Raw genomic sequence first — 69278 nt, 5'->3', positions numbered from 1 at the left:
ACGTACCTAACTATATCTTGTTGGACTACAGGTTAAGCCTGATCCGATAATACAATCAACTAAATATAACCCGGTAACTAATTGAAGGATATTTTAGCCAATCACGGAAAAACGACAACTTCTGTCAGCCAATCAGCATCAAGGTCTCGGAGTGTGGGTGGGCTCAACGAGGATGAAAATGCATCACCGGGGCAACGCAGCACACACTGACGTCTGATTGGCTTTCCGACTGTGTGAAAATTTGACTAACGGACCAGGAATTTAACATAGAAGATTTTATTGCTGACACAATAATTACAGCAGCAAGTACTAACAATGAAATGATTCGGGTGTCAAACGTCAATCAAAATATAACCATATAAACATGCATCAAGTAATGTGCAGCTGTAGAAGTGGAGTTTTCCTTGTTTGGTCAGAGAGGTCAACAGTCTTCCAGCCTGTGGAATAAAACTGTTCCCGATTCTGGTTGTGTGGGCCCGATGCCTGCCTTGCCCCCTGGACCAGACAGTCTGGTACAGGGCTGGTGAGGGTTGTCTGTTTCGCTCCATCTGGACTTGTTCCTGCAGTGCAGAGTTCCTCCATTGATGGCAGCTCCACTCTGCTGATTTAATGAAGCTATCAAACAGAGTCAGGGTAAGGTTTGTGGAAACAAATGACTATAAACTCAGTTTTGTCCTGTAACAGGGCCCAGAAGGGCAGACGTTATGCTGAGTGCACCTAGAACAACTTTATAATACCATGACCTGGATGACTGAGACTGCATCAGGTTTTCTGTCTAGTACAACCAGCAAGAGAGGGAAATGGTTTTAACCCAAACAGGCTCACACCATTTCTCTCTCTACAGACAATTAGGATTATAATAGACACTGTAATCATAATTGTCTGTAGCCCTGAGAGCAGAGAAGAGAAAAGAGGAGAGAGGGAAAGGTTTGGTTTTCAAATGCCATTTACACTATTAACAACAACAAAATATTCAGGTTGTTCTCACTTTTTCACAGCAAGTTAGTAGGGGGTCAAACCAACAACAAACACAAACTAATCCCCACCCTACCCACATACCCTTCAGAATATCTCTGCAGGTTAGCCAAAGCAATCAATCAATCAATCAATCAATCAATCAATCAATCAATGAATCCATCAATCAATCAATCAATCAATCAATCTTTATTTATATAGCGTCTTTTACAATCAAAATTGTTTCTGGGTGCTTTCCAGAATCCCAGGGCCTGACCCCAAACAAGCAACAGTGGCAAGGAAAAACTCCCCTTTAACAGGAAGAAACCTTGAGCAGGACCAGGCTCATGTAGGGGGACCCTCCTGCTGATGGCAAATGGCTATCTTAGCAGAGGGGGAGAGAAAGTTACTCAGGGTGTGGACTGGCTTCGGTTTTAAACTGTATTTTGGTCCAAAAATTAACAAACTGAAAGAAAAAACTCCCCTCAACCCTCAACCCATCCTTTTAAAAGAACAAACAGTGCAGTGAGATGCCAACATTCAACAAAAAGGTGCTCTAAAGATTCCACCCGTGAGCAGAAAACACACTCTTCCCCCAGTTCTGGATCAAGATGTGTCCGGTACCTGTTTGAGGCTATTGTCCCGTGTATGACCCTCCACTGGAGGTCAGCGTTTCGCTTTTCTTGGCCAAGTTCAATCGGAAAGATGCCATCTTTGCTGCGATGTCCACTAGCCCCTGACCTCCCTCATTCACAGGCAGATAAAGGACTGCAGCTCTCACCCAATGCTGGCCACATCAGAATCACATCAATTGGTCCTTTGGACTTTCTCTATCCAGCCTCTAGGTGGTGTCACCATGATGAGTCTATGTCAAAACGAGACAACCTATTGGCGACCACTTCCCCTATATGACAGGTGGGGCAGCAGCCATTTCTACTTAAATAACCTGGCACACACTTTCTCCATCACTCCCTCCCAGTTTTTCCTCTCATAACCCTCTGTAACCCAACACTGTCAGCCCACCAGGCACCTGGGTACTGTTGTGCTCCTCTACTAACCCAACAGCAGAGCCTCACTTTGCAGAAAGCGCGCAGACTAGAAAGGAAGTGGCATTCTTAAAATAGACAGCTATCATATAGCCTGGATAAAAAGGCCCTCCGTAAGGCTAGAACAGCTTATTTTTCTTCTTTAATTGAGGAAAATAAGAACAACCCCAGGTTTCTTTTCAGCACTGTGGCCAAATTAACCAAGAGTCACAGTGTTTTAGATCCACGTATCCCTTCTTTCCTTAGTGGTGAAGACTTCATGAGCTTCTTTACTGATAAAGTTCTAGCTATCAGAGAGAAAGCTAACCAGGCCATCCCAACAACTGGACCATCACCAGATGTGCTGACTGTGGGAACATACAGGGTCTCCAACGAGCCCTTAAACTCCTTCAGCCCTATATATTTTTCTGAGGCGTCTTCGCTAATTCAGAAATCCAAGTCCACCACGTGTCTTTTAGATCCCATCCCAACACACCTGCTGAAGGATGTTTTACCATTGATAGGCAGCTCTATCCTGGACCAGATCAATTGTTCTTTAGTGACAGGTTATGTACCCCGCTCCTACAAGGTGGCAGCAATTAAGCCGTGGCTTAAAAAAACATCACTGGATCCTGATGTATTAGTAAATTATAGGCCAATATCCAACCTTCTTTTTATCTCTAAAATTCTTGAGAAGGTGGTGGTGACTCAGTTACTGGAGCACCTGCAGAGGAACAGTCTGTTTGAGATGTTTCAGTCAGGCTTTAGAGCTCATCCCAGCACAGAAACAGCACTTATTAAAGTTACTTATTAAAGACTGGTTTCTATGCAGGTTCTGCTGGATCTCAGTGCTGCTTTTACAGTTGATCACAGCATCCTGTTACAGAGACTGGAACATATTCAATTTCCCCACGGGGATGAATAAAGTTCATCTTAATCTTAATCTTACTATGATTGGGATAAAAGCGACAGCACTAGACTGGTTTAGATCGTATCTATCTGATAGATACCAGTTTGCTCATGTCCATTGTGTTCCCTACTCATACAGTAGGGTTAGCCATGGAGTTCCTCAAGGTTCTGTAGTTGGACCAATCGTTTTCACCTTGTACAAACTTCCCTTAGGGAACATTATTCGGCAGCATGGGATAAATTTTCATTGTTATGCTGATGACACTCAGCTTTATTTATCCATGAAACCAGAGGAGACAGAGAAGTTAGTGAAGCTTTAGACCTGTCTTAAAGACATAAAGTCCTGGATGTCTTCAAATTTCCTCTTCCTAAACTGAGGTCATGGTGTTTGGTCCTGAACCTCTCAGGGATAGATTAGATCACATGATCACTCTGGATGGTATCTCATTAACATCTAGTCTCTCTGTGAGGAATCTAGGAGTAACTTTTGACCAAAATCCCTCCTTCAACTCACACATTAAAACAGTCTCTAGAAGTGCCTTTTTTCACCTGAGGAACATCACAAAGATCAGGAAACTACTGACGCAGCATGATGCTGAAAAGTTAGTCAATACATTTGTTACTTCCAGGTTGGACTATTGTAATTCTTTATTATCGGGTGTCCAAACAACTCTTTAAGAAGCCTCCAGCTGATCCAAAATGCTGCAGCCAGAGTTCTGACAGGTATTGACAAAAGAGATCACATAACTCCTGTACTGGTGTCTCTTCATTGGCTGCCCGTTAAATTTAGAATAATTTTTAAAACCCTTCTTTTGACCTACAAGGTCCTCAGAGGCCTAGCTCCATCCTACCTGGAGGAGCTAGTGACACCTTACCAGCCTAATAGACCGCTCCGCTCTCAGAATGCTGGTCTACTTGTGGTTCCCAGAGTCTCTAGAAGTAGAATGTTGGGCCGAGCATTTAGCTACCAGGCCCCCCTGCTATGGAACCAGCTCCCTGTCCAGGTACGGGAGGCTGACTCCATCTCTACTTTTAAGATCAGACTTAAAACCTACCTCTTTGAAAAAGCTTATTGTTACTAATTCTGTAGTTCCAGTTACAATCATAGACAGACAAATTATCATACTTAGGGGGTCGTCTAATCGTTAGGTCACATCTTAGTTATGCTGCTATAGGCCGAGGCTGCCGGGGTCCGGAAACATGATCACCTGACAGGCCTCTGTCACCCCACTGGGTCATGGTTTCCTCTCCTCTCCTCTCTTCTCCTCCTCCTCATCAAGTAGACCAGTTATGCTGATTCTTGTGTAGTTTTTCTGCTCCCCCCTCCCTTCTGTATTGATTTACAGGTATCGCCGCCTTCGGAGCTGCATGATGACCTCCGGCCCCGCTGACCCACTCGGCCGGCTGCTTGCATAGTGTATTTTTGTATGTGTTTCTCTCCTCTCCTCTCCTCTCCTCTCCTCTCCTCTCCTCTCCTCTCCTCTCTATTCTCTACGTGTCCTTCCCCCTCTCCTCTCTCTCTACCCAGCCGCTGATGGCCGGCTGGGTAGAGAGAGAGCCCCATTTTAACTGAACACTGTGCACTCTGATACAACAAAGTAACCCATGAATAAAAGCTCTCAACATCGAAAATAATGAGTGGTCCACCCTGCCAAAAGCCTTCTCCTGGTCCAGTGAAAGAATCCCCATATCCACATTAAAATATTTACAAGCTTCAATCATGCCTCTTAATAAGAAAATATTGTCTTTAATAAGAAAATGATTGACCTCTCTGGCACACAATGCCTACAAGGTTCTCCAGAACTCCCTTCAGTCTGTTGGACAAGGCTCTGGAAAGAACTTTATAATCTGTACAGAGGACGACCAACAACCTCCAGTTCCTCAGCTGTGCCAAGTACCCCTTCTTTGGCAACAAAGAGAAGACAGCCTGTTGACAGGAGACCATAAGAGATCCTGATGTCAGAGACTCCAAAAGCACTGAGTGTAAGTCTCGGCCAAGCAGTGGTCAAAAAGGTTTTAAAAGTCTGTGGAGAGATCGTCGATCCCTGGTGCCTGTCCTAAAGCCATCTGGTTGACTGCAACTGTCAGTTCCTCTAGGGTCAGTTCGCAGTCAAGGGAGGTATTCTCATCGGGACTCAGCTGAGGGAGGTGCTCCACGAGTTCCTCACGACTCTGCAGGCTGCAGCAGCGCTCGGCCCAAAAGAGACTGCCATAGAAACTCCTGACATGGGCTCTCCTTTCCTCCTTGTAATTCTGCCCTCCAAGAGTTGAAGGCAGGCCATCTGCTTTCTCCTGGTCACCGATCTCTCCAGGTTGAAGAAGAAAGACCTTGGAGCGTTCATCTCCTCCAGGTGGAAGAAGCAAGATCCTACCAGAGCCCCCTTCACTCACTCCCTCGGGAGGGCGATCAGCTCCATCCTCTTCTCCTGGAACCAATGACCAGATGTGGGGTCACTGTCTGTGTGTACGCCCATCTCAATGTTTAACACTGGCCTCCAGCTCCTCTACTGTCATCCTCAGCTTAGTAGTGAAGCTGGAGGTGTACTGCTGACAGACCACCTGAATCTGGGCCTTCCCCACCTCCCACTAGAGCTTCAGGTCACCAAATTTGGGCTTCATGTGTCTCCACCTCTGCCAGAAGCACCTAAAGCTCTCGCAGAAGGTGCTCTCCAGGAGAAGCTTGTTATGAAAACACCAGTGAGACCTAACCCTAACACCAGGTGAACCTACTAACTTATCAGTGACTAAATGGTAATCTTTGAAACCAACTGGAACTATTTCACACTGTGCTAACCCGGATCGGATAGAGGATGTGGCTCCTCAGCTGTCCTGTCCAGAATGAAATCAGTGTTGCATTTAAAATCCCCACCTACAACTGTGTGATCCTGTGAGTAGTTTTCCAAACCTTTTCAAGTGAGGTAAATAAGAGCACCCTCTTATTCCCCTGATTGTGAGTATAAATAGGCCTGGATAGGATAGGATAGGATAGGATAGGATAGGATAGGAGAGGAGAGGAGAGGAGAGGAGAGGAGAGGAGAGGAGAGGAGAGGAGAGGAGAGGAGAGGAGAGGAGAGGAGAGGAGAGGAAAGGAGAGGATATGTGTGTGTACATATATATTTGTAAATATATATGTGCACACACATAAGATATACAAGATAAGAAGATAAAATATTGTGCATTCAGCACCTGCTTCCTGTGTAGGAGGGAAGAGGTGGAGGAGTTAGAAGGCTGCAGTTGTGAGTCAAACCTCGAGGAACCCACGCAGTCAGATAAACAAAAGGTACCACATGAGGATCATGGAAGATTCTATTTAATCAACTGTCCTTAAATAAGTGCATAACTCTCCTTTGCCACCACACCGGCTGTCATCCAACTGTTTCCTAGCTCTGATAATCACCAAAGGTCCTTGTCATGATTGTGGCCTGGGAGGAAGAGGATAGAGACTGTGGTATGAATGAAAACGTAACCCTTCAGAGTATCGAGGCTCCAGAGTCTCCGTCCGTTTTTAAACTCTCCTCATTCAAAAGGTGACAGCCTCATTCAAGTGACTCAACATAGAGTCGTTTAATTCAGTGACCGTTTACGCTAACAGTGTTTTGCATCTTGCCAGGATGGCGCGATGTGTTTGTAGGTCTGATTTAAATGCAGATGAGCTTGTCTTCTTCTCCTGCTGCCCTTATAAAAAAAACAAAAAACCTGCCAAACTTTTGCAACCCTGGTCAAAACTTCACTAAAAAGAGAGCCTGAGATTGGAAATGTGGGGAACGTTATTTTCAACTGATTCTTCAAGAATCCCACAGCTTTGTTCCACGTTCTGTAGCAATCAGCACCATCTCTACCTTCATTGGTATTAAACCTCAGCTTGCAACAAATGTAAGAATAATTCCATTCAGGAAATTATAGCTATCGAACAACAAATTGGTCCTGATTGCAGTTTGCATAATCGCAGCAATATTGACTATCACGTCAGGCAGTTTGGGAATATTCCTCTATCTGCTTGACCAAGGTATTTACTCTTTTGGTTTTACTCTACCTCTTTCCAGCTCTCCACTGCCTTGTGTATTTAAAGTCTGCATTCCTCCAGATTTTCTTGCAATGTCCATGTCTGGTGATCCAGCATCCTTGTTTTACCAGGCCAAGTGTACCTCTCAGAGGAAGAGTGTGTTTTGTCATATTTTTGTTTTGTTTTTGTAGTTTATCCTCGTATTACTCCTAAATCATGTATTCTGAACAGGGAGGAAAACAACAGAGTGGTTCTTTTTTTGCCATTCTAGATGCTCACGGTTGTTACATTTCTTTAAATGCATCCCCAATTTTTAAAAAAAAGCTATTTTTGTTCCTTTACAGTGTCAGCTCATTTTATTTAAACATCTTTGCTTTGGACTTTTCGTCTGCCTCATTAATTTGCTTTTGAGCTCCGCATCCCGGGACATTTGGACCAATCATTTCAGTGCAATCATCACCACAGCCTTCACTAACTAGAAACACCCAGGTTTTCTTAGGAAGAGGCTCAGAAATTGTTTGAAGGCTATCCAATCTCAATAATCAATCACAACAAACCCTACCCTGCTTTTGATGGAGTTGAGTAGAGTAAGCTGTTAGACAGTCTAGACCAGGTCACTGGGATTTCAATGGTCCAGGTCATATTTATCAGATCGTTCATGGTCATGATTTCTCCTTTTTACTGCTATGCTGATGACACTCAGCTATATTTATCCATGAAACCAGAGGCGACGAAGCAGTTAGTGAAGCTCCAGGCTGGTCTAGTCTCTCTGTGTCTCTCTAGCTTTTGGCCAAGATCCATTCCTTAGTTAGCATATAAAATTGTTTTATTTGTGAAACATCGCAAAGATTAGGAAAATATTCATCCAGCATAATGCTGAAAAGTTAGTCCAGCATTTGTTCCTCCAGGCTGGACGATTGTAACTCAGTACCATCAGGATGTCCCAACAATCCTTGAGAAGCTGATCCAAAATGCTACAGTTGGAGTTCTGACATTTCTCTTGTGCTGACTTCTATTTATTGGCTGCTTAGAAAATCCAGAATAGATTTCAAAATAGTTCTCTGACAATGTTTAAAGGTCAAGCTCCCTCTGGAGAAGCACATATCATCATATCATCCCAGTAGACCACTCCGGTGTCGGTGCTGGTTTACTGCTGGTACCCAGACTCATATAGAGGGGTGGCAGCACCTTCAGCAGAACCAGCTTCCTGTCCAGCTGTGGGAGGCTGATCCCCTTTGTTTCATTGAAGATGAAGGTAGAACAGCCAAGGCTGCAGGTGTTAAGAAGAATGATGCACTGGCAGGGTTTTCTCACCCCAGTGGGTCCCCTTTTCTTGTCATTCATGCCTTTTTCTGGTTTAGTTTGGTCTCCATTTACAGATACCGTGTAGTTGTGAAGTGTCCTGCTGAGATTTTGGTTCTGCGATGTCTGTTCCTCTGTTCCGTCTGGGCTTCTCAATCAAGGAGATGTGATTTAGAAAGAGTGATGAGCTGGTGCCTGGTTCAGCATGCTGTGTAATTCTGTTTCACAGAATATTAAACGTCTTTCCTCTGGTTTCTGAAGTATAGATTACTTGGGTTTTAGTGACATCTGGTGAATAGTTAATGTCAGTAGCAGTGGGTTCAAAAATGCTCGGAATAAAATGGTAACGTTTGCTAGTTCTTTAGCCACCACTCTGAGAATTAAGTACAATATATAATGTGGTTTTCCTGGTCCTTTCAGTGAATTCTGTTCTTAAAGTGGGTCTAAACTGCACTTAATGTGACCAAAGCTTTGGTGATGCTGCAAGAAATGAACAATTCAACATTGATGTCCTTTATTCTGTGCTGACTATGGAGGGCTGGATGCAGCTCTACAGTATATGAATGTATGTAAATATAAGCAAGTCTATTCTTTAGTCACATTTCAGTCTACATCAAATGAGGTGCAACTAATTAGCTGTCAAGTTGAAAGGCAACAAAATCAAATGTAAAATCAAGGATTTTCTGTTGAGAGCTTAGGAGTTGCTTAGGGTAACATGTTCAGAGCAGCATTATTTAGAACGGCACTCCTACACTGAGGGTGAACATCTCAGGTCTACTAGGGGGAGGTGCCAGAATGCCGTCAGAGCAATGCCGAGGTACCCTTGGGCAAGGTACTGAACCCACGATGCATAAAGCCCTGTGATTAACTCAGCCAGGGTTGGACCTGCCTTTGCCTGTGCAACTGGGTCAGGCTCCAGAACCCTCCCCGACCCTGAAAAGGATGAAGAGGTCAGGAGACTGGAAACAAGCCATCCAGTGTTTAACAGCACCAGGCCAAATCCTGGTCAGAACACGTGCACTTCTCAGCTTCTCTTGAATTTATGGACAGGCAAAAATGACGTGTTTCTCCAAAAACTGAATATTGAATATTAAGTTATTATTGCTTTACTTGGCTTATAGACAGGGTTCTTCTGCAGGCAGATTCATTTTTGGAGGAAATTTCATTTCAAGGTTAACCAAAAAGATCAAAGGAGCCCACAGCAGAACTTCACACGCTGGATCCTTTTAACTTTTCAGTGACTCCAAATACAAATGTAAGGGAATTTTAGTCAGTATGGTGATGAGAGGCCACCACCAAAACAAAACCAAGACAGCCCAGCAGGTTTGTGTTTGGACAGTCTTTATTAACAGATCAGTCTTTCTTGGCAGCAGCTTTCCTCATGGCAGCCAGAACGTTGCTGAGCTCCTCTCTCTTTCTCTTAGCCCTAATGTGAGTGCCAATCTAGGGAAGAAAAACACAACTGTGAAAATAATGAACTTTAGGACACAGCATCACATACTTTCAAGAATTTAATGAAGTGCAGCAGCATACAGATATGCCTGGGCTTCCCCCTCTTCAGGTATTTACTTGCATCAGAATCATTAACATACACCCAGAGCTCACAGCAAAGGTGCGTTAGGTAATGCAGTTGCTGCTTTATGCCTCACTCACAACACCACGGTCATGTGGTCAGGGGTGTTGAGGTCTGTGACGCATTCACGCCACATGACCTCTGATGTTTTATCATTGCTAACAGACGAGGAGCAGGGAGAAGGCCTCCAGGTCGGTGCGATGTGTCGTACAAAAACACAAAAGGAAGCTGCTGAAGCTTCTCTGGGTCACTCGTGCATTTGGCAGCAGCCCCCCGTCTTTTTAAAATGAGGTCGTGTTTTAACATCAGAGAAATAATCAGAATGTGGGAAGCTACTAGGAAGCTGTGACTGTGCTCGGCTGAGGGCTTTGGACAGCAGTTCCAAACACACAGCAACCCTGTTTCTGCTACATTGGCTCAAGCTTCTGATGTTGTGATGCTATGGGACCTCTATCGTGCTAGATATTCAGTCTTCATTGGTGTTCACACTAACAACACAGCTGTCCAACTGCCTCACCAACATCTTGCAGAGAAGAGCAAAAAGCAGTCGCCGACCAGACAGTTGGGCTAAAATCACGTAGTGTGAGCGTAACTTTAGGTAACAGACTGGTTCTCTCTTTAAACGCTTCTCTGCTAAATAAGCAGATGCCAGTCTAGATGCCCAGTCAGTTCAAACCTTTAACACGTGAAGATGAAAGCTAGCAAAGATTTGATTCTAACCAAACTGAAAATGTGTCACAAACATTTGAGAAACTGGAATGAATTAATCTGAAATGTGAACCTAGATTAGCGAAGCCACCAAAAACCCCAACTGGCCAAGAAGAGTGATCTACACCATGATCTAGACCAGCTGCTCTGGAGTTGTGAATCAAGTAGCAAAACAGTGAGCAATGTCAGACACACACTCACAAAAAAGGGGTCCCGAAGACCACAGAAACCAAACTATCCCATTATAGTACCTTAAATAATTTGACAAACGGCTTAGATTAAAATGATCTCAGGGTTACAAATAATAATTTAAAGGTTATAGAGTAATATGAAAGCTGGCAGTAGGACTGCTGCTGAGGCCCACAGATCTACAGGTATGGCCTCTGTGTACTTCCAGCCTGACACTATAAAACTGACCACACTTCAGCCACCATGACAGCACTGACTGTAAACACAGCACCAAGCCTTTTGTAGGAGAATTCATTTTTCAATGTTCAGGTATTTGAGGCAGACTTGATCCACCACATGCAGCTGCTTCAATTAAAGACAAAACTGAAAAGATCCAACAAACCCTCAGCAGACAAAGGAGAAAAGCATCCACAAAAACAGCAAATTGCCCTCACCCTCTTCTTGATGAACTTCAGAGCCCTCTTGTCCTTTGATACCTTCAGCAGCTCCATGGCTCGCCTCTCATAAGGAGCAAAACCACAAACATCGCGGATCATGTCGCGAATGAACTTGCTGTGTTTAGTCAGACGCTGTAATAGAAATGACATGAAAACATTAATTTCAAGTTAGCGTATGTACAAACAATACAAAAAATGGCTCTTTTATATTGTTACACATAGCATGGTAAATCAAATGTAATGAATAAGTGGCAAATAAAGCCAAGAACTTATCATTTACAGAGGAAGGGTTTATTTTAATGCAACGTGTTTCTCTGAGCTTGTTAATTGCCTTCCCAGATAAACACCCCCCCAGTAAAGATTACCTGTATTAACCACTAGTCACTCATACGAACATTAAACAAACGTGAACATGAGCAATCGCGGCACATGGACAAAAAGCCCCAAGTGCTCTGGGCCTCCATCAATACTCACCCCACGTCGGCGGCTGTGTTTGGGAGCAGTTACATTTTTAGTGACCGGGTGGCCTTTATTCAGGCCGATGGCCATGGGGTAGCGGATAGCCATGTCTGCAGGACAAACACTGCTTATTAGAAACGTCTCTGACAACACATACAGTCTAATGCCTCTCAAATCGTACACTTCCTCTGTTAGCATTAACGACCCCGCTTCACACGTGGACATTTATAAAATAGCTAAACTGCTTAAAACTTCTACGTTTGAGGAACCTTTCCGCTTCACTATCATGGTCATATAGATGTGACTTGACAGTAATACTAGCAATTGCAGTGAATTTCAGCAAAGCCGCTCGTAATGTTAAAGAGGCAGCCTTTAATTCGGATCTGTTGGTGCCAATAACATATTCCGGGATGAAGATAAACGCCGCCTGATGAATAAATGGCAACAACACGGTTAAAAGTTAGCCTTTATTTGACCATATTCGGTCTGGTTGTTAAATTGAAGCATTGGACCAGACAGCCCTTTATTTGTTCGACATAAATTAAAGGATGGATGAGATTATCTATGGGTTTTAGTAACATTGCTTGCGCATCTAGAACATACCTGCTTTCTATGATGGCGGTCAAGCCAGAAGGGACGTGAATTGAGCGAACCAGGAAGAACAAAGATCTGGCCCGGAAGACGCCACTGCGCTGCGGACACGGCAGCGCCCCAACCGGTTGGGGGGTGCACTGCAATAAAAGGTCAGTTTTTAGGGTCAGAAACAGCAACAACGGATGTGAGGCAACAAAATAAAAAAATAAAAAAAATGGTGGGATTAGAAAAATCCCTCAACTGTGCTTCATTTTATGTTTCATTGTGGCAATAGGTGAATAAGAAGCAGGGCCAGATATAACCAGTCTTGCCATTCGTGTTCTGTTGAATTGAGTCTCCTATTACATTTCATTAGTTATGTGCCACTACTTTGGTTACTCATGGAATGGAGCAAATTGCTGAAGATATTTCATGATGAACTTAATTAGAATTTAAATAATTGGAACCATTTTAGACCATATGCTGGCACTGTGTTCCTGTGGTTCACTACAATGCCCAATCTTGTGTAGTTGGAAAGAGCTTGACGGGTGCCCTTACTGTATTCCCTAGATTGAAATCTGCTGTGAGGCACCTCTTTGTTTTGTAAGTGAATGTCCATGACAACTGGAATAGTTAATTAATTGATATGTGTGATTTTAATTATCCCTCTTTTTTTTGCAGTGGTGGTGTTCACGTTGTAGTGCAAGAACAAACATTAGAGGCACCAGAAACAACAATGCAGACAATCCTGAAGCTACCTGTGCTTCACCTCAAGGCTGTAGCGTTGCAGTAATTCATGTAAAAGGAGCCCCACCCAGCTACCGAATTCTCTATGTGTTCATTCTTTTCAGAAGTCAAGCGTCTTCATCAAAAATAATATTTGGTTTGTCCTCTAATTTTCTGAGACATTGAATTTGGGCTTTTAACTAGCAGTGCACTACAATACTCAAATGCAGAAAACAACAGAATACTTGGATAATATCAGCCCGTGTGTAATGAATATGAAATAAAGGAATTTTTGAATTACAATTTTGAGTGATCGAAACGTATCAGTATAGTGACGTCAACGGTGAAATCCCGCTCACTGGACGAGAAATAGCCGCGAAACACCATATGGGTTCCACTCGCGAACAATGGTTTCCCGTCGGCCCTCGCGAGAGCGGAAGCGTTGTGTTCTTTTGGCGCGGTGATGTAGGCGGTAGCGGCCATCTTGGATTCACTACTCTGGTTGATCTTTGGAAGACATTGCTGTCCATGCGCTCATGACTTATTGACTGATAGAGACTCGGCGATCAGATAAACCAAACAACTCTCTAAAAGGAAGGCCATTACCATTTCTTCTAATTTGCTCACTAAGCGGCGCAGCAGAACAACAAAAGGCGTTATGGCGACTGCTACCCCAAGTCGAGAAACTGTTCGACCGGCGGCCTCTACACCTCTGTCGCCAACCCGGATCACTCGCCTGCAAGAAAAGCACGATTTACAGCATCTGAATGATAGATTAGCCGTGTACATCGACCGCGTACGGTCCTTGGAGCTGGAGAATGATCGACTGATGGTGAAAGTGTCTGAAAAAGAGGAGGTGACTACCAGAGAGGTAAGTCTACATCAACTATAACTGTTTAATGTCCACATTCGTTTAGTCTTGATTCAACCCTGAACTGTAATGAAAGCGAAGTAAGTTGCCATTAGCAATAAACAAAGCGCCGTGAACAAGCTTTAATAGGCGATGAAGCATTAAACGTTTCAACCGAAGACCCGTGTGTGCAGTCCAGCCCCGGTGTTTGGACAGGACCGCACACTGACCGGACCAGTTCCGAATTCAGGCGCATTGGACCAGGGTGCTTAAGCGTGTCAAACCATCGGTGCACATAAAAAGCTCCCCGAATTTTTAAATGAATCATTTTCCTGATTCAACCTGTCTTTATTCACCGTGCATTACAGTTGATAGAAACCCCCAATTCCGATCTCAAAGAAACTATTTTGTGGAACTATTGTGTCCCTGGGTAAAAAGGGAAGTCATTCAAAACACCAGCACTGGTTTTGTGTGTGCGTGTGGTTTAGGAAGCTTCCCAGCGTGGGGATCAGCTGCACACAGGAAGTTTGAGTGGAAGCAGACGGGGATGACTGCGGCCCACACACACACACGCGCGCACATTCCTCTTCAGCTCGCTCCTATAACACACACACGTTTTATGGAGCTTTCTGGGGATGTCCAGCTCGCTGGAACACGACTGCAAAACCTGGTTAATTGAGCAGAAGCTTACTGAACACGACCTGCAGCAGAACTCTGGGCTTCTAAGATGCTTCGGTACAGGTCACCGTCCCGTCAGGCTGCATACCTTCAGCAGTTCAAGCAGCCATCAGCATGCTTTTCAGAACTAACATTTTAAATTTGTTTTAAAATTGTGGTAGATGATATTCAGATTTTCAGTATACTGTATTTTGAGCTTCAACATTTACACAACACAGTCATCACCGTTGAAACAACACATCTTTCATTCTGTGTCTACTGAATCAGTAACTGGAGCTTAATAGAACTGCATAAATTAATTATGTTTTTCATGCTGTGTAACATTTTAAGATGCACCTGTGCTGCTGAGTATATTCTAAATTACAACCATTCTTCATGTGTAGTGACATCGCAACATTTAATCCTAATTTATGATCTATCTGCAAAGGATGTTTATGAAATAGTTAAAGATTCTCTAAAGCATAAATGAGTTAAATGAGTTTGGATGTAGACAAACTTGTTCCAAATCAACTTTCTTGTGAGTTGAAGCTATTTAGATATCAAAATAATGTAAATTATCAAGGGTTCTATCTTCCTTTATCCTGTTGGTTGTCCATTTTTCTGATTTCTTTAATATTTGCTGCAAAGGTGCCATTTCTTAATTACATTTAATACATACAGTCAGATAAGACATCAGCTTAGTGAGCAATGCAGGCCAAGTCAGGAAAATGATAGTAAAAGGAATTTACACCCCCATAGAGCAGTGACTGATTAAAGGTTGGAGTGAGAACAAAGGTGGATGTGTAACATTGTTCGTACTATAAAGTGCAATATCAACAAACCGGTCTCTTTTTAAGGGAGCCAAGCCAAAAGTGTGTGAGGCTCCAGACTACGGTAGTCGTAATGCTCCAACGGTCCAGCAGTGCGGCTCCATATCTTACCAAAGTCGGACTGAAACATTTTGACAGAGCTCTGTGTAACAAATAAAATCAGTTTGATGTCAGTAAGCACAACCAGAACTAATACATAAGGTGCAACGGATTATACGATCGGCAATTTTAAGTGCGCTTTATAGTTCGGAATATATGAGAGTCTTGTCTCGCTGGGGTTCTATTACCGGTGCAATTTACAACCCCCCACCCCCCTCCCAGCCAAGCTGTGATGGAGTCTGCATCTGTTTTTAGGTGTCAGGCCTGAAGGCTCTCTACGAGGCAGAGTTGGCCGACGCTCGGCGGGTTTTGGATGAAACTGCCAAAGACCGGGCTAAACTGCAGATAGACCTGGGCAAGGCTCAAGCGGAACTCGAAGAAGCAAAACGCAGGTGGATGATCTCGTACACCTCAGACACTGTTTGGAGGGACAGTTTGTAGTTTAAAGCCATAATTGTGTTCTTTCCTGGGTGTCTAGTGTCAAGAAGAAGGAAGGGGACCTTGCTACTGCGATGTCCAGGGCCAGTGTTTTGGAAGACCAGCTTAATAAGAGCAAAGCAGCTCTTTCTACAGCTCTAAGCGAGAACGCTGCCCTAACATCTGAACTGGCTGATGTCAACAGCCTGCTGGCCAAGGTATGTATGTACATATATTAGCAAGTAAATTAATATGCCAATGCAGTGATTTATAGATATCATGTAGATATAACATCGCACCTCACCAATTTGCTTTTGAGTTGATAATCTCTCAGAATAGAAGAAAAATACTACATATTACTAGGGATGACTTATTAGGTTTGTTCGGAGTCTATAGTGAGGGAAGATTTTGAAGAGTTAGCTTTTTTGTAAATCAGGGGGCATTCAACTTGGCGTATTTGGAGGTACGGGAACATGTGAGTATATGCACAGGCACATTACCGTATACGACAGCAGGCTACTGGGAACAAGGCATGTTTATAATAACCCCACCCACCCAAAAAAATGATAAGTGGTACTTTACCGTTATGCAATGTCTGGTATTAAAGTAACAGATATTGTTTAATATTGTTACTTTAATGTCTGAAGATTGTGGTCCAGTCTGTGTTTCTCCTGTTGTAGTACATAACATCTGCAGAAGGGAGCCTGAGACTGGTGCCTTTTACTGGAGGTTCCACTTCCAGCTCCAGCAGACTGAAGCAATCAATTAGTACACCACTAATGTGCAGCGGTCTAACATGATGGCGCACTGATTGCTTCATTAGATATACCACACCAGATTTACCATGAGATGTTTACGTATCACAACTCTGCAAGTTTGGCAAAACACTGCAAAAATATGTATGATTGTACACAAACCCTACATGGCACCAGTATAAATGCTGTGGAAGGCCAGCCCTACATGTTACTGAATATTCAAATCAATCAAATCAATCTTTATTTATATAGCGTCTTTTACAATCAAAATTGTTTCATGGCGCTTTCCAGAATCCCAGGGCCTAACCCCAGACAAGCAACAGTGGCAAGGAAAAACTCCCCTTTAACAGGAAGAAACCTTGAGCAGGACCAGGCTCATGTAGGGGGACCCTCCTGCTGATGGCCGGCTGGGTAGAGGGGGAGGACAGGTAGAGGATAGAATTGGTAGGAGAGGAGAGGAAACCATGACCCAGTGGGGGGGGGGGGGGGGGAGAGGAGAGGAGAGGAAACCATGACCCAGTGGGGTGACAGAGGCCTGTCAGTTGATCATGTTTCTGGACCCCGGCAGCCTTGGCCTATAGCAGCATAACTAAGATGTTAACCTAACGATTAGACGACCCCCTAAGTATGATAATTTGTCTGTCTATGATAGTAACTGGAACTACAGAATCAGCAACAATAAGCTTTTTCAAAGAGGAAGGTTTTAAGCCTGATCTTAAAAGTAGAGATGGAGTCAGCCTCCCGTACCTGGAAAGAAGAAAATCACAAAGAAAAATCACTCCAGAGGTTTTAAAAGAAGCTCCTATCAATAACTGCAGATGCCACCATTCACCATCCATTATGTTTGATTTCTCTAAAGAATCTTGAAAATTAAATGACTTTATAATCTGCTTAGAAACCAGAAAAAAGGTGGATTGTTTTGCAAAACACTGTTGGCCAAAAACTTTGCCAGCAAATGAATATTTTCTGTCCGAATCAAACAAAACGGTGTTGTAATTTGGACTATAGATCACATGCCGATCCCATGAGCTGCGGTCCAGTTACAGTTTACCTAGGTTTTACCTTTCCAGTCCATTATTATACACTGGTCAGTTTATAGCACTCGCACCCATCACACTAGGAACCTCAATGGAGATACGTCAGTATGGCCTCCCTGCTCTGTCGTGGACACACTCCTCTGTGAGCCGAGCATCCAGCATGTGAACCAGCTCTTAAAGAAAGCGATTTTGGCTGATTTTGAGTGGACCTGTCATGTCACTGACATTGTTTAGCACTTCTTTCAACATAAAAAAGCAGCTCCGCCCCCAGTAATGTGGAACTACTCAGAAATCCAGTTATCCCAGCTACAACTGGTGTCAGAACAGTTCCCCGCTGCTTCGGGGGTTTGATAGAATGTACATGTGTGTTTTCTACACCTGTGTAGATACTGTTAACAAAACACCTCCAAACGGTCCTCTAATAAAGGTTTTTGTTTTGGTTTGCTGATGTACAGGCAGAAGACAGTCATGCTGTAGCTAAGCGACAGCTAGAGGCTGAGACACTGATGCGTGTTGACTTGGAAAATCGCTGTCAGTCATTGAATGAAGACCTGGAGTTCAGGAAGACCCTGTATGATGAGGTATGTATCTGTAGTGACTTTAATGCCTGCTGACCTTGGAGGAAGTAATAAACATTTATACACATAACTAGGTCTTGTTTGGAGTTAGTCCTTGTACTTTAAGACCAGTGTGATGACAGCAAGATGACAGAACATGTCATTGGTTTGTACCAATAACATTTGCTTTTCTTTCTACAGGAGGTGCGCGAGTCTCGACGTGTACAGGAACAGAGAATAGTGGAAGTCGATTCCGGTGTCAGGCGGGACTATGAGTTCAAACTGGCGCAAGCATTGCAGGTGTGTTAACTCATCGATTTACTGCAAGCAATTGTGAGCACAACATGAAAGTAGCATTCTTAGTGAGGAGGATCACTGTTGATCAGGATTGTCTGATCTCACCAGGATTTGAGGAAGCAGCATGATGAGCAAGTCTCTTTTTATAAAGAAGAACTGGAGCAAACATTCCAGGCCAAGGTCAGTTATTCACTTTTCATTTCAAGCATCCTTGCTCTGGATTATAGAGAAGCCGTTTTGACACTGATCGTGTCTTCTAGTTGGACAATGCCAAGGGGGCCTCAGAAATGAATGACAACGCGGTGAGCACAGCGCGAGAGGAGCTCCTGGAGTCACGTATGAGGATCGAGAGACTGGGGGAGAAGCTGAATGCTTTGCAGAAACAGGTGCTGTTTTTTCCTGCTAATGTTCCACATGGTGGTTGGTGCTGTAATATGTTTGCTTTCACATTCAAAGGTTTCTGCTTCGGAAGATCGTATTAGGGATCTGGAAGAAACTCTTTCAGCAGAGCGAGACAAGCACCGCCGAGAGATAGAGAGGAAAGAACAAGAGATGGCAGAGCTGAGAGAGATGATGAATACTCAACTTGGTGAATACCAGGAGCTGCTGGATGTAAAACTTGCCCTAGACATGGAGATTAATGCATACAGGAAACTTTTGGAAGGAGAGGAACACAGGTATTCACTCCCTTATTGATCAGATAGTACCGTATGTTTAGAGTTGCGTCTGCAGGTCTGGCTGGGTCTTGTGGGGGTGTTGGGTTTTAATTTGGTTTTTTATTTTTATTTTTTAAAGCAATTTGTATTACACTATGTGTCTAACTCGCTGTACAACTAAATACTTTAAAGCATACTGACATTCACAGCCTTGATCTGGTTAGGTCCTAACCAGATCTTCCTAACCATTAGGAAGATAAAACCACTTCCTTTAGCCTTCCGGACTGTAAAATAAATCGAAATATTTCACTACATATCATTTTTTCTTAAAGCAAATTATTTTTTGGTGGTATTTCAGGCTGAAGTTGTCCCCCAGCCCATCAACACAAGTCTCCGTCTCCAGAATTACTGGAAGTTCTTCACGTTCTTCCAAAAGGAAGAGAGTTGATTGTAAAGATATCCCAGAAGTGGGAGGAGAAGGGAAGCTGCTGGTGTCAGAAGAGGCCACAGCAAGTGGCGCCGTCACCATATCTCCCACCGACATGAATGGAAATGCAGTCACCCTCACCAATGATACTGCGCAGGTGCGGAAGCTCTTGGCAGCACGAGCGATGCTAGCTTGCGTGCAGATAACCTTTCATTTCTGCTTGGCACCACATGGTCTTTTACAGTTGTTCAACCTTTACATGAAACATTTTCTGCATAATGCTGTGTCTTGCAGGACCAACCGATGGGCAGCTGGCGCTTAAAGAGACAGGTGGACTGTGGAGACGAGGTCTTCTACAAGTTTACTCCAAAGTTTGTTCTGAAAGCTGGGCAGTCTGTCACGGTGAGAGCCATCACGTTGGAGGAATGCCTGCCTGCCTGGCCTGAGTGTGATGCTGCAGTTCTTTAGTGTATGCTGTGTGGGGTCCAGTGAGTTTTGTTCTGTGGAAGAGACATGCCCTATATGAAAGACAGAATGGTTATAAATTATGTATACACTTGCATTTGTGTGCACCTATAGACTGTGTGTGTGTCTCTGTCTATTATTTGATGGTTAAAGTCATATTGGATATGAATGTTAAATTTGCTTATTTGATGGTGCCAACAGGTATGGTCTGCTGATGCTGGCGTTGTCCACAGTCCTCCCACTGACCTGTTATGGAAGAGTCAGGCATCATGGGGCACAGGAAACGAGATGGTGACCATTTTGATTAATGGTGATGGAGAGGTAACCACATCTATCCATGGCTAATGATTCTGTTCATTTAACAAATGCTGAGTTGTGTAATTGAATGGCCTTAGCTGTGTTTAAAAGGCATCATCCCGTTCCTTACATGAGGCACTAACACGGTTTTATGGTGCCTGTTGTTTTAGAGAGTAGGTCTAGGGAACACACAGCTCTGGTGTTTATTAAGAGAAATGATTTGCATCATGCATCAACCTGCTTGCAGGAAGTGGCCAGGAGGATAACGAAGACACAGGTGGAGGTAGAGAATGGAGAAGGAGAGGAAGGTTTGGCTCACGAGGTGAGAAGTGGTTCGCTTTTCTAAATTAAATAAATTAAAACACAACAATAACTGATTTAGGAACCATTACATCTCGTCGTGTGTTCTTCATCCAATATTAAGTATTCAATTCAAAGTTTATTTCACAAACATGAAGCTGGTGAACCCTCTTTGATAGTAGCCTGAGGTTCCTACTTTTTCTTTAAGCCACACAACGTGGAACCACAGTCTGACTGACAGCTGCTTAAGGGCTCTTTTGCAGCCTCCTCCTCATACAGCTCAGCCAGTTGAGAGGTTGGGGGAGACCAACTTGTTCAGGTCTTGCTACAACATCTCCATTCTTTAAGGTCCAGATGTTTTAGCTGAGCTTTGACTCCCCAACTGGAAGGAGACTCGAATCAAGAATGTATCGATAGGTCTGGTAAGATGGGCTCATCCAGCTCCAGAAGCAGCTGGTTTTAAATGTGGCCAGATCATTTGATTTTGGACTCAGTTGTCCAAAGAATGGCCCCTCAGAAGGCCTCTGTTCATTTTGGAGGCCCAGACTTCCTTCAGCAAGGGCCCATGATTGTCAGAGCTGTTCTATTTTTGTCTGACGGTACACACGTGCGCTTTTTGTCCCAGAAGCTACCAGCTCTCAAAAAGAATGTGCGTGTTGGCCATTTCCTGACCTTTTTTAATTTTTCTGCTGCTTCGGGCTGATGGTTCTGGTTTGGGTCCACTCCTCAGCAGAGGTCCCATCAGTTTCTAAATGACTTGTCCCAGAGTGGATGAAGCAGGCACAGCAGCTGAAGCTTCACTCACTTTGGCACATTTCATGTCATTTTTGTCTACTTCAACAAATATATGCAGGTGATAAACAAGCCTGACAATATCTATATTAAAGGGTCTGAACACAGCAGTTGGTCTCTTCCCTTTTATTAAAGTTGCTGAATTTAATAATCATCTGTTGTTCTTTTTGAGGTATTGACATATTTTTTGAGCATGTTAGAAGAAAAATACAATCAAACCAAAGTAGGGCAGGCGAACAAGATGAGCAGACAAAGCTAAATTGGGTGGTAAAGGTAGTCGGTTGGAGAGCAGCGTCATGTTTAGAAAAGGGAGGAAGAAGCTGGGATCACTGTCTTCCTGCCATTCCTTCCTGTTCAAACTAGTAATAGGTCCATTGAGTATTAATTGTAATGTTATGTTGCACTTTCTATGAAGTTTCAGACTGCAGTTCCATAAATGTGTCATCAGTTGAAATTGCGTGTCTGTTCTGATAACTGGTTTTATTTTTAAAATGATAGTGTTCTCTGCTATTTGCTTCCTCTCAATTGGGAAGATCTTGTACACTGACAGGTGACCGTTTGATGCTTTGTGCACAGTTTGGGGAGATTAGTAGTTAACTAATCTTGACATTTGATCTGAAAAGAATAAGAAAGTGAAACAAGTGAAAGTTCCTTTAAAGTGCCCACCTAAATGTACCTTAGAGTTTTGTGCTTTTTAATGTCATTTTCTAATTAAACGTAAACTAAATTCACATTAAAACAATGTAAATCTAAATCTGACATGGACCATTGAATTAAAAAATATATATATTATTGGCATGCGATAACAATTAATGTACATTGTGTCTTCATAAAATAAACACGCTACATTGAGGTTTTTTTCTGCCCTACTATAGTTTGTGGTTATATTATGTTGAATGAATGTAAATGATGACAAGTTTTTCCTTTATTGCAAAACATGCTCTCTTCCATAGGGTAAGGTGTCCTCCAGAGAGTGTTCCATCATGTGAAGCCCTCCAGATTTTTCTACCTAACACACAGTATCTGTCCATCGCAACACACATCATGTTTTAATCTTTGAAGACCACATGCATACCCTGCCTCTTCTGACAGCAGTGTCAACACCTGTTGAGAACCCAAAGATGACAGTGGGAATACTCTGCTCTTCAGGAGGTGCTCTTCCACCGTCATTATAGTTTGATTGATAATGGACTTGATTTGTTTTCCTTTTCCAGAAGTCTTAACTAAGAATAATTTCTTGTCGGTATGGTGTGGCTCGGTGGGATCATAAGGCTTTTCCCTGAGAGAACAGCTAATTTCTTGAATGCATAAACATGCATTTTGATGCATTTGAAATGAATTTGGCACAGAGAGCGATACCCAATGTTTTGTATGTGAAACAGGTTTTCTGTGCTTACACGGCCTCTGGTTCTTTAAACCAAAGCATGTGACGGTTGATTTGTTTATGCTTCCACTCCAGTGAAATGTTTTTTCCTTACACAACTCACTCTTTACAGTATTTCATTCATGCTTTCCCTTTCTACAGTAGATAGATAGGATGTCGGCCAACGATCTGTCCAAGAGTGAGGAGAACCTTGGCTATTTTTCAGATGAATAGCACGATTATGTTTGCTTTGAATGTAGACCCTGGGGTCAGCCTGGGTCACCTAAAGCCAACCCTCTGTTAGACTGAGTTTGTGTAAATGTGTTTGCACATAATTAAAGCCATTATTCTGGAATGTTGTCCCAAACTACAACCGCTGGTTGGGCAGCATTTGAGCAAAGTCAGCATGATCATGAGTGGTAGGCTGATAGATTATTTAGCATTTAGTTCCAGCTCATCTCAGGTTTTAAATCCTGCTTCATTGTGCCCTCCAGTTATTGAGCTATGGTGTTAGTGATCCAAACCAATGAGCCTTGGCTGCACACAGGTAGAACAAGAGTGAAAGGTTGTGCCAGATGTGCCACCTTGCTGTATTTAATCCACTGCTCGACCACTCCAACACAACTGGTTTTGACACCTGTATAGAACAGGTCCAGGTATGCTGTCAGAAAACCTGTTATAGAATGCTTTACCTTATTTTGTCATTGTTTTCTTCATTAACCTTAAATTGCATAAGTGTGTCGACGATCAGTCATTTTATAACCAATTCTTTTTGTGATTGTTTATATAGTAATACTTTCATACAGAATGTAGTCTTTTGTGATTGCTGTCGGAGCAGGTCACAGCATAAAGTTGGGAGATCCAAATTATCACCTGTTTCTGTGGTGACTTTAGTTTCACTGCTACAGTTTTCATGAGTTTGCTTTGATTATTTTGAACACTATAACCAAATTTTATTATTCAAAAGGAGATTAAGTGTTGTTGCTGTAGGGGACGTTTTTTCATTGAACCTTTTTTGTAAGCATAATAAATGTTTTACAGATATACATTGTGGAATTCATTTGTCTCTGGCCTAGTTTCTGAGTGGGTGACCCACAGAAGTGTGTCTGATTCTTCCTCCAGCAGTTCCTTATTTAAAGTCATGTATAAACGTTTAAAGAAGTGAAAAACAGTGGACTTCTGGGTCCTTTTAGCGGCTGAAGAAGCTGCATTTTCTGTTCTTGATACAACTCGTGACAGAGTTGAATTTATGTTCAACCAGGTTTCTTTGCTCCAAATATGCTGCACGGCTTCCCTTTGGAACAGTAAATCTCATGAATCTTCCCCTCGACCACACAAAAAGAGCGTGACCTTGGAGCAGCTGTTTAAATGGGTGTTTGATTGTAACTACTGGACTACCTACTACTCTCTTCTTGAGGCCCATGCTCCCGGCACTGATTGCTATCCATCCCTGATGAAAATATAAATATCACTGATCTCATAATTGACAAGATTTAACCAAACTGCTTTTTCCAACTGTAAAGAAAAACCTATAGATTTAGAGAACCATTTGTCCCCTCTTCCTGTCCAACTGTATGGCTTCTGATACTTTAACATTTCTTTTATTTCTCCACCTGTGGGGAAATTTGCACTGTTAAAGCAGCAGTAAGTAAAAGTAATGTGTCAGTAAAAGCATCATTAAAAACAATATAATGAAAATGGTGAAGACTATATATCCGTTTGCAAGTGTCCAAGTTACAAAAATCTAACAAGTGTGAGAATTGAAAGTGTGGCCTGTTAAAGGATGGTGATGGAAGTGATGGTAGGACAGAGGGCACCTGGAACAGCTGCCCAGGCTGGATAGGATGTTACCCAGACCTAGAGTTCACCAGCCATTGCTGCCACAGTAGGTGAAGATGGTCCTCTTGGTGGGGAAGCGGCGGCTTCAGGCTGGATCACAGCCTTCAGCATGTCCCGATGCACATTTCGGACCTTATGCTTGGTCTTTTGCCAGAGTAACAGTGTAAATTTCTCTGTCCCTGGCAGGGGCCCCTCACCACCTGGTGAAGTACAGGGACCCAGAGATCCTTGCTTAGCCGCTTGCACCTGCTGATCATGCCACTCTTTCCATCTGGCAGCAGCCACCAACAACTCTGGCTTGACACAATACAATAGGCAGAGCTGGCTGGCCTCCTTCCTAGGTCCAAATAAGGATGGCTCTGGATGCCAAACTTATACTTGGAGATCAAGACCTGGACCACAATGGAGGCTTGTTAGACCCATGTATGTCCAGCTCAGTGAATTTACTGAACAGGTCGGTTGTGACCAGTGCATTTTTATAGGTGCCCAGAGGCATCAACAGCATATAATCAATGGCCAAGATCTCTTTGGGTTGGGAAGCAAGAAAGTACCCTATGAAGCGATGCAGCCTGTGTCCAGAGGTCTTGGACAATCGGTGTGCCAGCGTTTCCAAATTGGAATTCTGGAATTGTTGCCTTTGGTGGAGTATTCCCTGGGATTTGAGAGGACTGTTTAGATAAATCATGATACGACATAATCTCTCCTCCCTTTCACAACATGTCACTGTCAGGCCCAACCGGAGTGTTGTTTCAGAGCTAATCGGCCTGGTGGATTCATGTATCTGGAGTATCACACAAATGCTCATTATTTAGCAGAGGATGCTGTGTATAGAGTATCCAGAGTATCTGGCACAGGGGGTACAGGAATTGCAGGCATGGTTGGAGGGGCCACAGGAAGCAGGCCACAGACTTGCCATCCATTCAGTGAGGAGACCTGTGGAGACCCACTGGCTTTTCCACACTAGCTGAGCATCCCACCTTCACTCTCCAAACAGTAGAAGGAAGCGGTCACAACTTACCATGAAGGTTTCAACCAAGCTTCCAACTAGTCTGAATTTTAAAGAAATGGGGAAGCCCAGGGCTCTTCTGACACCACAGACTCTGTGGAGCAGTTACCACTTAATGACATGGAGCTCCTAGGCACCCTGAATGCAGCCTGCTCATCAGCCCATTCCGAATCCCCTTTCCCCCCTGTATTTAAACCCCAGCCATACCGTACTCTACAGTGTTGAGTGTTCTGGCAATTAGAGGTCGTCCCTTCAGAGCCCTTCTACCCCAGATGGCTCTCAGGAGTTTTGCACAGTTTTGAAAGATCATTTCCATGCCATACTCTCATATTCAGAATCATTTCCCGTGAGTGACTCGGCCTGTTCCTGACCTGGCTGTCTTGCCATTGCCCCAGGACATACCCTGCTTTTTGCCTGACTCTTTCTCTGCCTGCTCTTCAACCAGTTCTAGAGTGCGGACAAGTAGGCTCTCTAGTATTGCCGTGGTCCTAACCCTACTGTATGAAGAGGGAACGCTGTGGACATGAGCAAACTAGTATCTATCTGATAAATATGATTTAAACCAGTCTAGGGCTGTCCCTCTAATCCCAATCCCATGTTCCAGTCTCTGTAACAGGAGGCTGTGATCAACTGTATCAAAAGCAGCACTGAGGTCCAGCAGAACCAGCATAGAGATCAGTCCATGATCTGAAGCTATGAGAAGATCATTAGTAACTTTAAGAAGTGCTGTTTCTGTGCTGTGATGAGCTCTAAAGCCTGACTGAAACATCTCAAACAGGCTGTCCCTCTGCAGGTGCTCCAGTAACTGAGTCACCACCACCTTTTCAAGAATTTTAGAGATAAAAGCAAGGTTGGATATCGGCCTATAATTTGCTAACACATCAGGATCCAGTGATGTTTTAGTAAGCAACAGCTTAATCACTGCCACCTTGTAGGACCAGGGTACATAACCTGTCACTAAAGAACAATTGATCTGGTCCAGGATAGAACTGCCTATCAATGGTAAAACACCTGTATGTTCCCACAGTCATCACATCTGGTGATGGTCCAGTTGTTGGGATGGCCTGGTTGGCTTTCTCTCTGATAGCTAGAACTTTATCAGTGAAGAAGCTCATGAAGTCTTCACCACTAAGGGAAGAAGGAATACATGGATCTAAAACACTGTGACTGATTGTAATTACTATTTGCAGCATTCTTATGTGGGACATCCCCATGGACATTTAACTGATGTGTTTAAGTGATGAGCACCAGTCCGGTTCCTGTCGAAATATGACTTTATTGCGTCTGATCTTGTAAAGCCACATTTTGAATAGATTTCCAACACATTCAGTTTTAGTGGCAGCAAGTTCAGTTTCCAGAGCGAACAGTTCCTTTTCCTTTTTGAGCATTTCCTCTTTTGCTTCCAATGCATGTTACCTTTCTAATGCAGCCATGCACTCTATAAGTGCTGCTTTATCTGCTTCCGACTTTACCGTTGCAGATGATGCCTTAGATAACTTGTTCTGGAAAGCTTCTCCTCCTGCCACGAAGCATTTGAAACACTGTCTTCAGGATTCATTTCATCACGCAGCCATCTGCACCTGTCTTTTCCTACAGATGATTGCTCAGGTTTAGACCTGAAGATTTCAAACTGTCTCTCGGACCAAAACCTCCAATCTAACTTAAAGTGTCTTCCTGGCCAACCAATCCAACATTGACATTTAAATTGACACCTCATCTCATCCTCCTACCAATGCTTGGAGTCATGTTCAACTGACTTTATCTGATCATGTAGCCTCAATCTCCCGGCCATGCCGCCAAAGTTTGTCACCCAGGGTCCCATCCGACTGCTAGTACACACCAGGGTGATCTTGCGCATTGAATACTGAAATGCCCTTCTAATTGGTGTGCCGACATGTGTAGTGAAGCTGCCTTAGAAGGTCAAGAATGCGGCAGCATGTCTGGTCTTTAAGCAAGCGAAGCGGGCCCACATCACCCCACTGCTGGTCGAGCTCCACTGGCTGCCTGTAGCTGCCACGGTCCTTAGAGGCTGCATCCCATCCTAATTGGGGAAGCTGATAGCACCATTTTATCCCAGTCGACCACAGCAGTCTCTGAGTGCTGGTTTACTTGTGGTATCTTTAATGTATGCTTGAGACTTTTAACTATCAGACCCCTGCTGTGGAACCAGCTCCCTGTTCAGGTGCAGGGGGCTGACTCCCTCTCTAATTTTAATATGAAGCTGAAAACATTCCTCTGAGAATTTTTATAGTCACCAATTGTGTAGCTACAGTAATTATGCTAGCTAAGCTAATGCTCATAGTTAGAACATGATCAGCTATCCCTTAGCATTATCTTAGTTGGGCTGGTGGTAGCAGCAGGACTATGTTACACACCTGTATAGGAGTACACTGTAGGTAGATTAATAATAAAGGGATAAATGTATTTTAAATAACCTCTTGACTCTGCAGAATGTTGGCGACCTCTTCGCACTATGTGCCTCAGCATCCGCTGACCTCGCTCCGTCAGTTTAAGTGGCCTTCCACCTTGTGGCTGATTTGCTGTTGTTCCAAGCACTTCCATATTCCTATAATATAGCTGACTGTTGACTGTAGAATATTTAGGAGCGAGGAAATGTCACGATGATTTGTTGCACAGGTGGCATCCTATCACAGCTACACGCCAGCCATTCTTTCACATAAGTTTGTAAAAACAATCTGCATGCATAGGTGCTTATTTCATGCATCTGTGGCCATGGAGGTGATTGGAACACCTGATTCTAAATATTTAGATGGGTGAGCGAATGCTTTTGGCAGTATATTGTATATCCTGGGAGGTGCTCCAAAGGGCTGAACAGCTACAGCTAAGATGATCAGGCAGACAGTTAGCAAAGGAGAAGAGGATAGAAAGGAGTACAGGGTATATACTAAAGGAGCACCACAGGTGAGGTTAAACAGGGCGGTTCATTATAAAAGTGGCAATATTTCTGCCCGATTCTTCTTTTATTGCATTTCTGTGGGTCACTTCCAGCTGGAGGTCATTTGCCCCCACAGAGTGATTGCTCATGTGCTGCTTCATGTATGTGTCCTATATGTGCTCCTGTTGCCTTGGCTTGGTCATTGTGGGTGATTCAATCTGTTGACTAATGTTGGTGTTGTCACAGGGAAATGCTGTCTGGGTTAGTCTCCCTCCACTTGTGCAGATGTGTGCATATTAGGAATAACTACAATCAGCTGCTGATGCAGCTACTCCTGCTGTTGTGTAAGACCCCCCCCCCCCCATCTGTGGTTGATGGGGTGAATTTTATTTTTTTATTTTCGTTTTTTATTTTATTGTTCTGTCACATAGGTGGGTGATGCAGAGAGCTGGAGATAGGACTTGCAGGGGGTTACAGTGGTCGATGGCTTACATGTCTGAACTGCGATAGGGAGATGAAGAATACTTTGAGGAGTTTATCAATGAGGGAAGAGGGACAAGACAGAATCACGACCAGATGAGTTTGGAAGGGTGATGTTAGAAGGTCATTGAAGAGAATGAAAGGTGAAAAAGCAGCTGCTCTTGCTGACACACCGGTGGAGGTATAGAAGTATTTCAGAAAGCTTGAAATATGTAGAAGTTGAAGGGGGGTTAAGGAAGCTATCCATGTTAAATTGGAGAACCATCCTTGAACAGAGGTGGTGGCCTGAGCACTTCCTGTCACCCCATACAATGCAGTCCTCCACTCCTTCCAGCAAAACAAACATTCACCTTCCAGGAGACCCAGTGACTCATCACCATGTGACCCAGCAGACAAAGGGGAGACACCTCAACAGAAACTAGGTGAACGACCCGACCAACGACCCTGCTAACGACTCTCAGGTGACCACCCGGATCATTAGCATGCAAATGGTCCACAGGGGCTATATATTTTCAAGCTCTCTCCAAGCGATTTCAGAACTGAAGAAGCCTTCTGGATAGAAGGCGAAACGTCTTCAAGAGAAGAAACCCAGTCCAGTTGACAGAAAAACTACCTTGGATACAATGACCTGGATGACTGAGAATTTACACAGACATGTAGAAGTTGCACTGAAAGAGAAAGGGAGACTGTTTTCTCTCTCCTGACTACCTTTTTATTCATTCTGATCTATTTATTTTATTCAATTGTGTTATTTCTTGACAATAAAAATGGCATATTTGGATTATAAGGGGGGTAGGGCGTAGGATGGTTAAGCAAAAAAAAAATGTAATAAACAGTTTATGAAAGGCAGAATGTCTATGTTTACCATGTCAGGATGTAGCCCTTCAACATGACTATATTATTTAAATCTAACTGGGCGCTAAAGTCAGCCGAACTCATGACATGTAACACAAGGTGGCAGTAATGTTTACATAAAAACTAACGAAGAAGACAAGTTCCGGGTTCCGTGAAGTCCTCAACAAAACGGCGTCAAAATGTTGCTGGTTCTTTCTGAAGACCACAAAGAACATCTGGCCTTGCTGACAAAAGTGGCTCCTTCAGGTAAATCACCCAGATCTAGTGTTTTACAATATCGTTTAATAATGCAATGTCTTTTGTATTTTGGGGCGACTGTAAAAGTGCTGATTTAACGCTTGTTTTTGAGCCCGCTGGTATATTGGACGATTTTTCAACATCGACAAATCTACATTCATTCTGTGTTGCTACACTCAACACGGATGATTGATGTGACTTTATACTGAACCCCGTTAAGTAAACAAACCCCTTCAATTGTGGCCGAAGTTTACAGTAAATTGAGATGTTTAAATCCATTCGAGGGCTTTGTTGTTAATGGTACATATGGTGCCAGAGAGTCCCGAGACGTGCACGTCCCTGGCCCTTAACTTTATGAGCTTTATCGGTAACCACTGTAACAAACCCTTGTCATTAAGTCATATTTTGAATCGACAGGAGACACAAAGACGCAAGTGAAAGGATGTATAACGACATTAAGATGTGTGCAGATTTATGTTGAATACTGTCCCTCCCCATAAAGTCATTTTACATCATTTCTACCTCTTCTTCAACCTGCACCAAACATATAGGGTGGATGGATCCAGGAAGGTTGCTTTAGCTACAGCTAGGGATCTTTGGTTGCCCCTGTTGGTGGTCTAGAGGTTGCATTAAATACAGTCCCCATCCAGGTGGTGTTATTGTGTTTTTGTCTGTTAATCTAAAAGATTTCATCCTCTTCCCCTTCTAACAACATGTGCCAGCCCAGCTGTTGTCTATAGCCTCACTAACCTGCTCGCTAAACACAAGTTTTAAGACTGACTCGTGTTTTTTTTCTTAAATTCTCAGTGGTTGCAGAGTTTGGTCGTATCGCACTGGAGTTACTAAAGAGGGGAACAAGCACCAAGATGTATGAGGGAGCAGCCAGTAAGAATCTCAACAACCAGTACACACCAGATAAGTTGACACTGACTTCCTGAAAGCAGTAGTGTATTACAGCGAGTACTAATAACACACAAAGAGGCCACTTGGCCACAAAGGTACCTGTGGCAGCGACAGAACAAGCCTCTGTGGGGTTTTCAAAGGTCACTAAAAGGCTGAGAGAGGGGCAGAGTAGCAGCGTGCCTGAACAGCTGAGAAAGGTGTGTTTAACAGGCTGCAGTGGACGTTTGGATCTTAATCATGCCTTGGGAATCAAGCTGTCAAGCTGGAATCAAGGTTTAAACAGATCCAGGCAGTTTCAATCAATATCTCTATTGACACAGAACATTCAGTCTCAACATTAAATGTTCTAAATTCATGATGATTTTTGTTTGCAGGGAAGCTGGGTGTTCCTGTGGAATCGGTACAGCATGGCATAGAGGGCCTGATGTTTCTAATGACGGAAAGCTCCAAACACATGGTGACCAACTCAAACTGTCCGTTAAAAATGCCAAAAAACAATCATTCATTTAGCACGTTACAGTGTGATTAAATTCTGGAATGATTGTTTTTAAATGTGTTTATTGGTTTTCTGAGAAAGAAAACTGTGGTTTAACATGACATGTGCTGATATACAGCCAAGGAGGGTCTTTGGTGACCTGATATCCCTCACTGCTTATTGTATGTTGCCTTCTTTGTTAGATATCAGAGGTTGATTTCCTGGACTCCATTCTGAGTTTAGATTTTGGTGAGGAGGTTGACCAGATCCTTTTAAAGGTGAGTGAGATATTTGAGAGAGAGAGTTCTGCTCTGCTGTACCTGCTTGATCTGGTAGTAAGTCAGTTTCTCCTCCAGCTGTACCAGGAGCACCAAAGTCAGATTCGTACTACCCTTCATTGGCTGCCTGACAAACTTCAAACATACTACAATCTGGAATGGAGATTGGATGTGCAGGTATGTAACAGCTATTTTTTTAAGAGAAGGATTAAACTAATTAGTGGCTGATTGCATATTCTGACATTAAAATATTATAATTCAGAAGTTGGTCTAGTCACAATTTGGGAGGAACTTGATCAGTCACTGCAGTCATTAATGCATTTTATTGTGAACTATGCACCTTTATTCACCAGTTTCAACAGCTTCCCAGCAATACTGGGTAAATATAAGTGATAAAAGTATTGAACATGCCACAATTTTTATGACGGAACTATTGTGAAGGTATCACCACATTTCAGCAACAACCAGTGAAATCCACATGTACAAAGAAGTTCTACAATAGATAACATGAAATAACGAAGGGAACACGTGAACAAAGGGATCTGGCCTCTTGTCCATGCACATTAATATCAGCTGATTCAGTCCAAAACAATGGCCGACCAAAAGGTGCCTCATCAACAAGTGTTCAGACAAGAAACCTCTCATTAAAAACTCCTCAACACCTTTGTCACCTCATTGTTGCAAAACATACTAATATCATTGGTTAGAGGGGGATTTCAAACCTCCTGAATGTTCCAGTGAGCACAGTAGCGGCAATAAATCAGAAGAACGTTATTTCACTTTGTTAGCCAAGAGCCAAGAATCACTTGTGAAGAGCTTCTGCACAAGTTGTTGGAAAGAAGGCAATGATAAATGCACTCAGCTGCCGCAGCCTGTAGGCAGAATTACTATGCTAGACTCCACTGTCACAGAGAAAGAATGTTAAAACTTATTTTAAATTTACTGCACAATATTTGGACAAGTCTGTGAAATACTGGGAGAAGATGTCCTGGTCAGGTGAGAGCATAAATGGATGCCATGAACACGAGCGACTGCGCATCACCACGTAAGCACCATCCAGATGGTGACGTGTGCTGGTGGTGATGTCAGGTGGTGCAGCTGTTTTCAGCATACGCTGCTGGCAAGCATCACATAAATAAAGCATGAACTAATGGAAACATAGACCAGACCTTTATTATTAAAAATCTGCTGGATCAGAGTTCATACAAGAGGCCCATAGAACCTGAAGGATTTGAAGAGGGAAAACTGAGATTTGGACCAAATCACACCTGAGCAATGGGACAAGTTTCTGTATCCAGGAAGTGAACCTTTCTTTCCAAAAGACTTTTGTATTAATGGTCAGTTTAGCCAGCTAGCCTCTTCTTTTTAACCTGTGCCATTCCATTTTATTACCCATGTGCGTATACACACTCACACACACTATGTATGAATGTATATTAATCTGACCAAATGTTTTAATTATGTGACTGTTAACTCCTTGAGGTAACCACATGTTTTCTTTCTCTTCTGTTTCTTTGGCAGCTGGCAAGTCGCTCAGTTCATCAGCAGGTGGTTCCCATGGTAACATTGCACGTCTCTTTGATGAAAGGTTGCAATAGCCTTAGCAGCAGGGTTCTGCAGACTGACCCTGGCACTCTCCTACACATCATCTCCACACTGGAGGCTGCTTTGGAAACCATGAAAACCAGTCATGCTCGTAGAATATTGCGCAACATTTAGAAACTGCTCATGTTGTGTTCTGTATAGCGTTCGTGACAGAAGCGGTATGTACACTAAAATAACTGCCTTTAAACCAAGGAGGCCACCTGTATTCTGTAACAGGTGTCTCTGAACAAGGTTAACCTTCCAGTTGTCTTACTATTCATTGACGCCTGAAACTGACCTGGCGTGGGTGAACTTTGCAGCACGAATTACAAGATTATCTATTATTTTTTTGTTTAGTTGATTTACTTTAAACTTAGTCACACCAATTACAACTATAAGCCACATCATGAAATGAAACTGTATTCCTGATGTAAGTGAATTTGAAAACGGTTCGAATTTGATTTGAGGACAACAGAAAGGTATAACTGTTGTGTGGACAGTGTTGCTGATATTGTCATTATCCTTGAAGGGTCATTTTTGTACACTAAGCCAAATAAAGGTCCAACATTACCAGTAGGTGTCAATGTAAATACTGAACATATGTCAAAGATTAAATTACATCTTAAGTTGAATAAATGTTTAAGACTGGACTACTCAATAAACTAAACTACTTTTTTATTCACAACCTTGTCTTGTCCGTGGTTGTTTGATTGATGTCAGTGGCTTTAACAATGCACAAAGAACTCATTTTTTTATTTCTATTAAATGTGCTGTTTTCAAGTTTCCACGGGAAATAACCCGACTAATAATTCTGAATCGAACAAAATACCGGAAGCGGAAATGAGAAAGAACGGAACCGGACGTGGGCATCACCTGACCCTCTCGTTTTTATAGGAAGTGAATTGTGAGTTCAATATGGCAGTTGTCTGAAACTGGAGCATTACCTGTTTTAAGCAATGAAATAGATTGTTAGATTAAGTTTGTTTTTTGCTTAGTTCCGTCATGGCCCAGAGCTTTCAGAACGTGCAGGAGTTAATCCAAGACTCCTTTGTCCCCATGGTGGCTGTTCTGTGCAGCGAAGAAGCAGAGAGAGTTACTAACAAGAACAACCTGAATTTCGCTGAGCTGCTGAGGCCTTTTTGCCGACTAACGTCCGAAGGTAAGAACAGCAGTTCGCCTCCACTTTGGCCACCGACTGTCACTTATATGTTTCCGAGATAAGGTGTTTCACGTTAGCTCTGCGCTAACAACTTGTGATTTAGGCCGGTCAAGAAAGTAGCGGTGCTGCATTGACAGTATCCAGATAAACATCCAGGACCGCCAGGTGAAGGATGGGCGGCTGAGACCAGAAATAACTTTAATTAGATAAGCGACTGAAACGCTTTGCTTCGATGCAGAGTCCAGTACTAGCGATTAATGACAACAGCAGAACAACAAGCGTTTCAATGTCGGCAACAATCATTAAACCTGACGTGGAACTTTGGCCTAAACATTAAAGGAAAATGTAAATGTCTAAAAACTTTTTATTACTGTCAGAGGTAAACAGCGCTGCTAAAAAAAAACTCTATAAATGATTGTATTAGGATTTGACGGCTGACACGCATACAGTTACTACAACAATTCTAATAAATTTACTGCTGCAAAATTGTTCAAATTGTGTTGTTAAACTCAACTGAAAACACTCTTTGCATTATTTTTAGACCCATTAAGCAGTGGTTTCAAATGAAGTCCAAGCAAAAATCGTGAGACAAGGGTAACCTATAAAAGGAACACTAAAGCAATAAAGGGATTTAAACTAATAAAAAAAAACAATTACGAAAATTCAACTATTTTAACAAGACTATAGTTGATCTTCTAAAACCAGAGGATAAGCTCTGGACCTATTATGAATAATTATGCAGTCACAAATGTATTATTTGTGGTAAAGTTGGACAAAAACACAGTGGAAATTCATGTTGTTTAAAAAAAGTCCCAGCGGTTTCATGTGCAGCATATACATTTACTCTCTACATGCAGTAAAGGAAGAAACCGCAGTATTTTAAGAGCATTCTTTGCTCCTACAAATTATAACAATCGACTTCAGAGTAGCAGTGTTCATCTATTAATGATTTAAGGAAAAGAATGTGCTGTTCTTGACTTCTTTTGGCTTTTTCCTTTAGGTCACATTAGGGACCCCAACAACCAGTTACACATTGTGAAAAACCTGCGTATCTGCGTCAATAATGTGATGACAAGTTCAAGCGCACCATCTGCTACACTCAGCCAGGCTCAGTGCCGAGTTCTCCATGATGTGGTTTCATCCTGTCAGCCACATGAAGGTGCTGTGAGCAATGTGGTCACAGCTGGAGACTATGACCTCAGTGTCACTGGTAAGAATTGCTTGCAAACTTTATAAACCTGTCCTAAAATCTGATATGCCCTCTGTCTTTGCAGAGAAAGACAATTACACTCAAGACAGGAGAGTATTTGGATATAAGGTGTAAAACATAGAACAGAGGATAAGAAAATCTTGCTGGCTGACCTTTGCTGCTACAGTGGTAGTTTTCTCATTGACAATCAAGCAGTGGTCTATAACTCTGAAGCCCAAAGGCATTAGTTGGCTGATCACACGCTGAGCTTCTGCAAACACTGAGTGTTGTTAATAATGAATCCTTTCAAGAAGATAAACAGTGTGGGGAATAAGCTTCTGATTTATATAGTTTAGGGTTTCGGCTGCTCAAGTTAAGTTGTGCTCAATACTACATTTTGAATGCAGTTGTGGTTAAATGAAACGTTTAACCATCCTTCACATTTTAGCACAGTTTATGACACTGATGAGAATCTGATCAACTGGATTTTGATTGTGTTTGAGGTAGAATCCTTAAAATGATCTTGGGTGCAATAATGTGTGTTGTGCCAACTGTCAAAACCTAAAACCTGCCTTATGAAACAATGAATGTTTCCCTCTTGCTCTTTGTTTGTAGCCACCACGCCTTGGTTTGAATCCTACAGAGAGAACTTCCTGAAGTCAATGCCTGCCTCTGACCATGAATTCCTCAACCACTACCTTGCTTGTATCCTTCACATTTTAGCTGTTTACCAGCGTCATTTATTTTACGTTAAATACTTAATTGGCTTTATTCATCTAAAGTACAACTTAATATTATAATGGGGTGTTTTGCTGAAGTTACTTCTCTGCTCTAGAATTGATTTTCTAATCATCATTCATGGCATCTCAATTTAAAACACTTGAATGACATCTAATCTTTCCCTCCATCTTGTCTTTAATTGATTGCATGTAGCTCCTGGTTATTTCCTTGACCTCCACATTTTGCCAGGTTTACTGGTCGTTTCTTCCACTGAAGCAGTACCTTTGGAGCAATTTCTCAAGCTTTCCCAAGAGCAGCACAGGATTCAGCACAGTGGAGAATACACTAATCCCAAGTGGTTTATCCCCAACACACTCAAGTACTATGTATTACTCCATGACATGAGTGAAGGGAATGAAGAAAGGTAAGTCTCCTGTCCAAACTGTCTCAGCTGTGTGTTTCAATGCTGACTGGAGGGAAAAGGCAATTGAGGCCTCAGTAGTTTAGACGTACAGCAGTGTGATGATGGCTTAGAGTCTTCTGCGTCACCTCTGCATTATGGCCTATCTCAAACTCAAAGGGTGTGCCAGCCTCCTAAAGCCAAACTGGGGGAGCCTGATTGCTGATTTCTCTGGCTTCTGTTCTACTCTTAAAAGCTCTGGGAATATTAAAATAGAATCTGAGGGCAGGATGAGGCTTCTCATAGTAGCGGTTAGATTTGACAGTGTATCATTACAGTGCTCAAGGCCTTAGGAAATTACCATTAGAATTATTGCATCCTCTGTTCTGAACTGAGAAGTATGAAGTTGTGGGCCATCCAGGATTTTTTCCCTGAAAAGCTTCTTGGCTAAGTGGTTGAAAGGAGAGAACCCCCTTCCTAAGGAATGGGTTTGCAGGTGGTAGTCACAGACCATTTCCCTCTTCTTACCTTTCTGGCTTGGTCTTAGCTAGTTTAGAATCTTTCTACAGCCTTTACCAGGTAGTGCAGCTGTTCTTAATGGCCATGAGGATTGCTGTGTCTCCCATCACAGTATAAGCAGCAGGAAGGAGACACCAGGAGTTAGACCAGTACACCAGGAAAGGTGTGGGGGAGACAATCCCACAGCAGGCGTTCAACAGGCCAGCCTAGTTCATGTCCTGTCACAATAGTCAGAAAGGTTGGGGCGTGAGCCTGACCTTCACACTTGGGGCCCGTGCTTGTCTGGCACTGTGCAGCCTGACTGGCTTTTGCTCGACGACACCAGTTTTGGCACATTTGCCATTTGAGCTCTTGTCCAGGTTCTGGGAGGTATATTCTTTGCTGGGCTGCAAATCTGCCACACGCAAGCAGGAGTTGTTGATGCCGACGACAGCATTGATACTGTTTGACCGGCCGCCATCAAACTGCAATTGGAGCACATCTAAAACCACCTCCATATGGCTGATGCCCTGATTTAGGTCTGGGAGAAGGTCCTCACACATTGAAAGGGGTGCATACAGGCATGTGGGGGTCACCCACTACAGTATGAGATGGCTTCAGAAAACTCACACACACTCACCCCCTAGATTTGGAGTTTTATGAATCCTCAAGCGGGTTGAAATTTGTGTTGCCTTTGATTATTCTTGTGTACAATTTGTTGTAATCAAATGATACGTTACTTAGCTTAATTTTTCAGTCTTCCTCAGAGTGTTTTAACTGTTGCACAGTTGAAGTGCCATTTGCTGACCTCATCACAAAAACCATCCAGCAGAGAGTAAAACAGGAAGTGATTCAGTCTATGAGTGCAAGGTTGATGAGATGGAAATCATGTCAAGATCTCCAAAGACTAAGCTTGAGTTCAACAAGCTTTATATTTGACCGTATTCATACTGTCTTTGCAGGGCAAATCTGTCTTATGAAGATATGAAACAGCGGTATGGTCCCCAGGGCTGTGCTCTGTTAAAAATGAACACTCGCTCCATCTCAGCTGATAATGGCGAACAGATTCCAGACCCCTGGTGTCAATACCTACACGCAAATTATCTGTCCAATCAGGTGAATATTGTTGCTCTTTGATGTGCAGGCATTCTTCATTGTTTTTCATCCACAACAGTAGTGATTTAAAGTAAGATCCACTTTTGAGTGAAGACTTTAGCTTTAGTGCTCTGATGAGGAATCGATGCAAGATCACCTGAGTTCGTTCAAGAACGCACATCAATGGTGTCATGGTCTTATGATGTTTGTTGTTTTGGTCACTTCTGTGCCTCATGTTACCCTTCTGCAGGAGGTTCTCGAGGACGTTGCTGCAGCTCCCAGTCTTCCTGCTGAGAACAGTGTCAGCGTAGCTGAAGAGGACTCTCATCACTCAGGGAAGGGTCAGTGACCTTTAACATGCTGTTAGTAGCACCTCACATATACTCCCTTCTAATTAGTGTGTGTGTGTGTTTGTGTGTTGGTTGATACACACAAGTGTGGTTTAGTTACCGGTAACACTGCTGTAGTTTCTCCCTTGTTAAGTCTTCCCTTTATTTATTTGAGAATGTTGCTTCAGACCTGTGGAACGGCTAATTTCTCTCACAGTTCCACCTTCTACCACCTTCTTCTTGTTCAGGCACTCAGCAGACCTCTCTTCTCTTCCCTCCCTGCTGTCAGATTACTGTCTTTACTCATCTCTTTTAGGATTGTTTGTTTGCTTGTAGAAACTCAGAAACATGAATCCAGCCAACAGTTATATTGTGAGTTTCCTTCTAGATGGTGTCTGCAACAACAGGGAGATCAGCCCTCTGAAACTGGATACTTTGAGTAGTTTGGGCAGCCTGCACAGCGTCAGTACCGCCACTGATGGAATGAATGATGCAAAAGGACTGGAAACCAGGGTAGGAGGACCAAGGAGCCACGGAGTGTGCCTGACCTTAAATGACCACGAGCACATCAGGCAGTTCATTCAGGAGTTCACCTTCAGAGGCCTGTTACCTCACATTGAGAAGAACATCAGGCAGCTCAATGACCAGGTACTGCTCACTTTGCATAATCTAACAGCTGTGGATGTCCACTTTATCAGACACTTTAGTCATGGCATGAACTAAAACACTCAGATCTACTGTTTTCCCACCTAAAAGTGAAAAAGGTTTTCAAATGAACAAAGAGAAGCCTTTCAGCTTAATTCCCAGTGATCCAGCGCTGTTGCTCTGTGAAGCTGGAGCCAGATGTTGGATCCAAATCAGGGTTCATTCATCGTCAGATTTCAATCTTCCTACGAGTATTTGACATCATAGAATCTATCTTCCCATGCACGTGCGTGTGTGTGGGTGGGTGTGTGTATGTGGGTGTGTGTAAAATGTGTAATAACAATCAATCCATTAATCTTTATTTATATAGCATCTGTCACAATCAACATTGTTTCTAACAGATGTTGCAGTTGTAGATGAAAAAGAAATCAACTGCATATGCTTCAGATAACCTCACCATTCTATTTTAGTAACAGCCTGACTGGTGCACGTGTTTGTTGTGGCTGCAGCAGTGTAATTCCAGCTGCCACACTCATCATATGCTGCTCTACCCACAGCTGATCTCCAGGAAAGGTTTGAGTCGCTCTCTGTTCACCGCAACCAAAAAGTGGTTTGGTGGAAGCAAAGCCCCAGAGAAGAGCATCAGTGAACCAAAGAGCACGTGTGGCCTTTTGTAAGCACTACTCACACCTGCTGCATGAGACATTGACCCACCACTGGTCTACCCCACACAGACTGTGGTGACCTGATTTTCACATCCCTGATGACAGGTACCCACCAGAGGCCCCGGAGCTGCAGATTAGGAAGATGGCTGACCTGTGTTTCCTTGTTCAGCACTATGAACTAGCCTACAGCTGCTATCATACCGCCAAGAAAGACTTTTTGTCGGATCAGGCCATGCTGTACGCTGCAGGAGCTCTGGTAGGAACACGCTCGTCTGTCCCCCCCATCACGACCAGATGTGGACTATTCATTCCACATGTTGCAAATGATAAAATCTATCCAAAAAAATGTGAATTTCAAGGGTGAGAAGTTGATGCTGCATAAGGAATTGTGGAAGTAATCCCACGAAATATAGTGACATATTTGGACATATTTAATACAAATGAATATAGTGACTGAAAAAGCAAGCCTTAAATAAACCTTCATGCTTGATTGCTTCATCCATGCTGTTGTGTGCTCTGCTCTATCTAGGAAATGGCTGCTGTGGCAGCTTTCCTGCAGGCTGGAGCTGCCAGACCTTATCCAACACATTACATGGACACGGCCATACAGACCTACAGAGACACCTGCAAGTACGAACATAACAAAGACACCTTCTGTGGACTCTGAAGGGTTAGATACGCGCTTGTGTCAGTCGGAACAGTTGAAAATTCACTTTGTCCCCACATTCTAAGAAGAACTTAGAATTCCTCCGTCTTAAGGGTTTTATTAGAATTTTCCCTCTTTAGGATAAAAGTGATTCACAGAGCATGTGAGGCCTTAAGATGCTCCTGAGGTGGAAACCTTGAGGAAGCCTCAGAGTCTTAAACAGAAGATGGAGGAAGGACAGAGGAAGTACTGATGTTCTCTGAATATGGAGGTTCCTTTTATTGAGTTTGCAGGGTTGACATTTGTGGCATTTTCCATTTTTTTTGTTTTTCTCTTTTCTTTCTTGGTACAACTGGCATAATAATGAGCTCCTTTCCTGGTTGTATTTTGTTTATATTGGAAATCTTATTTGTTGCGAAGGGTTCGGTAAATGCATGTGTGCGTGATAGGAGGCAATGGGTTCGAATTGATTCGTAATTTCCCTCCTAAAACTCTTTGTTCTGTTTCAGCAGCAGCTCTGCTCTTCTCTCAGATCGGCTTTCATTTTCTTTTCTTATTTCATTGGTTCTTTTTGTTATTCTCTAAAATAAATGTGCCAGTAATCATCCATGCTCACAGCTGAGCCTGCGTCCCTTATTAATATCCCATAATCTATGGGGGGACAATTACCAGCATGTACTGCAATGAAACAACAATGATAAACAAAACAATATAATCATGGTGATGACAGAGTTCCTAATAAATGTTCTATGATGGATGATCTTACTGCCCTTTCATCAGCAGGAGTGTGTTTGTTTCTGTAATATCACAGTTTTTACAAGACCTTGTTACCTAGCAATGGGGGTCAACCGCACCACCTCACTAAGATCAAAGTTTCTAGCTTCTCTTCGTTCAGAGTTGCTCTCAGAAACTTCCTAAGTCAGTCAGCTGAGACTCCATGTTGGTAATATTTGGGCTGAATTAGAGACTGCGTGAGGTCTCTGAGTCAATGTGCTCCTGCACTGCTTACAAAGAAAGAAAATATCAGTTGTGTTTTATGTGTCTGTCCCGTCTCCTTTGGTCCACGGCAGGAACATGGTGCTGGCTGAGCGCTGCGCTTTACTGAGTGCTGAAATACTGAAGAGTCAGGGGAAATATTCAGACACTGCTACGCTCCTCATCAAAATGACGAGTGAGGTGAGAAACATTTTCACTCCAGTCGTTTGCTCCATTTACTCCAGCTGCACTATTGTTACTGTTAATCAGGATTCTTGTTAACATCCCAGCTGTTAAATTTGGTGTTGAAAACTTGAAACTAAACATGAAACTAAAATCTGAGATTTTATACCAAAGGATGATTTTATATCAGTGGCGTCCTTCAGGGTGCAGTTGTAGGACCACTAATACTTAGTATTCAGATAAATCTGGAAAGGGCCTTCTGGCTACTCTATACTCTCAAGATGATATTTAAAGACTATTAAAGACTGACAAGAACCACATTGTATAATATGCAATAATTTAATTTTAATGAATGGTGGTGTTAAGTGTAGTAAATAGACTCTGTTTCTCCCAGCAGCAGTAGCTTGACATACTAAACAACTTCTGGGATGGTTGCCTTTATCTGTGTCTGACCCGCAGGACTCGGACCTGCGTAGTGCTCTGCTGCTGGAACAAGCTGCCCATTGCTTTATTCATATGCGTAACCCCATGGTGCGCAAGTTTGCTTTCCACATGATCCTGGCTGGTCACCGTTACAGCAAAGCAGGACAGGTAAGACTGGCTGTCATGTGCGGCTAAACTGTTCACACGCTATTTGAAGGTCTAAGATTTTCTCCATCACATTAGTAGTCGTTAACATCCTGATTGTTGTATTTTTAAAAGTTACTGACCTTTGTATCCATTTTAATTTAATTTTCTCATCTTCTCGCCAATGTTTTTCCATTTAGCGGAGGCATGCGCTGCGCTGTTACTGCCAAGCCATGCAGGTATACAAAGAGCGGGACTGGTCTTTGGCCGAGGACCATATCAACTTCACAATTGGTCGGCAGTCGTTTACTCTTGGCCAACCAGAGAACGCTCTACTGGCTTTCCGACAGATCCTGACCAATGAAAGCAGGCAGACTGCCACACAGCAGGCTGCTTTTCTCAGAGAGTATCTCTATGTTTCCAAGGTAATTACACAATGGACAAACTTATCTGACCTAATTTGTAGACAGTGAAATTCTAATATTCTGACATCAGCACTGACACAGCCCATGTACCACCTTTACTTGAAACAATATTCCTGCTGGCTTTGTCCTCATCAGCAGGATAATAAACCTGCCGCGACATAAAAGGGGTTCGTCAGCACTTTGATGAGAAAAACCAGTTTAAAGTGTTTGCTTGCCCTCCAGACTCCCCCCCCATCCTGGCAACTTACAGGACATAAAGAACATTGTGGTGCCAGATACCACAGGCAGGGGCTGTTTTGCCAGGAGTGGGGAGGGGGGCACACAACAGTAGGCAGGTGTTCAGGATGTGTAGCATGAACGATGTAGGGAATGATGGATTAATTTGGTTGATTAAAAAATGGCACCCTTAATTCATCCAGGGTAGGGGCGCAATAAAGGGGGGTAGGCTGGTATAGAATCATATAAACTATGAAATATTGTAAATGTTGCAACTGAGACATCACATGTTAGTGATAACATCAATGTTAGTTCGGTGTTGGGCAGACTCCATACTGATCCAGGCGTGTATTTATATATGGATCAGTTATTCCAGACATCGTCTCCATAAATACGATAAAAATGGTCTGTGTGTTTTTCAGAGTTTGCTAGAAACCAACGATGTCTGCTGCCCCCAGTTGCCTCTTCCCTGCATCAGCAGTGCGGCTACCAGAGTCTACTTTGGACATCAACGCTGCCAAGCAGAAGGTGAAGTATTTATCTTTTTTTTTTTTTTTTTTTTACAAACCTTTATTAAAAAAAAAATTGTTTGACAGTAAAATGCATGCAATGACATTCCAAATATATGGGTCGACCGAGTGAGGGTTTAACGTTACTAATATTAAAAAGCACAGTGCGAAAAAATATAAACAGTATTTCAGTGTTGCTAAAAAACCCTGAATGCTGCTAAGTTCCATCAAACCAGCAGATGGAATAATAGACAAAAAAACCCCAAGATGGAGCCTGTCTACCGGTGAATCTTTTTCAGATGTAGATGAGTTTAAAGTGTATATTCATCTGTCTAAATCCCCTCCTGCATTTTTAATGATGGTCAGAGGAACAGAACATATTGAACCATCATTTTTCTGTTCTTTCGCCTTAATTTGTGTTCTCATGTTTGTAATAGAACTTGAAGTCCTGACTTTTTAAAAGATCTATGGAAATGAAGATTATTATTCTCTATTTTACAGACTTTTCCTACACAAAATGTGTTCCTTTATTCTTCAATGCTAATGGTCAGAAATAATCCTTGTTCTTAACCAACTATTTAGCAGGTTTCTGCAAGGGGTAAAGTTTGGAACATGCTTGTTTCCAAGAATTTTAGAATCAAATCCATTTGGAGGACAAGTTACCTTAAGTGCTTTTAAACATTAGACTATATTCATCCTATATTTGAGCCTGTCTTATATACTTCCCAATACTTTGGCAATTGCAAGGCTCACCATAGCCCCAGCCCAGTCAGCAAACTGGCGCATCGGGAACGGGAGGGTCAAAGGTTGCAGTATAGTATCAGCTGTAGTAATAGTAGTATTGACTGTAGTGTTCTCAATTTTTCAGGGGAGAAGCAGGCAGCCACTCATGTGTCACTCGATCAGGAGTATGATGCGGATTCGGCAGCCATATGGCACCGCCTGGAGGAGCAGCTGGTGGCTGCCGCTAACCGAGGTGTCATCCCAGTAAACTTCCAGCCCACCCAGTACTGCCTCAACAGTCAGACGCAGAATTTGCGCCAACCATTGGCTGTGATGGAGGGTGAGATGACCTCAATAGGCACATTAGAACTGTAATGGTCGCATCAGGACTAATACGGTCACTCAGACTGGAAACTAGCAGGTGCTACATTCAGAATCTCGCTATATCCAGAGTTGTGGAGTAACCAGACTCTAGACGTACTTCGTCTGCCTTCATCAAGCTATTGTGATGCAGTTAGGTGCTGATGAATACACTGTGAGCAAAGACAAACTGCACAAACGACATAACTGATGCACTCGGCCAACATTCCAATCACTGACAACAAGAAGAGGGAAAACTCCAAAACACATACTGTCAATAAATTATAATATCATCACATCTTTGGTTCTTTGCAGCAGTTTAATTCAAGAAGTAACACAAACCTACACCCCACTAAAATGGCATTTATTGATAACCTCCGTGTTGAAGCACATTGTTGGACTGTAAGTGAAGGTTCAGATGGACGGTGAGCTTGCTAGAGCTCTTGGCTGAGTTTGGGGTTGAGCAGAACAGCTGACCAGAGCTCTCAAAGATCTCATAATCCAGTGGAGCTCGTGACTTGTGCACCCCCGCTGAACTGTACGTTAACTTTGTCATAACATTAGGACGCTGATTATCTCTCCATTATAACACCTGTCATCTATCACACAACAATTAAAAAGAAAACATACACAGGAAATAAACCAATCAGTGTATTGGGCAGAATTCTTTAAAACGATCCATTGAAAACATTTTAATCAAATTTAATCTCACCAGCTAATAAATACCCCATACATCTGCACTGCAGCTCCATATTGATCAGCTCTGTTTGTGTCATCTTTGCAGAGCCGATTATAGTGGAAGTGACATTCAGGAACCCTCTGAAGGTTTCTCTGGCCTTATCCAACCTTTCTCTCCTCTGGAGCTTTTCTCAAGACGATGCACCTAAACCGGAGGAGCCGCCCATTACTAATGAGGAAGAGCTTGCTCCAGGAGTGGGTCACCAGCGCAGATCTCATGCCTTTGAAAAGCTGATCAAGGATTTGATGCTTTCACATCTGCTCTTTTTCTGATTTTTCAGAAGAACGATGACGTCATTACTACTGAGGTCATTCAGGAATTTCCTATCGGTCCAGATGAGACAAAAATGGTACAGTGAGTCAAGGAAGCTGTGGAAAATTGACCATTATGGTTGTCAAGTGTCATTAGATGGGCAGGAATGGTATTTGATGCTATCACTGGAAGACGGACACAAAAAGTGTCAAGAAATATAGAAAGATCTGAAGGTCCTAGTGATTAAAGTGTGTTTTAAAGCTCACAGGATGTGCAGCATCTTTTATCTCAGGAGGGCCACAAAAAAGGCATGTTGATGCTTAACCTTAAAGGAAGCGCTGCACTACGGTCACTTTATTATAGAATTAGGATAGTAAGACTTTAATGCAGAAATGGTGACACCTAGGAATAGTCGCATCTCTGGCATGAAGGCGATTAATGGTTATAACCTCCGCTTGGTTAGAATGATAACAGATCTGATTGCGGACATTATTATGTGAAATTACAGCCATGTTCACTCGTGGTGGTTCTAGTTCAGCTTCTATTCAGTTAATATCAAGCTTATTTAAATTCTACATTTTTCACTATGTAAATAACCTTGATATCAAGCTCAATTAAGATCTTCCAGTTAGAATCTGCTGACTTTGTTTCTGTCATCAGGCCCGACTCCAGCTGTTACCACACAAACCTGGCAGGCTGAATATTGTAGGGGTAGTCTACGACCTCGCTGCAGACCCCAGAACTGACAAGGCTCCCAGCACTGATGGTAACACATAGACACACACACACCAACTTTCCCTTTAAGCATTAACATTATTTAAGACGGTCAGTTCAAACCAGCATTTTGGTGTTTCTGCTCTACCTAAAGGCAGTAGCAAGTTAGCCGTATCTGGTTTTCATATCCTTAAAATCATACACATTAGGTTTTATGCAAACAGTCAGTTTTATGTGGCAGTGTAAATGATTTGTTCCTTAAAAAGTAGCCGTTAAATCATGTTTCTCATTCTCAACAAACAAGACGTGGAAGTGACAGTGGTCCGTGGCAAGCAGGACCTCAGGATCCAAGGGCCGCGACTTAACCAGACTAAGGAGGATAAAATGATGGTGCGGCGAGGTCTCGATCAACGGCTCAGTCCCATCATCACACCCCCTATGCCCCTCATGGAGGTAAGACTTGCAAGGCCTTAAAACGAACCCCCTCTCTACATTCATGTCTGATATCTCCAGATCAATCCATACTGGTCCATCCATATATAATCATCACACCACTCCTACTACAACTCCCACATTGCACTGCAGCACATATACGTGCACGTATTTACTGTCCTCTAATAACAACTACCTGCTTCATTTAAACTGTGTGCCTTATATAACACAAGAGTTCAATCGAAGGGAATCATTGTAGATGTGAAAAACTTTTGAGGTCTTTTGTGGTTTAATGTGTTTTCTTTACATCATTTCTCTGGAATAATGTACAGATAGTTGGCCCACAATGCTGTGGGACCACTTGTGTGTGCAGCAACCAGGTGCCCTTTGACACTGTGTTTGTGTCCCAGGTTTTCTTTCTCAAGTTTCCCACCGCTCTGCTTTGTGGGGAGATCAGGAAGGCTTATGTGGAGTTCTATAACGTCAGTGGCGTGGCGTTGTGTGGCCTGCGAGTTGTGTCAACACACCCAGATTTCTTCACATTTGGCAGCCAGTCCACCTGCCGCTCGCCCCTCAGCCCCACCTCTGAAAACAGCTCCGCCTACAAGACTTTGACGAGGGCTGAGGCGTCCCAGACGTCTGTTCCAGCTGACCATTTCAGCCAACCATCCACTGTGGTGGAGATCCCAATAGAAGGCAGCACGCTGGGGCCAGGAGAGTCCACCCAGCTACCATTCTGGCTCAGAGGACCAGACCAGGAGGGAGTCCATGAAATCCATTTTCTCTTCTATTACCAGAATGTAGACCAAGTGAGCAAAAGGAGCAGGTGAGAAGTTTTTAGGTTTGTGACTGAATTAGTGTTGACTGTCGCATCACTTCCTCACTTTATGTATGAGATGATGTAGAAGGTCTAAAAACCAGGGTTAAATCTAAACTGCTGCTGATTGTTTATTTCTCCGTGTCCACATGCTTCACCTGAAGTCACCGGGTGTTGCGTCACACCGTTTTCATCTGCACCAGCCGCTCCCTCAGCGTGCGCGCGTCCGCCTGCGTGAGCAACGTTCCTCAGCAGCAGCTGGTGGAGGACGGAAGCACCGGGGGGATGTTGATCTTTGTGGATGTGGAGAACCTCAACGTGGTGAGCCAGCCGTGCACAGTCCGACAGGCTGCTGAGAGGCTCCCTGCTGCTGCAGCTCACCCTCTCCTCTCCTCTCCTCTCCTCTCCTCTCCTCTCCTCTCCTCTCCTCTCCTCTCCTCTCTCCTCTCCTAGAGTGACACAACAGTGCGGGAATTCCACATCATGCAGATTTCCAGCAGCAGCCAAAACTGGTGCCTGTGTAAGTGCATCAATCCAGCCAGGGAGGAAGGTGGGTCTGATACACCACTGGGTTATACAGCACTGTATGTATATGTATGTCCTACTGTACTAGTGTTTAGTATATGCTATATGAGCAGCAGCCCTGGGTGACTGAGGCACGTGTTGATATAGACGAGTTGTTCTGAAGCCTCTCACAGCAGCCTGTTAGCAGCTCATGGAAACCATGGAGACCAAACACCTCGTGACTGAGTCACTCTTCTGAAATACCATCCATCCATCTATCCATCCACCCACTCATCCATCTATCATCCATCCACCCACTCATCCATCCATCGACCCATCCATCCACCCACCACTCATCCATCCATCCATCATCCATCCATCATCCATCCATCATCCATCCATCCATCCACCCACCACTCATCCATCCATGCATCCAACCACCCACCCACTCATCCATCCATCCATCCATCCATCCATCCACCCACTCATCCATCTATCATCCATCCATCGACCCATCCACCCAGTCATCCATGCATCCACTCATCCATCCATGCATCCAACCACCCACCCACTCATCCATCCATCCATCCACCCACTCATCCATCTATCATCCATCCACCCACTCATCCATCCATCCATCCACCCATCCACTCATCCATCCATGCATCCAACCACCCACCCACTCATCCATCCATCCATCCATCATCCATCCATCCATCCATCCATCCATCCATCCACCCACCACTCATCCATCCATCCATCCAACCACCCACCCACTCATCCATCCATCCATCCATCCATCCACCCATCCACTCATCCATCCATCATCCATCCATCATCCATCCATCCACCCATCCACTCATCCATCCATCCATCCACTCATCCATCCATGCATCCAACCACCCACCCACTCATCCATCCATCCATCCACCCACTCATCCATCTATCATCCATCCACCCACTCATCCATCCATCCATCCACCCATCCACTCATCCATCCATGCATCCAACCACCCACCCACTCATCCATCCTCCGCTGCTCCTCTTTAACATCGTAGGTTTGTGAGTCGGGGTCTTTTCCAACCTCCTGCTCTCATTTCTCAGGGGTCCTCTCTGTAGATCACTTTAGATCCGTCTGATCTTCCTTCAGTAAAGGAGAAAACGGTTCTGTTGGAGGTTGTGCTGCGTTGGGCAGGGTCTTAGAATAAGATTCAATTTCCTGCTTCTGCTTTTTCCAGATTGTAAACTGGGAAGCCAAGAAAGAGCCAAGTTGTGTTTCAAGGCCACTCGTTGCAAACAGCACTCGGGTAACTTTCATGTTTACAAAAGACAAAAACCAGTTTACCTTCTGTGGTCACAGGACTGTGGATTCATCTTCTTTCTTACCTTTTTTCTTTCAGCCAACATGGATGTTGAAAAGTTGACATTTGCAGACCTGAATCTTGGCAGAGAAAGGGTAACTCCTAGCAGTGCCTACGCAGGATTTCTGTGGATTCCTCAATATATCCTTGATCATTTTGCTGTTGTGTGCAGATTATCAGTTCTTCCACCCCCTGTGGAGAGTTCTTCTCTTGGAGTCATCACATCCTAAAGTCTCAGCAGCGAGCGACTGTGGCCCCGTCGGGCAGCAGGACCCAACCTTGGTCTGCTGCTGCTGAGGGAGGCTGCTGTGATCTCGCCAACATCGTCAAACAGTCTAATGAGCTTGATCTCAACATCATCATCATCTGGAAGGTAAACGCACATTTACAGGATACCAAACCAAACAAGCACACAGGACCTCTGTTACCATTTTGTGATGCGTGTCCATGCAGGCCTACGTCATCGAAGACAACAAACAGCTGATCCTCGAGGGCCAGCTCCATGTGGCCCTGCAGACCATCGGCAAAGAGGCCACGTCCCTGAAGAGCAGAGAGGTGCAGCAGCAGTTCCATGAACATCTCTGACATCACAATGAATCAGTCCAACTCATATTGGCACACCTAGAAAAGCTCTTCAGAGCTCTATCGAGTCATTTGTCGTCAGCTCTCTTCTGTCGAATGTCCCAGCAGGATTGTGATCTGTGATTTCCTTCATTTATTTTGAGTTCCATTCACTGGTTTGCAGACTCCCCACAAACTGCTGGAGACAGGAGGCTTCTGATGATTTGACCAATCCCTCCACACCAAACCTGAGGGAACTGCAGCTTCTACTTAATCAGTTTTCTTTCCATTTGTGTTGCAGGAAGCTCAGGAAATGCAGCTGCTTAAGTTTAAGTCCGAGCTGTCGCCTCCCGTTGTTCCCTCCACAGAACTTTCCCAGCTGGTTAAAATCAGCCTGCACCACCCAGAGACCTACACACACCACTTTGTCCAGAACAGGTGGGGATATACTCGCTCATGGAGGACTTCCAAACAAGATACTCTCATGACCAGTTGCCCTCATGCATTTGTGTAAACCATGTCTTCATGAAGTCAGTGGCTTCAGTTGTTCTTGGTGTGTGTTGTGGGCGTGTGTTGTGTGTGCTGTGAGCGTGTTGTGAGTGTGTGCTCTAAGCGTGTGTGGGCGTGTGTGTGTGTGCTGTGAGCGTGTTGTGAGTGTGTGCTCTAAGCGTGTGTGGGCGTGTGTGTGTGTGCTGTGAGCGTGTTGTGAGTGTGTGCTCTAAGCGTGTGTGGGCCTGTGTTGTGAGCGTTTGTTGTGGGTGTGTGTTGTGAGTGTTGCTTCATTTCAGCTTTTGTTAGACTATTTCGGAGCCCCCCCCCCAGGATTAGGGTTAAACTGGACATGTGAATTTTCTTGATTGGGTTAAATGCTGGAAAAGAAACGAGTCAAACGTGAGACTGTTCCCACAGATGTTCCTTGCTGACTTTAACACTAAAGAAAATGGGCGTAAAAATGAGCCGACTAATGAACGTAATGTTCCTAAAGGGATGTGAGGCAGCAGATAAGGTGTCCTATGTTTCTGTCAGACCTTCTGAGCATTTTGCTGCCTGCTCCACTCTGGCCTCTCCCATAGACCCCAGAAATTCGAGGCCTCAAACAAATGCCCCCTCCAGGGGCACCTTTGCACACAAGGACACTGAGGTTTGAAGTGTTGGGTCTAGACCCCAAATATCCAGAAAGCGATGAAGATGGGGGGCTTCTCACCGTCTCTTCCTAGCATTTACTGGTGAAATCAGCCAAGAACACTGCAGAAGAGCAGCTGAAGAGCTGCTAAGTTGCTAATTGGGTTAGCATTCAGTCAGAGTAAACCTTAATCTCCATTAATCATTGATCATGAATCATTGGATGCTTTTTAAGGTGCGTCTTGAAATGGTTTTGTGTGTTTTGAAGTGTTGAAAGTACATCTGCCACATTGAGTGCGGAACTCCATGTGATACATTGAGACAAAGGCGACCTGCAGAGCTGACACACTGTTCTCTCTCTAGTCTTTGTGTGGTGCCTGTGACTCTCACACTGTCCAATTGCGCTATGGCTAAAATGGATGTCATGGTTGACCTACAACACAAGCCCACCAGGTTAGTATGTTCAGGGAGGGAGACCTGCCACCTCCTGACCCCCATAGTTGGATCAACATGCTGGAATGTTCTCATCTGTCTGTGTTGTGTTCAGCTCAGAGTCTCCAGATGCGCCCATTTCCTTTACCTGGGTGGGTCAGAGCCAGTACAGGCTGCACCTGCAGCCTGAGGAAGTGGTGTGTCTCACGCTGCGAGCCTGTTTCCTCCAGCCCGGGGTCTACAACCTGAATACACCCAGAGTGTTTGCTCGGCCCACTGAGCAGGCCGCCATGTGTGAGAACAACCAGCAGATGGCGACTCCAGCGCTCATCATCATCAACAAGGCTTGAGTGAGCGTGCGAGAGGACACGGAGACACCTCCCACCCACCACCACTACTATCTTCAGCTGGTACTGGCCATTTGGGAAAGTGGAAGCAGCTGATCATTTTCTGGGCCTTGTGACACGTCGTCCAAATAAACAGGACTTCCTTCCTCGAAAAGGGCCTCAATCAGCTTATGCATTTAAAGCGCCGCCTCCCGTCCTCCTTCACATATCCCATCGCCACCATCTCCAATTCACACCTGGCTTTGGATAAGGAAAGCGAGGTCATCTGTCATCTCCTCTAATAAAGCCTTAAAAGTCAGAGGCAAAGCTGTGGACAAATGTGGTCATATTAAAGTAGTCATGTGACAGAGGCCTCTTTGGTGCTGTAATAGACTAACTTATGCAGTACTATAACCTTTCATCATATGCTTGAGTTCATTATTTAACGGAGGGGTAGTTGACAGCCCACCAAGTACAAGAGGAGGATATCTGCCCCAAACATGCTCCACGTGGAAACGCTTGGTTTCCTGCTGTCCAAGCTTGCGTTTACCTCCATGTTTTGGTCAGTCTCTTTTATGTTTCATTTGATAGTTTTATGAAATATAGCTAATGTATTTATGATAAATTTGATGTAAATGGGAAGTAAATATGAATGATGCTGTGTACACTGTGGAAAAAAGATCTGAAATTGTACAATTGTAAAATGTAGGAAAAAAATAGTGCAGTGGGGAATCCTAACATTAATTTTAATGTATAAAAGTTGTGTGAAAACCCGTAATTAACGTGTGCAAATTACATGGAAGGACGTCATGTTTTTCAGTTTTATAAAGTATCGTGCTAATATCTGAGAAAATGAACTAATGGATAAATAACATCTGATTTGAGATCAGTTAACATGTCTGAGTGTGGTTCCTAAATGTCAGAATGAGCTCAGCCTTTAGTCTGTTCATACCCTGGAGGAGCCAGGTCCCTCAGCTGGACTGGACGGGCAGAGGCCCCCCCAGCAGAGCTGCACAAGGTGGAGCCAGAATCTAGGCCTCTGCCCCCTCCCCCTGTCCAGAGGAGCCGAAGATGCTCCTTTCATCCACACGTTTCACCACTAGTTTGTTTTGTTCTTTTATTCAAAGCTTATCAAAATCTAAACAGTCTCGCTAAAACAGGAATGAGAAGACTGAACGCCAGCATTTAAAGCTATTAAAAGTTCCATGAATTTGTCTCCTGCTTCCACTTCACACTCAATAAAAGAAGAAAAGCTGCACTCATCATTTTTAAATGGCAATTTAATATTCAGAAATAAACATTTGTCAATCAAAAGGTAGAAAAGAAGCCCAGGAGACACTGAAGACCAAAGGAAATATGCTGTCCTGCAGGAGAGGATGATTGACCTGCGATTCATGAATGTATAATAGGAAAATCTCTCTATATATAAACAGGCGTTGGTGTCATTGCTTTGATTGGCTGCAAAGATCAGGCCTGTAGAAGAGTCACGTGGATTAGAAACAGATTAGAACCATTTGGGAACGTGAAAGTTCTTGGAGAAATTAAGACTTTTACAATCTGAAAGGTTTTTTAGTGACGTGGAAAAAATCATTTAACAGGCGTCAGAGATGGAAAACAGCTTCATTTACAGGTGCTCGGCAGGTGAGATGTGGTGAGCGAGAAGGCCACAATGAGTCAGTGCAGAGATCAATGTAAACACACGGAAAGCTTTTCCCTTTATTCAACTGGTTGATTTCTTTCCCCACTCAACTAAAAACATCTTTCAGTGGTCAAGCAAAAGGTGCTGATTGTGAAACTGCTCTAAAGTTTAATTGGTGTCCTGCACGAGAGCTTCGTAAGGTGTCGTCTTCCTGTAGAGGCAGTAATGCTGAGTCAGGAACAGTATGTCAAAGATGACAGAAAAAGCACCGAGGCCAAACTTTGTAGGATCTCCAAAAACCAGCTTCCACTCATCTGAGGGAGGAAGTATGACAATCAGACAGGAGGTGGCGCCACTCAGAGCCTTCACAACCTGACGGGACACACGCAGGAGGGGACTTACTGTTGTTGTACGACTGTAAGAACATCTGCAGAATACTCAGAATCCCCCCACTGAAGTCCATCAGCACGCCACCGATGCTCCATCCCTCAGTGCTCTGTCTCCTGTAGTTCATGAAGGCCTGAAAACCAGTCAGAAAACCAGTCAGTCCGGCCAGTAGCAGCCAAAACCAGTTTCAGTCGTAGCTGTACTCGTTCAGTTTTTTGAGTTTCAGTAATAAATTTGCAAATGGTTCCAACTAACTTCTCCCACTTCGTCCTTAATCCACCTGGACGCGAACATGAGTGTGTGTTGTCTGTTTGTTGCTTGTGTGTGGGCACGTGCACCTGAAGTGTGACTGTACCTGTGGCACGTATTTGATCAGAGTAACAGCCAGTTTAATGTAGGAGCAGTAGTAGAGGAAGTCCAACCAGGTGATCTGCTTGGCTGCTGCAAGAACCAGAGTGACCAAAGCAAACGTCCAGCCAACCAGCAGCAAAAACACGGCTGTCCAGGAGATCTTCTGGTCTCCTCTCTGACACCAGGAGGAAATACAGGAAAGCTCATCAGAGCACCACCAACAAATATACATATCATAATATGACAACTTATTTTTACCTGTTAAATTCCATCAAGTATAAAAAAACTTGTGTAATTAGCAGTTCCTTGAAAAAAGTGAAGGGGAGATCTTTTAACAGCCACTCTTTTATTCACGCCCATGTTCTGTTGAGTCAGCCATTAAGGTGGAGATAAACCGATCCTTGATTTAAGCAGGTAAAAAACTCATTTAGATTCAAATTTCTCTTTGAAGAGTGACCTGGCCATGAGGGCAACAAAACAAAGCTACAGCTGTACATACGACAGTAAAGCAAAGGCAGTCACCATACTTAGAAATAACAACATTTATGCTAGAATACATGATAGATTAAAATAATTGAAATCGTTTCAAAAATAAAAGAAATTAAAAATAGGTACAATGCCCAATAGAACCTGTTTCTTGATCCTTTAGAATTGACTGAAATCCCCCCAGTAATCAGTTCAGGTCCTTCTGGAACCCGCCCAGGACCCAGCAGCAGGTTCACCCCAGCACATGTGAAAGCTTTGTTAGTCAGGTTAGTGTTGGTTCCAGGAACCAACACGTGGAGGACATCCTAGCTAGCAAGACTGGAGTCTCTACACACGTAGGAACGCAAATGGGTGGGAACTAGCTCCAGAAGAGACTGATCAAGAAAATGTGCAGACAGGCAAAGATGGACAGTTTGCTGCCGCATACAAAGCGCAGTGGTGCACAAGATCAGCTCAACCAGTAACACCAGGATGAGCCTTGCACCAGTCCCAGGAGATCACCAGTACAGAAGCAAATGAAGCTCCAGTCAACCAGTACGACAACATAGTGGATGAGTGACCTCTGACCCAGGGGGTCCTGGTGCCACATGTACTGTCAGACATGCTTGAAGAGCAGGTCTTATGGAAGCGACCCTGTCAGGCACCACAGATCACACAGGCTTCCCTGGAGCATCTGGCATCTCCAGACTGTTTCAGCTTTGAATGGTTGGTCCAGTGAAGACGCACCTTGTAAATGGCAGCCTGGCAAAAATAGACCAAGCACAGCAGGACAGCGTGCAGGCTGAAGAAGACGTCGTTGGAACTGACAGGATTGATTCCCTTTGGGTTCCTCTTCAGAAACTCCTCCTGCAGGAGGAAACATCAGCTAGTCAGGCAGCGCAGCTTCACCAAGGCCCACTGCTGCACCAACGGACAGAGTGGTGGGCTAAACTCTGAAAGAGTGTGTGTGTGTGTGTGTGGTGTGTGTGTGTGTGTGTGTGTGTGTGTGTGTGTGTGTGTGTGCGTGCATGTGCACATAAAGATAGCTTTCATACAGAGTTACCTGTATAAAAGGCACCCAAAAGAGGGACACATTGAAGACACTGTAAGCGATGAAACCAGTCAGGTTCAGAGCCAGGAAGTCAAAGTTGAGACCTATAACACTGAGAGAAGACACAATTTAAGCATTCTGTCCTCGCCTGAGTGGGCCTGTAATAAACATGTAATAAACATCACCGCTGTATGTCTCTGTACGTATCTGTGTGATTATTGAAGCCCTGAAGGAAAACTGGCTAATGTAAATAATAAATAATGTAATCTGTAGTCAGGAGGAGGGACAAAGTGTTTCAGTCCTAAAGGATGGAGGGACGAGCACCTCTTCCTCCTCCAGTTCTCCCATGCTTGTGGATAGAAAGACAGGGACCAGAGCAGAAAGTAGATCCATCCAACAATCTGACTGATGACTGCTAAGACGTTGCTGTGGATGACCATGAAGCGAATCCTGTGAACACAGACGCAGGACAAATTGAAGACACACAACGTAAACAAGACGGTGTCCAGCCAGGACAGATGGGAGTGGAGCTGTGACAACCATCGTTAACTGAATCCCCAGCTGGCCCCAGGCCTCCTGCTCTTCACCTGGACCCACCTGCTCAGATGCTGCAGCTCTGTACAGTTGCACTGTAGGTACGTGGTCACCTGGCCGACATTATGGGATGTGACGTTGAAGGTGACAGTTGATGAATGTCTGGGCAGCAACACCTAAAAAACGGCATCAGAAAAAGGCTCTGAAGTTTGGGGCCTTCAGCAGGAACAGAGCACCAACGTGCACTTTGCCAGTTAGGTCATGTTAATGGGAACCGGGGACCCCTGGTGAGTGCAGGATGATAGGACCAAGCAGGAGGTGCTGACACCCATCTGTCCACCTGTGGATGGCCTGTTTTAGCGGGACATCGGTACATCCCGATTAATAACGGCCCAATTTTCAGGTGGAAACTGACTTTTGACAGATTTTATCGAATCATTTTAGAACAGGTGATCTACTAACTGTGTTAAAGACTGAATATGCACATACATACTGTATATGCACGCGTACTTACATACATATATACTGTACATACAATGATAGAAGTACATTTTAGGCCTTTTAAATACATTTTATTTAAAAGGCGCCATTCTTGACACTTAAAGTCACCTCACACCTTCCCTCCACACATTATGTATTAAGATTAAGATTAAGATTAAGATTAAGATGTACTTTATTCATCCCCGTGGGGAAATTGAATTGTAGTAGCAACCTATACAAAGTATAGAAACAGAATAAATAAATACAGATAAGATTAGAAGGTTATAAGCATATATACAGCATATATTATAAACATATATATAATATATACATAATATAATATATACATATTATAAGCATTAAGTATGTGTGTGTGTGCGTTTGTGCATTACCTGTGTAGGTAATGTGATTATAGATGAATAATTCCTCTCGGAGGTGTAGGTTACATTTAAGTAAAACACAATTGGCTGTTGAACAGGAGAACTATAAAAAGACAAAAACACAATGTAAACACTGATCCAGCAAATTCTGAGAGTTCGAATACAGTTATACACACACACAGGCACGCACACATACATGCACAGACATTCAATCGATAGATTTAAATTCAGGAAATAATAGAATCTGAATATTTTCATGTTTCCCCTCTTTTATATTCCTCCTCATAACCGGTTTCACTGTTGCTTCATCCTAAACTATTTAGGCGTGTGTGTGTTTTTTAGCTAAACATCGCTACTGTGAAAGTAAAAATGAAAGTTTTGATAATTATTCGCAACAACAACATAACTGCACCCACGTGTTTGTGTGAGCGAAGATTGTGTTTCGGTGTTTACCTTAAAGTAATGTTGAGGCTGGCTTCAGAGGCTTCTGGAAGTGTGACAGAATCAGGAGCAAATAAATCTAGCCTGGACTCTGCCGGTGGGATGAACAGAAAAAGAAATGGGGATGACTCTGACCACGACACACAATCAGCAGGTAATAAAAGATCAATCAGAAGGGCATCGTCACTGGAGCTGCAATGTGTAATCATATTAGTTCGTCTTGCATTGACTCCTACAGAAAATGACTATTTCTCAAACAATTGGGATTACACAATGTAAAAAACAGACATCCTTTCCCATTAAAACAAGAATTCATGTATAAACAGAACTCACCAGAAACATTAATGAGCATCCACATGAACAGCAGCTGAGCAGGTTTCAAGCTGAGGCCGAGACTAGACATTACTGATGACCTGAACAGACACACACACGCATACACTCAATTTATTTTGAGTGATATAAAAACAGGTTTTTATGAGAATAATCATATCAACAACATTTAATTTGCCGAAATGAAACCACTTCAATTCCTGGTTCTCTGGCCTGGAGGATGCGTCACGTGACAGCTGTCGTCAGCTGACCTGCTGAAGTTAAAGTGTCTCTCTGTCCCAACTTCATCTTATTCAACCGAAGACATTAATAATGGCCAATATAGCCGCAACTGTTGGACCGAAGAGTTCAGCACTCGGCCGGATCAGCCTCTAGAAGAGCTTTGCTCCTCTGGACTGAGTGTTTACAACGTTCAGAAATGTCTGTAAGCAGCCTCTCCTGATTTTAGGTACAATATTTACTTTCGCGACTAACGTCGGACAATTAGATTGAACGGTAGTTTGGCTTTATTTGCGATAACACCTCGGTTTGTGCGGTTAATGTTTCGCAATTCGAAAAGATAGAAGGTCAAGTTTAAGCCAGAATAACATTGACTTACTGTATTTTGGCTTCGACGTCTTCTTCGTTGTTGTTTCCGAGATCACTACACACCGTCTGAGTGCAACACCGCCGCCTCTCGCCCTGAAAAGATTACTGCAATGACTGGAACAAGAGATGAACGCATCCCACTCTAAATGTGCATTGAAAAATAATAAAACATTTTTTTTTTTAAATAATTACAAGACGGATGAGACATTATCAAGGCTCAAGAGAGACTCCAGAAATCATCAAAAATCATAGTTTCTCCTTGAAGTTGCACATAAATGTCGATGGGTTTGGAGACCCGAAGGCGTTTCCAGGACTTTTGTTATTTCCATTACAATGAGAGGAGCCAGCCAATAATCCCAAACCAGATCCATCCCAGGGCAGATCCATACACCGCAACAGCTCTGTGGCCCACCCAGTGCAGCTCCTGCTCACCCACATCATCTTACTTGTCTACAGCAGGTCAACTGTCTTTCATTGAGGAATTAAAGTTTATCAGCATATTGTTGGATAAATACCTTTTACTTTATTTTACACATTTCTGTGTGGGGATTCTGGCTCTACCGTTGTAAAACCTTCAGCTGAAACATGGCTTCAGTGTCCCACCAGGTTGGCATCACTCAAAGCTTCCATTTACTTTTCAATTTGGTTCATTTGGATGATGCTTCCTTTCACTTCATCTAAAATGATTCACCACTGTGCAGGTTTCTCTGGGTGACCAGATAGCTTCCTTGATGTGGGTCTTTTTCAAATACAGACAACCAACAAAAATGTGAATGTTAGAGAGTCTAATCAAAAGTGGATCTTCTCTTTAAACAATCCATACTGGAGGGAGTCATTCCAACTAAAGATTCCATTAATCTAAAGAGAAAATAAAAAACAATGTTCAAGCTTGTAGTAAATATCCAGCTAAAGATTTGTGTAATGCAGAGGGTAAAATATAGTTATGAATCCAGTTAAAACTATTAGTTTATCCAGTGTTGGGAAATTATCCAAAAGGAGAAATTATTTCTTAATCCAATGGAAATGTACACCTGCATAGTTGAAGCACAAACTAAAGGGTCTTAATATTTATGCCACAGCATCATTTTAGTTTGACATTTTTTATAAATGAGGATAAAACCAAGTATGATTTGTGATTTGCAATTCTGCTGTTGACAATTGAGCTCATTGACAAAATATATGAAATTTGGTTTTAGCAAAAACCTCCAACACAACATGTGGGGAAAAGGAATGGTCTTGGTTTATTTCTTCTTCCAAAATTGTTTGTAGGAATCTACATTGAAGTCATCTTCATACTGGACTGCAAATTGCTGCTTTGGCTTCTTGGCTTGTCTCTTTTTCTGTCGGGCTTGTCGTTCTTCTTCCGACAGAGTGGCCAGATTAATGGGCATCTAGTAAAACACAAAACCTTTGTTTAGCAAAGCTGTGACATAATAATATATCCTAATAAGAAGCACCACAAGAGTTCCCTCAATGAACAGCTGTATATGTCTCCTATAATGTACATTAACTGTCCTGGCTTTTCCTCCCCCCAGTCTTGATGACTTTCTGTCAAAAATGGATCATTTTTCTATCAACTTTGTAGAAAAACAATTGTTCAATTGCAATTGAATAATACACAGACAGCAAATTACTTTGCACAAAGGAGATGAGAATCTGTCGTCTGCACTTGTAAACATCCACATCTGGTTTTGTGTCAAATCAGGCGGTAGACTATGGTGGACAGTGACAGCAGAGCAGCACTGAGGTCAGGTGTGCTGTAGTCATGGAGACGCTTGAGCCTGCAGCAGCAGTTGGACCTGCAGCTGGTGGTGGGCCTGCAGCAGGCCCCTGGACTCACTCACTCACCAGGAGGATGCGTCGAGGCTCTCTGTACTGAATATTAATTGTAGATCCGTCAGGTTGAACCAGCATCACCGGATACGATCGCTCGTACTTCTGCCGCCCACAGCGCACGACTGAAGTCCTGTTGGAGTTGAACTGGGGGGGGCAAGTGTGGACCAGACCCACTGGTGGCCCCCAGGAGCCTCCGGCTACTGCAGCGAGACGTGATGGTTTCAAGGAACCTAAAAATACACGACCCCTTCTCTCACACACACACACACACACACACACACACACACACACACCACACACACACACCACACACACACACACACACACACACAGTGTCAAATGTGTTATAGACGCACGATCAGCTGCAGCCAGGACTAATCCCCTCCTTTAGAGACTGTTTTCATTCTCACCATGACATTAGCCTCCTCGGAGAATAACACTTCCCTGAAGACATGCTAACTAAAGCAGGACAACGCGACACGGCAGACACCTGGACCTTCGGTTCTATTTCTTCTTCTTTGGTTTTAACAGAGGGTGCAATAGCAGCTTAGTGCTGCTGCCTACTGGCCGCGGCTGGTATTGCTCACGTCTCATGAAGCGAATATACTGCGCTGATGTCGGTCCTGCAGCACACTTAAGGCAAAGTTTAGGCAGTCAGGGGCAAAAAACGTGGAAATAGAAAGACATATATAGGCTTAATTTTTACTCTGCAACCTCTAGGGGTTAACGAAAAGTGCTCACTGTGAAGCAAATATGTCGTAGATGCATGGTCTTAAATACTTGTGACAGCTGGTGTTTATTTTATTTTCCTGTCTGGTGTCAGGTAACAGGAAAGAATATGAAGGACCTTTATTATAGAGAACAAGGAGAAAGCCAAACTAATGACACAAACACTGGCTGAAATACACAGCACAGAAAATGTGCGTAACAAAGAGAAAGAAGGCAGGAAAAGAACAATAGTAGAAAATACTGAAGTGTTACAAGTTGATGAAGACTCTGGAAATGTAATTACTGTTGACTTTTCAATGACTTTTTAATAGTGTATTTCTAAATGCTGGAAAAACAGCTCCAGGAAAAGATGTGTTATGGTTCCTCTCTGTAAGCCAGGTTAGGACCCATGAGTGACAGAGAGCTGCAGACCAACAGCTCAAACCTCTGCTGTGGGTAAAACTATGGGGAAAAAAAGCTGGACTATTACCGGTATTTAGAAACCAGGGAAGAACTCAAAAGCTATCAGAGTGGGTTTAGGAAAGGAAGGATCATGAGAGGTCCTGCTTTATGTGCACGAGGTAAGAGAGAATGGGTAAAGGGTGTAGTGGCTGTGTTGTTTTATTGATAAGGGAGAAGTGTATAATATGATGTGGGCAGATGGACTGCTTATTAAATTATAGCTTAAGGGGATAAAAGGCAACATATTCACATAGCTCAATAATTTTAATAGCAACAGAAAATAGCAGTAAGACTTGGTTAAAACCCAAGAGAGCAAAATGTACAGATTTTAGTTTATAATAGCAGATGAAAAAAGAAACACTGAGAGAAGGTGGCTGATTATTTTCTGTATATTTCCTATGGTGATTTACACTGAAAACACTGGTGAGAGCAACACATACATCTGCAGGATGATTGTGTTGATGATTGTGCAGGATTAATTAAAAATAGTTGGTTACAAGTAGTTTGGGGATATCCTGTGTATCTTTATCAAACATATCTTTAGCAGTTATTAGCTGTTTCAGGTCTGTTCTAGCAACTGTATACAAACTACTTATACATCAGCTATATATCACTATTGCCCAGAAAGTTGGGCTAAAACGTTTTTTGCCTCTTAAATTATGTTAGTTTTGCAATGTTTTTATCTTCTAAGAATAAAATATTTGAAAAAACATATTAAATATTGTTACTCCAATTTTGTGCGCAACAATAGGCAGAGTAAATGGGACAAAGTAAAAATTGGTCAACATTTCCTCAGGCACAACAAAACAAGGGAATAGGTTCCCAAATAATAATTAGATTAATTTGAATGCACCAATTTGTTGTTTGATTTTCTGTAAACACTTTATGGTCTTGAAAAAAGAGAAACTAATGTTTCACATAATGAAATCAGCTTCCTTTATTGTAATTCACAGTCAGCACCAGATGTGCACACACACACACACACACACACACACACACACACACACACACACACAACACACACACACACACACACACACACACACACATTTCTTTTTATTTAATTTTTTTTACTGCAATGTGTCCATACAAGATTCAAGATTCAAGATTCAAGATAACTTTATTGATCCCTTTAGGGGGTGTCCACCAGGGAAATTAGCATCTCCAAAGATCTACAGCATCTACAAAATTTCCCACCACCATTCCCCCCATCAAACCTATTAAAGATAATAGAATATAAGAAAATAAGAAATAAAATAAAATAGAATAAATTAAAAATAGAATATGAATATAACAATATAAATATAAAACTATAAAAATGTTCCGGTTCTCCTGTTGGCCCTCCTCCCCCCCAGTGATGAGTTGAACAGCCTGATGGCTCGGGGGATGAATGAGTTCCCCAGTCTGTTGGTCCTGAACTTGGGGAGGCGTAGCCTCTGGCTGATCAGGCTTCTCTGGCTGTGGATGACAGTGTGCAGAGGGTGGCGGACATTGTCCATGATGCTCCGCAGTTTGTCGATAGTTCTCCTCTCTGCCACTGTCGCCAGAGGTTGCAGCTTCATCCCCACCACCGAGCCGGCCCGCCTGATCAGCTTCTCCAGCCTGGAGAGGTCTGCTTTTGTTGCGCTCCCCCCCCAGCAGACCACAGCGTAGGACAGGACGCTGGCGACCACAGACTGATAGAACATCCAGAGGAGTTTCCTGCAGATGTTGAACGATCTGAGTCTCCTCAGGAAGTACATCCTGCTCTGGGTCTTCTTATACAGCTGCCTCGTGTTGCTTGTCCAGTCCAGCCTGTTGTCCAGCCACAGCCCAAGATATTTATAGGTCTGCACGCCCTCCACCTCCTCCGTTCCTATCTGAACTGGTCTAGGTCTCGGTCGGTCCCTCCCAAAGTCAATGACCAGTTCTTTAGTTTTGGAGGTGTTGAGCTGCAGGCCGTTGTTGTGGCACCAGGCAACAAAGTCCCTCACCAGGCACCGGTACTCCTCCTCTTGGTCGTCTCTGATACACCCAACGATGGCTGTGTCATCAGCGAACTTCTGAATGTGACACATTTCAGAGTTGTAACAGAAGTCCGAGGTGTACAGAGTGAAGAGGATGGGGGACAGCACAGTCCCCTGTGGAGCCCCGATGCTGCTGACCACAGTGTCAGACGTGATGTCCTTCATCCTGACGAACTGTGGCCTTTCGGTGAGGTAGCTGGAGATCCAAGCAACCAGGAAGGGGTCCACTCGCATCTGTAGAAGCTTGTCCTGTAGGACAAGGGGCTGGATCGTATTGAAGGCACTCGAGAAATCCAAAAAGAGGATTCTCACTGTGCCACTCCCCTTGTCCAGATGCGAGTGGACTCGGTGCAGCAGGTAGATGATGGCGTCCTCTACACCGACCTTGTCCCAGTAGGCGAACTGTAGGGAGTCCTCAGCGTGCTGCACCTGGGGCCTGAGGAGGTTGAGGAAGAGCCGCTCCAGAGTCTTCATCAGATGTGAGGTGAGTGCCACCGGCCGGAAGTCGTTCAGCTCACTCGGTCTGTTCTTCTTGGGGACAGGAATGATGCAGGACGTCTTCCATAAGGTGGGCACTTTCCCCAGCTCCAGGCTGAGGTTGAAGACCCGTTGTAGCGGCTCCCCGAGTTCAGCAGCGCAGGTCTTGAGGAGCCGGGGGCAGACTCTATCCGGTCCAGCTGCTTTTCGGGGCCGGAGCTTCCTCAGTTCCCCCTCACCTGGTCAGCCGTGAAGCAGGGAGGATGTGGGGATGGTGAGAGCAGGGGGATGCAGGGAGGATGTGGAGATGGTGAGAGCAGGGGGATGGGGGTGGTAGAAGGTGGAAGGGTGGGAGGAGGGAGGTCAGCAGAGGGAGGGAGGGTGGAGGAGGGAGGAGGGGAGGCGGGGTTGGGGAAAGTTGTGGTGGGTGGCTGGTTGGAGGGAGGGGGGGTAGAGGGGAGCTCGGCTGCTGGGGAGGGGGGGGAGGGGTGGAGGGGAGCTGGGCTGCTGGGGGGGGCAGAGATGGATTGTGGAGTGGGCTGACTGAACCTGTTGAAGAATTGGTTCAAGTCGTTTGCCCTCTCCACTCCTCCCCCTTCCGTGCTGGTCTTGGCTTTGTGACCAGTGATGGTCCTGACACCTTCCCAGACGTCCCGCATGTTGTTATCAGCCAGCTTCTTCTCCACCTTCTTCCTGTAGATGTTCTTCGCCTCCTTCAAGCAGCGTTTCACCTCCCTCTGCGCTTCTTTCATCTCCTCCCTGTCTTTATTTCTGAAGGCCTTTTTCTTCTTACTGAGGACATCCTTGACTTCCTGTGTTACCCATGGCTTATTGTTAGGATAACACTGTACAGTCTTGGTGGGGACAACCACATCTACACAGAAGTTGAGGTAGTCTGTGAGACGGTCGGTCATCCCATCTATGTCCTCTTCATGTTCCCCCAGCAGTACATCCCAGTCCGTGATGTTGAAGCAGTCCTTCAGAGCCTCCTCTGCTGCAGGAGTCCATCTCCTGAGGGAGCGTGTGGAGGCTGCCTGCCTTTGGACCAGTGGGGTGTACTGGGGCTGCACGTACACCAGGTTGTGGTCCGACTTGCCCAGTGGGGGGAGAGCGATGACTCTGTATGCCTCCTTGACGTTGGTGTACAGTAGGTCGATCGTCCTGTTGTTTCTTGTGGGGCAGTCAATAACCTGGTGGAGAGCAGCCAGTGTGGAGTCCAGGGTCACATGGTTGAAGTCTCCAGAGATGATCAGGAGGGCCTCAGGGTGCTTGGTCTGCAGCCGTGCAGCGACGCTGTGGATCTTTTCACACGCAGTTGCTCCGTTGGCCGTGGGGGCGATGTACACACACAGGGCGATCACGTGACTGAACTCCCTGGGCAGGTAATATGGCCGCATACTAACGGCTAACAGTTCCAGATTTGGGCAACACAAAACCGCCTTCACAGAGACATGGCCAGGGTTACACCAACGGTTGTTGGTGTAGATGATTAGTCCCCCTCCTTTGCTCTTCCCGCATGCCTTTGTGTCCCTGTCCGCTCTCACCGCGGTGAATCCTCGCAGGTCCACGTTAGCGTCGGGTATGGTAGCGGTTAGCCACGTCTCTGTGAGAATAAACAAGCTACACTCACGGTAGATCCGCTGGTTTCCCAGGGCTGCCAGCTCGTCTATCTTGTTCGTTAGAGAGTTGACGTTGCCCATAATCACGGAGGGGAGCGATGGTTTGTGCCTCCGCCGGTTTTCTGTTCGCCGCGCCTGTACTTTAGCCCCGGCTTTGCAGCCTCTGTAGCGCCGCTGCAGCTCAGCTGGGACCCGGTGTCTCAGTCCATGTTTATTTTTTGCAAGTTCCAGTAACTCCTCTCTGGAGTAAGTGAGAGGTCTGGTTCTTCTCTGTGCGGTATACCTCTCTGTCCAAAGGTTTCTTCACACTCAGAGTACACATTATCTGCGAGTTCTCATTTCCTGGTTCGTCAGCATCAGTTGCTGTTATTTTCATAACCGTAGTCCCTGTAAATGATGACATAACATATGACATAGTTACAAATGTCAACAAACAAACAGGCAACCCACGCAATTGCCTAGGGGCTCGAGCTGGAAGGGGCGACATTAGTCCAGAAATCAGTGACAAAAGGATTGAACTGCTTTACGTGAATACACTGGATGTAATTGCGTTCTGGATCGGTTTCACTGCAAGTCCATTCCACCTGCTGGTGTCAGGTTTATTTTTTTCATACAAATATATTAAAGGGCGGGTAGCTTTGGCACCATTGACAATGATCCACCCAAAATAAGAGATTTTTTATTTTGAAAAAATTCCAGATATCTTATTCTGCCTTCACACCTGACTTCCTGTCCCACACAGACTGTTGCTGCCTAGTGGCTATTGCAGGGGCCCGAGACATGGCTGATATTGATCCATATCAATAACACAACCTGAAGCCTCTGAGATGATGATCATGTCTAGCAGTAGAGATGTTACGATGTGCTGGGGGAATATCAGTTGTTTTCCCAGGTCAACGTGCAGTTGCCAATCAGGAGCTATATGGAGGAGTCCCGTTGATATCTGTGGACCTGCACGAGGTCTCTCTCCTGCTTTTATGAAGGAGATTGCCTTCTTCGGAGCATGATGGTGTTTGGTGGTGCTACCGGTAATGGCCAAGGCTATGCTCTGAGCCACTGCTTTGAGTACCTGGTTGTGGCGCCAGCGATAGCGACCATCAGGGAGCCTCTTCCGGAGCAAAGGGAACAGGTGGGTGTCTCACTCTTTCCCCTCGCATGGAGGTTTGCTGGGTTGGGGAGGGCATCGTAGACTGCCGCCACAAGGAACCGGACGCGGTGGAAGTCTGCCTGCATGATGTTTGACCAGGTAACTTTGCGCTGTAATGTGCTCTCCCACCTTTTCCATGCCCCCTGCTGTCGGAGTCCCACTGCCCTACCCACTCGCTCTTCCTCCACGCCTGCTTGGCCCTCCTCCTGAAGTAGGTGGTTTCTCTCTTTGCCCCAGGCATGGCTGACTTTGGTCTTTGGGAAGTAGCCCAAGCCTGTTCTTCCTGTTGCCACGGCCCCACATAGTGCCTTTTGCCTTAGGCGTGACTCAGCCACCTCCACTGCCTTTTCTGCCTTCCACTTCCTTCCTGTCTTCACCTCAATCCCGGCTGATGACACCTTGCAGTCCCTGGAGTCTCTGTACTGTAGGGCTTCTCTTGTGCGTGCCACCTTAAATTCTTCAGTGAGCCCACTGAAGGGTAGCTGCAGGGTGTTACTTGTCCTGTACAGTACAGCGCTGTTGAGGCTGCAAGGAAGACCCAGCCATCTGCGCAGAAAGCTGCTGATCTTCCTTTCAAAGGATTCCACTGTTGTTACTGGGACTGCATAGACGAGGAGAGGCCACAGGACTCGGGGAAGGATGGAGTACTGGTAGATCCAGGCTTTAAATCTACCAAGCAGGCCAGACTTGTCCACCTTAGTGACCCACCCTCCAAGCTCTTCCATAGACTTCTGGATAGCAGCAGTGTCCTTCAGGCTGGAGTCAAAGAGCTTTCCTTGACTGGTTGCTCCGTGATCGATGGAATTACGGTTCCTGAGATTGAGAATCAGAATTTGTCCACCACTTTCCCCTTCTTCAGTACCATGGACCTTGACTTGGTGGGCTTGAAACTCATCCTGGCAATAGGATGAGTCTCTCTAAACCCTGCAAGATCCACCTACACCCTGGGACTGATGTTGTGACGGTAAGGTCGTCCATGTAGGCTCTTATGGGGGGCTGTCGAACACCTGATCTGGATAGAGGCCCTCTGCACTCCACCTCAGCCGCCTTTACCACCATATTCATCGCCAGTGCGAAGAGAATGACGGAGATGGTACAGCCTGTTATTATCCCTTTCTCAAGGCGATGGCAGTCTGAGGTTACTGACCCTGAAGTGACCCTGAGCCTGAAGTTATCATAGTAATCCAGAATCAGGTCCTTGATCTTACTGGGAACATGGTGTAGGTGTAGCACAAGCTCAACTAGCTTGTGTGGGATGGACCCGTAGGCATTAGTCAGGTCCAACCACAAAACCGCTAGTTCTCCTTTGCTCTCATGGGCCTCTCTGATGAGCTGTGTAACTACACCATTGTACTCTAGACAGCCAGGGGCTCCAGAGATCCCACCCTTCTACACTGAAGTGTCGATGTAGTTGTTCTTGAGGAGAAACTCAGTCAGTCTTCGGGAGAGGATGCTAAAAAACACCTTCCCTTCCACACTCAGTAGTGAGATAGTATGAAACTGGTTGATGTTTTTCGAGTCCTCCTCCTTGGGTATCCAAACTCCCTCAGCACACCTCCACTGGTTGGCTACTTCGCCAGATCACTTTCAAGGCCTTCCACAGATGCCAGAGAATTTCCGGACAGCGCTTGTAGACGAGGTAAGGTACACCACTGGGGCCCAGGGAAGATGTAGAACGGGCTGCCTTGATGACTTCTTCAACCTCCTTCACTCATGGTGTTCTGGAGGAAGCGATTCACTTCCTCCCTTGAGCACTCAAGTTGGCCACTCCGCTTGTCCCCGAGCAGCTGTTTAGAAAACTGGAAGGGATTGGCAATGAAGGCTGCTTGCTTCCTTGCTCTCTCTCTCTCCCGCGCCTCCTGTGCCGCTCTGCTCTGCGGAGAGTTTTCAACTTCTTCCACAGGATGTTATACAGCTCTTTTAAAGCTTGCTTGTCCCCATCAGCAGCTATGATATAGAAAGCAATCCAGGTTGAGTATCAGAATGGAAAAACAGGTCCCAGAGACTCGCACATAAAATGCTCCACTAACTGCAGTTCAGAACAGCCTGTGATTTCACTGTCTTGAGCCAGGTCATTAAAATGCTGTCTATTCAGTTTTTTAAAATAAAGGACAATCTAAACAGGGGAAAAAAACACTTAGAAGAATGTGTCTTATAAAAACTTAGTCCTTTTCTGACATATAGTCAGAATGAGGAGGGTGCCTCACCCTGCCGACAGTGAGATAGTGACTATTCCTTCATGAAAATAACTAGATTTAGTTAACCCGGTATTTCTACCCTAAAGATCACTACTCCAACAGGAGGGTTACTTTAAGTTTAGAGATTGTTTGGCCCACCCTTGGTGCTACCGCCGTGTAACTCTTGTTTCATCCTGCTCCCGCTTACTTTGCTGTTTGCCTGCAGTTGTTAGATTCACTCCTTCACCTTCCCTGCCATGTGCATGACTGTTACATATCAATACATGACAATTGCTGGCTGGGAATAGGGCCACTTTTATCGTGTTTAATTTCATTTAATTGGTGGGGACGGGATGGGCTGATCAGTAACACCCCCTAGGAAGTGCCAGTCATCTCCATTCTCTGTGGCAACTAAGGTCTTTCACC

General features: G+C 44.1%; 6 protein-coding genes and 1 pseudogene across 6 annotated transcripts in view; 3 read left to right on the top strand and 4 right to left on the bottom strand.

The window, feature by feature from the left end:
• Window positions 1-63, bottom strand: part of pde6d (phosphodiesterase 6D, cGMP-specific, rod, delta) — a 6651-nt gene extending 6588 nt beyond the window's left edge. Inside the window, exon 1 of the mRNA XM_057039358.1 lies at window positions 7-63. The gene's annotated coding sequence lies outside the window, so the exon portion shown is untranslated. The remainder of the gene's footprint in view (window positions 1-6) is intronic.
• A 9454-nt stretch (window positions 64-9517) lies between these two features.
• On the bottom strand, window positions 9518-12306 carry rpl36 (ribosomal protein L36). The gene is made up of 4 exons (XM_057039361.1): window positions 12163-12306; window positions 11575-11669; window positions 11098-11232; window positions 9518-9636 (listed from the first exon to the last, which is right to left on the bottom strand). The coding sequence occupies exons 2-4, from the start codon at window positions 11665-11667 to the stop codon at window positions 9547-9549; spliced, it is 318 nt and encodes a 105-aa protein (XP_056895341.1). The 5' UTR covers window positions 11668-11669; window positions 12163-12306; the 3' UTR covers window positions 9518-9546.
• Window positions 12307-13319: 1013 nt separating this feature from the next.
• On the top strand, window positions 13320-23703 carry lmnb2 (lamin B2). The gene is made up of 13 exons (XM_057039355.1): window positions 13320-13729; window positions 15550-15686; window positions 15773-15929; window positions 17959-18084; window positions 18262-18360; window positions 18466-18537; window positions 18618-18743; window positions 18814-19034; window positions 19372-19597; window positions 19735-19842; window positions 20107-20226; window positions 20450-20524; window positions 22248-23703. The coding sequence occupies exons 1-13, from the start codon at window positions 13517-13519 to the stop codon at window positions 22281-22283; spliced, it is 1716 nt and encodes a 571-aa protein (XP_056895335.1). The 5' UTR covers window positions 13320-13516; the 3' UTR covers window positions 22284-23703.
• A 6122-nt stretch (window positions 23704-29825) lies between these two features.
• commd2 (COMM domain containing 2) lies at window positions 29826-33895 on the top strand. The gene is made up of 6 exons (XM_057039357.1): window positions 29826-29979; window positions 30778-30855; window positions 31248-31330; window positions 31552-31626; window positions 31705-31803; window positions 33148-33895. Exons 1-6 carry the CDS (start codon window positions 29913-29915, stop codon window positions 33343-33345), a joined length of 600 nt encoding a protein of 199 aa, XP_056895337.1. The 5' UTR covers window positions 29826-29912; the 3' UTR covers window positions 33346-33895.
• Window positions 33896-34082: 187 nt separating this feature from the next.
• Window positions 34083-52668, top strand: trappc8 (trafficking protein particle complex subunit 8). The gene is made up of 29 exons (XM_057039354.1): window positions 34083-34369; window positions 35370-35579; window positions 36174-36263; window positions 36528-36702; window positions 38139-38292; window positions 38522-38612; window positions 38989-39248; window positions 39803-39918; window positions 40016-40166; window positions 40440-40540; window positions 41627-41732; window positions 42174-42305; window positions 42482-42706; window positions 43345-43450; window positions 44300-44494; window positions 45299-45447; window positions 45534-45602; window positions 46166-46271; window positions 46524-46672; window positions 47062-47477; window positions 47633-47789; window positions 47922-48018; window positions 49211-49279; window positions 49373-49428; window positions 49506-49706; window positions 49787-49888; window positions 50196-50332; window positions 51380-51469; window positions 51564-52668. The coding sequence occupies exons 1-29, from the start codon at window positions 34213-34215 to the stop codon at window positions 51796-51798; spliced, it is 4302 nt and encodes a 1433-aa protein (XP_056895334.1). The 5' UTR covers window positions 34083-34212; the 3' UTR covers window positions 51799-52668.
• A 368-nt stretch (window positions 52669-53036) lies between these two features.
• Window positions 53037-59653, bottom strand: ctns (cystinosin, lysosomal cystine transporter). Its single transcript, XM_057039356.1, has 11 exons — window positions 58431-59653; window positions 57836-57915; window positions 57515-57593; window positions 57074-57164; window positions 56265-56377; window positions 55992-56117; window positions 55680-55779; window positions 55364-55483; window positions 54156-54326; window positions 53816-53933; window positions 53037-53727 (listed from the first exon to the last, which is right to left on the bottom strand). Exons 2-11 carry the CDS (start codon window positions 57903-57905, stop codon window positions 53582-53584), a joined length of 1134 nt encoding a protein of 377 aa, XP_056895336.1. The 5' UTR covers window positions 57906-57915; window positions 58431-59653; the 3' UTR covers window positions 53037-53581.
• A 6467-nt stretch (window positions 59654-66120) lies between these two features.
• On the bottom strand, window positions 66121-69045 carry LOC130529045 (uncharacterized; annotated as a pseudogene).
• Window positions 69046-69278: the final 233 nt, after the last annotated feature.

The sequence above is a fragment of the Takifugu flavidus genome, chromosome 7 (assembly GCF_003711565.1).
Source record: "Takifugu flavidus isolate HTHZ2018 chromosome 7, ASM371156v2, whole genome shotgun sequence".
Lineage (NCBI taxonomy): Eukaryota > Metazoa > Chordata > Actinopteri > Tetraodontiformes > Tetraodontidae > Takifugu > Takifugu flavidus.
Note: the sequence above shows the minus strand (reverse complement) of the source record. Positions and strands in the feature narration are given on the sequence as shown.

Excerpts from the sequence above, each read along its gene's own strand:
- rpl36 (XM_057039361.1), bottom strand. The coding sequence starts at position 11,667 with ATGGCTATCCGCTACCCCATGGCCATCGGCCTGAATAAAGGCCACCCG. Across the intron at positions 11,233-11,574 it reads AACACAGCCGCCGACGTGGG|CGTCTGACTAAACACAGCAA; the intron begins GTGAGTATTGAT and ends TTTCTATTACAG. Across the intron at positions 9,637-11,097 it reads TGAAGTTCATCAAGAAGAGG|ATTGGCACTCACATTAGGGC; the intron begins GTGAGGGCAATT and ends TTTCTTCCCTAG.
- lmnb2 (XM_057039355.1), top strand. The coding sequence starts at position 13,517 with ATGGCGACTGCTACCCCAAGTCGAGAAACTGTTCGACCGGCGGCCTCT. Across the intron at positions 18,538-18,617 it reads AGCAAACATTCCAGGCCAAG|TTGGACAATGCCAAGGGGGC; the intron begins GTCAGTTATTCA and ends CGTGTCTTCTAG. Across the intron at positions 19,843-20,106 it reads AAGCTGGGCAGTCTGTCACG|GTATGGTCTGCTGATGCTGG; the intron begins GTGAGAGCCATC and ends TGGTGCCAACAG.
- commd2 (XM_057039357.1), top strand. The coding sequence starts at position 29,913 with ATGTTGCTGGTTCTTTCTGAAGACCACAAAGAACATCTGGCCTTGCTG. Across the intron at positions 30,856-31,247 it reads GATGTATGAGGGAGCAGCCA|GGAAGCTGGGTGTTCCTGTG; the intron begins GTAAGAATCTCA and ends TTTTGTTTGCAG. Across the intron at positions 31,627-31,704 it reads TTGACCAGATCCTTTTAAAG|CTGTACCAGGAGCACCAAAG; the intron begins GTGAGTGAGATA and ends TTTCTCCTCCAG.
- trappc8 (XM_057039354.1), top strand. The coding sequence starts at position 34,213 with ATGGCCCAGAGCTTTCAGAACGTGCAGGAGTTAATCCAAGACTCCTTT. Across the intron at positions 35,580-36,173 it reads CTATGACCTCAGTGTCACTG|CCACCACGCCTTGGTTTGAA; the intron begins GTAAGAATTGCT and ends CTTTGTTTGTAG. Across the intron at positions 44,495-45,298 it reads ACCATTGGCTGTGATGGAGG|AGCCGATTATAGTGGAAGTG; the intron begins GTGAGATGACCT and ends TCATCTTTGCAG.
- ctns (XM_057039356.1), bottom strand. The coding sequence starts at position 57,905 with ATGTCTAGTCTCGGCCTCAGCTTGAAACCTGCTCAGCTGCTGTTCATG. Across the intron at positions 56,118-56,264 it reads GAGCTGCAGCATCTGAGCAG|GATTCGCTTCATGGTCATCC; the intron begins GTGGGTCCAGGT and ends CTGTGTTCACAG. Across the intron at positions 54,327-55,363 it reads GCCAGGCTGCCATTTACAAG|AGAGGAGACCAGAAGATCTC; the intron begins GTGCGTCTTCAC and ends TCCTGGTGTCAG.